Source organism: Citrus sinensis, chromosome 3 (assembly GCF_022201045.2).
Source record: "Citrus sinensis cultivar Valencia sweet orange chromosome 3, DVS_A1.0, whole genome shotgun sequence".
Classification (NCBI taxonomy): Eukaryota; Viridiplantae; Streptophyta; class Magnoliopsida; order Sapindales; family Rutaceae; genus Citrus; species Citrus sinensis.
In genome coordinates this window covers 28,193,695-28,265,783 of record NC_068558.1, presented here as the reverse complement: position 1 = coordinate 28,265,783, position 72,089 = coordinate 28,193,695, and the positions used below count along the sequence as shown (strand labels likewise).

At 32.2% G+C, this 72,089-nt stretch overlaps 3 protein-coding genes, 1 long non-coding RNA gene and 2 pseudogenes across 4 annotated transcripts in view; 2 read left to right on the top strand and 4 right to left on the bottom strand.

The window, feature by feature from the left end:
* Positions 1-4,698: 4,698 nt before the first annotated feature.
* Positions 4,699-5,516, top strand: LOC127900691 (caffeic acid 3-O-methyltransferase 1-like; annotated as a pseudogene).
* Positions 5,517-22,197: 16,681 nt separating this feature from the next.
* Positions 22,198-23,622, bottom strand: LOC102617768 (non-functional NADPH-dependent codeinone reductase 2-like; annotated as a pseudogene).
* Positions 23,623-41,129: 17,507 nt separating this feature from the next.
* LOC102610099 (ubiquitin-like-specific protease ESD4) lies at positions 41,130-44,111 on the bottom strand. Its single transcript, XM_052435886.1, has 8 exons — positions 44,064-44,111; positions 43,767-43,961; positions 43,575-43,658; positions 43,130-43,225; positions 42,854-42,988; positions 42,568-42,753; positions 41,790-42,026; positions 41,130-41,634 (listed from the first exon to the last, which is right to left on the bottom strand). The coding sequence occupies exons 1-7, from the start codon at positions 44,109-44,111 to the stop codon at positions 41,799-41,801; spliced, it is 972 nt and encodes a 323-aa protein (XP_052291846.1). The 3' UTR covers positions 41,130-41,634; positions 41,790-41,798.
* Positions 43,783-64,915, bottom strand: LOC127900690 (uncharacterized). Its single transcript, XM_052435885.1, has 14 exons — positions 64,804-64,915; positions 58,670-58,712; positions 58,363-58,560; positions 57,811-58,201; positions 57,401-57,620; positions 48,181-48,379; positions 46,874-46,962; positions 46,628-46,712; positions 46,039-46,099; positions 45,362-45,895; positions 44,904-45,110; positions 44,675-44,812; positions 44,064-44,570; positions 43,783-43,961 (listed from the first exon to the last, which is right to left on the bottom strand). Exons 1-13 carry the CDS (start codon positions 64,913-64,915, stop codon positions 44,118-44,120), a joined length of 2,730 nt encoding a protein of 909 aa, XP_052291845.1. The 3' UTR covers positions 43,783-43,961; positions 44,064-44,117.
* Positions 64,916-71,460: 6,545 nt separating this feature from the next.
* The window catches only part of LOC127900926 (uncharacterized), a 700-nt gene continuing 71 nt past the window's right edge, over positions 71,461-72,089 (bottom strand). The window contains exons 1-2 of the long non-coding RNA XR_008052830.1: positions 72,018-72,089; positions 71,461-71,856 (exon numbers count right to left, since the gene is read on the bottom strand). The exon at positions 72,018-72,089 is cut by the window's right edge and continues 71 nt beyond it. This is a non-coding gene — a long non-coding RNA (uncharacterized LOC127900926). The remainder of the gene's footprint in view (positions 71,857-72,017) is intronic.
* Positions 71,595-72,089, top strand: part of LOC102607353 (uncharacterized) — a 13,732-nt gene continuing 13,237 nt past the window's right edge. Inside the window, exon 1 of the mRNA XM_052436390.1 lies at positions 71,595-72,089. This exon is cut by the window's right edge and continues 238 nt beyond it. Coding sequence (XP_052292350.1) covers positions 71,595-72,089 — 495 coding nt within the window.

Sequence of the window (72,089 nt, the reverse complement as noted above, 5' to 3'; positions counted from 1 at the left end):
CACAGCACAAGTGACTAAACCATCATATAAATTTGGTAGCCACAAGCTTGAGAGGCTTCTTCTTGCGCTGGGTAAGGCCGGGTGTAGCCTCAAAATCCAAGTCATTAATCTTCATACCCTGCGGCATTTTTCAATCAAATTTGTAAAGAAGATTGGCTAGTGCAAGCTGCACACTGGGCACTGCCATGTGTATCCCTGGACAAATTCTTCTGCCAGAACCAAATGGTATAAATTCAAAGTTTTGTCCTCCCATATCAATGTTAGAGCCCACAAATCTCTCAGGAATAAATTTGTCCTGCTTATCCCAAACTTGAGGTCCCTTCCTATTGCCCACACGTTAACTAAAACCATTGTCTTGGCTGGTGTGTGATAACCATCGATAACGCAGCTTTCTATTGTTGCCTTTGGGATGAATTGAGTCGCTGGTTGAATCCTCATTGTCTCTTTGATTACAGCATTAAGTACTCTAATCTTGGAATATCATCTTCATCTACAAACCCTTTATCTTTAACCACACTTCGAACTTCTTCTTGAGCCTTCTTCATTGCTTCAGGATTCTTCATTAGGAGGGTCATAGCCATTGCAATAGTGACTTTACTCGTGTCCGTGGTACCAATAAATATTTCCTGCATAAATGCAAATTAAAGCACATACATTTAAGCAAGTGCATTATAGGAGAGATGGCAAACCAAAATTGATGAATCGAACTGGGTGGCTAGGTATTCTTGAAAAGCAAACCACTACGCCATGTACGTCAATGGGAACAGCAGGCTGAGAAATAAAATTAATTTTTAGTGAAAGGAATAGATTATGTACGTACCATGATCGCTGCTTTGACAGCATCCAATGTTAGATAACCGGCTTTAGTAAGACTAAGTAAATCGTCGATTAAGTCCCCTTGCTGACCAGCATCTTTCGGTCGCTTTGGATCCAAATGGTCATCGGTGAGTTGTTAATAATATTGATCACAATCTTTGAAATGCTTTTGGAGACAACGATGCATTCCTGTGAGTCCATCGAGGCAATTACCGATGAAAGAGTAAGAGCAATCCGAGAAAAAAATGGTCCCAGACAAGAGCTGAGTTTCCGCAAGAAGAAAATCCATTCTATTGACAGCTGCTGTGCCGTCAACTTCAAACCTCTTCCTAAAAGTGACTCTAAAAATAATGTTACGTACACAAGTCATTGCTATCTCGCTTACGTTGATAGGCGCTTTGGATGAAGCATCTTCATCGGCAGCATCTCCTAATTTTGATATTTTTTCAACCATGCGGAAAATCTTATCCTTTCGAACTCGACGGAATTGCTCGATTCTATTAGAGTTAAGCAAAGAGGTGACAAATCTTTTCCTCATGTCTCTCCACTCATTGTAATGAGGGGCAAAAGTGACAGCCAAGTTGTTTAGGGAATGAAATAGGGTTACCAACATAAAGGTGTTTGCTCATACATTATTGTGCTCTCCTCAAAGTAAAAGTGAGCAAATGGTTGAGCAGATCACCTCGGCCAGGATGTTGTTTGGTGACCTCGAGCACATCACCTGGACCAGGATGTTATTGGTCACCTCGACCAGAATAATATGTGGTGACCTCGAGCACATCATCTCGACCAGGATATTATTGGTCACCTCGACCAGAGTAATATGTGGTGACCTCGAGCACATCACCTCGACCAGGAGGTTATTGGTCACCTCAAGCAGATCATCTTGACCAGGATGTTATTGGTCACCTCGACCAGAATAATATGTGGCGACCTCGAGCACATCACCTCTACCAGGATATCATTGGTCACCTCGACTAGAGTAATATGTGGTGACCTCGAGCACATCACCTCGACCAGGAGGTTATTGGTCACCTCGACCAGGAGGTTATTGGTCACCTCGAGCAGATCATCTCGACCAGGATGTTATTGGTCACCTCGACCAGAATAATATGTGGTGACCTCAAGCACATCACCTCGACTAGGATGTTATTGGTCACTTCGAGCATATCACCTCGACCAGGAGGTTACCAGGAAGCACAACTCAGTCAAAATATTTTCTTCGAAATATTAGGGACCATATTCTTAGTGGCCTGAAAATTAGTAGTTTTCTTAAGAATTCTAGGGGAGAGGATAAAAACCGCTATAATTTCCTATAAAAACCTGGGAAGAGGAAGGAAAGGGGATTCGATTCTTTTCTCTCTCTCTCTCTCTGGGTGACTGAACCCATTGGATCTTTTTCTCTCTCTACCACTGGGAAATTTCTCTTTCGCTTATGATTTCTTTAAGATTAATTATTCTCAATTATTTTCCTTTAAATTTACTTAAAAGCTTTTTGTTTAAAGCAATCATAATTAAGCCACATGAACTATGGTATTGATTTTTCCAAGTAAGACCCAAATCGCTGACTTGAGCATCGGAGGGTTCTCGCCAGAAAAACTTTCAGCGCCTCCTAACTATTGGCTGTGCTCACAGGCTCACAGGTTATCTGCTCATGAATTGTCTGCTCATGGATCGTCTGCTCATGGATTGTCTGCTCATGGAACATCTGCTCATAGAAAATCTGCTCATGGTGCTAACTAATCAGCGGCTTCCCACTAAACAAATTTAATGCTGATGCAGGGATCTGAGATTTAACCGACTCATCCGGATTTTGGCATCAACACAAGTAATTGTAGGATACATTTGCGAGCCAAGCAGAACTGGCCTCCCGGCAAATTGAAGATCGTGAGTTTTGAAGGCCTCTTTAGCCAATTTTGCTGAGGAAATTATTATGGCCGGTCTAAAACCAAGACGCAGGGAAAAGACGGGACCATATTGTTTAGAAATTTTCCATAAATAAAATGCAAGCTTTTGGTATCGAACTGGTACAGGTTGCCAATTATGGGGAGACCAGGAGGGCCAGGTGGAAATTTGGCACTTGTGCAACAGAAAGATGGGAAGACAAAAAAGGATCACAAGAACAAGTAGATCCATTCTTTTTTCCTTTTTTTCTTCTTTTCCTCTCTCTCTCTCTCTTAATTTTTGAGCAACAATATTAACTAGCTAGTTCAGTGCTGTACAAGAACACACCTCTGCCTATTTATAAGACGTTGATACCTGCGCGAACTAAAGCCATTATAGGATGAAACGGGCAGGTGCCTCATTTTGGGTTTTCAAATTTTTTTATTCTTCATAACAGTCCAGTGACGATTAGACTTCTTTTTATTTATATTTTTTAAGCAAACCTCGTGACAACCAGTGAGCCTACCTGGGCTAGGGATGGCAAAATTCTCTATGGATTTGGAGTCTCATGGGGCTCCACCTCAAATGGGATGAATTTTGAATAATTTTTTAGAATTGGGTAGGGAATGGACGAAAAATAATCTTCAAATTTTTAATGGGGTGGGGTTTTGTTTTGTATTCCTCACCCCACCCCCACCCCCACCCCCACCCCAATCCCCATTATATATAAATATTTTTTAATTTTTTATTTAATAATTTTTGTTTCATCAATTACAATGTTAATTATAAATTTTCTTTTTATTTTTACTTGACATAAATAGGTTATAACTAAAAAAAACCCTACAATATAATTTTTATTCAGCTTAAAACATTGTTATATTTTCTTCTCTATTAAGATACTATTCTCTTCAAATATTTTTTAATTTTGATATCATTTAAAGATATTATTTCAAACATTTAGAGATTTTTTAAAAATAATTTAAATACTTTATAATATGATAATGATTTTATTTAAGTCTTTAATTTTTAATTTATTAAAATCAAGTATTTATCTTTACTATAAAATAAATAAATGTGGATTGTGGTGGGGATGGAAAAATCATTCCCCACATGAGGATTTCTCATTCCCACCCCACTAAATTTATTGAGAAATAGGGTGGGAAATGGAGGCAAAAATTCCTCACCCCACCCCCCCACCCCATTGCCATCCCTGACTGCCCCTTAATAATAATAAAAAAAAAAATTGCATCATCACGCGAAAAGCACCATCTTTATATACATACGAACATTGATAAAAGTAGCAGATATTAATTAGTTAATATTCTATATAGTCACGTTTCTCGTGCGCACCAATATCTGGAAGGGTCAAAATGGGAGAGCAATAATTTCTCACGTTTAATTTATTGATCCCGCGAATGATGCGGTTACAAAGAAAAATAATGTTTACCCTAATTACTGACCTTTTTTTTTTTTTTTGGCGATGGCTGGGCAACAGCCCATGTCTCAATGTATGTGACATATACACATTATACACCCAATCAGACATCTGCAGTCAAGTTATAACTTCCGGAATGTACCCAACTCACCTTACACAACCATCTTACATCAATGTTGTTAATTCCATAGAGTGATAACTTATTTAATTGGAACATTATTGAAGATTTGTTATCTTACCTTATTTTGCTAGCACTGATGCCTTTCAAGCATGTAACCTACATAATTTGAACATGTGTTGATTTCTGTTTGATATGGTTGGTGATGCTCGATCGAAATTTCTTTAATAGCTGAGATAGCCCTCCCACATTAACTCTTTGAGATATGCTTGGACATATGTCAAAAAAATGGAATATTAATTAATAATAGGCTATTTCCACACACACGCATACATATTATATAAAGCTTTAGTGTTTCAGAAACTGAGCACTACTCTTCAGCATCCATATGGCACCCATTGTCGTTTTGTTAGTTTCTCCCTTATATCCTAATTAACCTAAAGAGATGAGTTCACTCCAAGATGATCACCAAGTCATGATGAAACCAGCAAGGGATGAGCAAGATTTCTTGTTGGCCATGGAACTCGCTTCCGGCACAATACTTCCAATGACCATTAAATCTGCCATTGAGCTTGGTGTGTTGGAGATAATGGCGAAAGCTAGCCCAACTTAACTCTCTTCTTTATAGATTGCCTCTCAGCTGCCCACAAATAACAAAAAAGCCCCAATAATACTCGACAGCTTGCTGAACCTCCTAGCCAGTTACTCTTTTCTCACATGTAGTCTTGTCTCAGAAAAAAGATAGAAGTGTCCAAAGATTATATGGCTTGGCACCAGTGTCCAAATATTTTGTTCCAAATGAAGAGGGAGTTTCTCTTGCTCCCACTCTGCTCATAATTCAGGACAAAGTTAACATGGATTCTTGGTAATTTGTTTTCTAATTTCCTTGTACTCACATTAATTGTATTTCTGGAGGTTATAATATAATACATGCGCTCAATTAAATAATACTCATATTTATGCATGACATCTTCCGACAGGTCCTGTGTGAAAGATGCTTTATTGGAAGGGTTGGTACCATTTATGAAGGCACATAATGGAATGGATGGATTCGCAGTCGCTGCCAAAGATGAAAAAATAAATAACCTCTTCAATCAATCAATGCACAATCACACAACTATAGTCATGAAGGAAATTCTTGAAACCTACAAGGGATTTGAAAGGCTAAACCAATTTGTGGATGTTGCCGATGGCTTAGGTGAAAATAAAAATATATTATTAACCAAAATCAGCATAATATCACTAAATACTATAGTCACATGAATCACTAACACTAATTTGTATCATTAAATACGAACATTATAGTGTCATTATTTTGCTGATACTATGTGATACGAATTACTAACATGTATATATTATCATGAAATACTAACACCATAGTGTCATTATTTTGGTGATATTATAGTGACATGAATTATTGAAACAAAAATCACCGACACAATTAATAAGTGTTAGAAAAAGTAATTACTGACACTAAATTGGTGTCAACAAAACCCATTTTTCTAGTAGTGCCAATTTGTATAACTTTGATCAATTCCAAAGATAACCAAGTGAGTTTTTATCTCTAAAGGAGTCTGGTACTTCACATTCCCACACTTTGAGCAAGGGCAACGTAAATGATCCAGATTTACAGCGTGACGGACAACATAATTAAAAAAGCTCTTAGCACTAACTCTATATTCTTCTGATCTTCTATCCAATGAAATCTAAGACTTATCCATTGTAGATTCAACAATAATAAATTGAGGCCTGAAGTTTCAATTACTACCTTGTAGCTAAATGTGCTTGGACGTTCTAGTGCAAAAACTAAACCTTTTTATTACCAAGAAAAAATAAAAGGGAATTAGTTTGGACATAAGAGCAAATAAGAAAACAAATAAAAAAAAAAGAAAAAGACAGCACCTGGAATTTTCTAGGTGTTGTCTACCTACTTAATTATGTTAAAACAAAACCTAAAACTCTCAAACAGCAAACAACAGCATGGCAACACCTAAAAATTTTTTTGGGTGTTGTCTAACTATTGTAATTATGTTAAAACAAGACGTAATTGTGTTAAGATAGCATCTAAAAGTTTCAGGTGTTGTTTTTAACATCAAACGGTAGCATGATAGAACCTAAAAAAATTCTTTGGGTGTTGTCTAGCTATTAAAAAAGCATGGGAACTTCTAGGTGCTATTTTTAACAGCAAACAGCACCCAAAATTCTTTTGGGTGTTGTCTAGCTATTAAAAACAGTACCCAGTACTTCTAGGTGTTGTTTCTAATAGCATGACAGTACTAAGAAAAATTTTTGGGTGCTGTCTAGCAACTGTAATTGTGTTGTTTTTAACATCAAACAGCAGCATGGCAGTATCCAAAAAAAATTTTGAGTGCTATCTAACTATTAAAAACAACACTTGAAAGTCCCAGGTGCTGTTTTTAGTAGCAAACAACAACATGACAACAATCATGAAATTTTTTTAGGTGCTGTCAAGCTATTAAAAACAACACTTCAAACTACCAAGTGCTGTTTTTTTATAGCAAACAGTAGTATGATAACAATCAACAGTAGATTTTTTGCACACAATGATAGAATTTGGTAGGGATATAAAAACTAATAATCACCTACCTACTCCGTTTAATGCTCCCCTAAGGCACAACTAGCTAGCTAGACCATCTTCATCAATATAATCTAAAGTAATGTTGCCAAACTACCAAAAACGTAGTATTGGATCCATCCATGTTTTATTTCTCCAACACACATTAAATGGGAAAATATGAATAATGGGTCATTGATTTTAACTTTAATCTAGGGGATACAATCAAATGAAATTATAAAAATTGCAAAATCACAAGTCTAAGGCCATCAGATATACATAATTAGCCAAATATATGAACTTAATATGTTTTCTATTTACCAAATTACTTAACTTAAAGAACAAAATAGATGCACTTATTCACAATTTAGAATAGAAATTACCATATCTATTATAGTATAACATTCAAAGTGTTGGGAAAATATGCTCTTTAAAAGCATATGTGTTTATTTAATTGTAATAAACATTTTTTCTGATTAATAAAATTAATGAGGTATTTTATTCAAATATCTTAATTACATTAATATTTTTATTAAAGTCCATTTAATCAAGTTCGTGATCTAACAAGCGTGGTGGTGACAGAACGTGATCTAATAGGCGTGGTGGTGACGGATCGTGATTTGGGAGCCTAAATCACTTCAGCGGAAAAATCCAAATCGGATTTTTAAGGTACGATTTCTAGATTACAAATTCTTATATATTATATGAGAGCGATCTTAAAATGATTTTATAAAAAATTTAAAAAAACTGATTTTTCCCCAACAATTGGTATCAGAGCCATCTCATATTAATATATAAGAATATTGTATGAAATCATTCTTGAAATTTATGTATTAGAGTGGCACAATTTATTAAGATATACATTATTTGTTTAATATATGAATAAAGTATGTTTTGATTTGTCTTAATTCATGGTTAGATTTTTTGTTGTATTTTTTCTTTGGATCTGTAACAAGAGGGGTGGTTTTTTATCACCATGTTTCCCTCTTGATTTATTTTACTGTTATAGAATTTCGTAAGCCAAAATTGGCCTAGGAAATTTGTAAATCAATCACGGATGGCAGATCAAAGCGACGGAAGCCGGAAATTCTGACAGCGGTAACAAACCAGGGCACGCTGCAGCAGCGCGCGCGGCCAGCGTGGCTAGCAGCGTGCGCTGCATGTGCTGCAGCTGGAAGCAACGCTGCCAGCAGCAAGCACGCGTGTGAGGCCAGTAGCAAGCGCGCGTAGGCTGAAATTGAAATATATACCTCGACTTCATGATACGGTGATGCTCCCTACGGAGGGTATATATATTAGATATTTTATTTGATGAACTTCTTCAAAGATAAAATTGAAATATTTTTTAATCGATTGTTCGCCCCAACGGTGACTATTGATATGAAAAATACGTAGATTGAAACAATTGTTATACACTCAACTAAAATTTGTTATTAACCTTCCCAACGAAGCTCTGTTAACAAATTTAGGCCCAAAGGGATAACGATAATTATTTATCATGTCTCTACATGAAAGTAAATAATCTAATGGATAATTGGGTCTAGTAAGTGTAGACATGACTTCCCCAACGGATAGCTTGTCAAAGCGGTACTAGATTATCGTTACAATAAATTAAAATGCATTTATGGTTTTTTGCATTTTTGTCATTTATTGTGAATATTGTTTCAAAGTATTTATGCATGTTTATTTTTTTTTTCAGAAAATGTCTTCCATCAACCCATTATTAATTATCCTTGTTAAAAATGAACTCATTGGCGAAAATTATTTAGATTGGAAACGCAATCTTTTTAATATTCTCACTGCTAAAGGCTGCAAATATGTGTTAACCCAGCCTTGCCCTCCTGAACCATCGTTATACGATCATAGAAATCAGAGGGAGCCTTATGAGAAATGGTGCGAAGCTAACAAAATGGCTAAGCGCTATATATTGGCTTCGATTTTTGTGGAACTGCATAAGAAACATCGGAGCATGGAAACGACCACTGAAATAATGGCTAGTCTTCATCAGATGTTTGAGCAAAATACCCATTTTTCCAAAGAAGCAGCATTAAAACGTATTATGGATACTAAAATGGAAGAGGGCACAAGAGTTCGTGATTATGTCCTCAAAATGATGGACTATTTGAATGAGGTAGAGATTCATGGTGTTCAAATCAATAATAAATCAAAGATTAACATGGTGATTGAATCTTTACTTGATACATTCAAAGAGTTTAAGGTCAGCTATATCTTAAACAATAAAGATATTACCTTAATTTAATTAATGCACGAACTATATGCTATAGAAGAATTTTATCATAGCAGAAAACTTCCTGAAAAAGGATTCTCTTCAAGGCTTAAGTCGAAAGACAAGAATGAGCAAGCAAGAGTTGGGATCGGCAAACTGTCCACTAAAAGAAGTGGCAAGCCAAAAGGCAAGTGTTACAAATGTGGACAGAAGGGTTACTGGAAGAAAGATTGTCCTGAGATTATTAAAATCAGGTATATGAAATCTTTAAGCTTCCTAATTAGTTCAGATTTCTATTGATTCATACAATAATGAATTCTGAGATAACTAATCTTATTTGTAATTCATTTATTTTGTTTTCAGGAAACCAAGAGATTAAGTGAAGCTTCAAACAACAGTTGAGGACATGCTAGTTTATATCAATTGAAAGTCTAGATCAATTTTACAAGACTTAAAGTTTTGATATTTATCTTTATTTTTCCAAATATTAGAGGAATTTAATTTCGGTGGCTTGTTTTAATAAACAGGAGTACACTGTTATTTTTTTATCCTCTGTTTATTATTTATTTTGGTTATTTATAAAGACAATTTATATCATATTAGTCCATTGATCTATTCAAAGCAAGATATAATGATAAAGAGTATATGTATTTATTTAAGAAAAGAAATGTTTCTTCAAACCAAAATCACCTCTGATATTTATACTTAAGTCATATAAACTATAATAAGATTTTAAGAAAATGATTAATGATAGACTTGTTGGCCTATTAAGATTGATCATTGTAACTCTATAAATCTTATTTAGAAAAGTAATATGACGAGGATGCTCATTTAGAGCTAAAAGCATAACATTGTATTTGATGATTTAGCGCATACAAATGTATACGGACTAATCAGTTTACATGTTATAAGAGGTTATGAGTACTCTATCAATCTTGTTGATGAATATTCATTTTATTTATGTTTGTCTAAATGCGCCATGATTCCATTGATTTTGAAATTCAAAAGAGTACGTGGATAAGACAGAAGCAATTAGACAAGAACATAAAAGAACTTCGATATGATCGAAACAAAGAATATCTCTATGGAGAATTCAAGCACTATTTGGTTGTCAATGAACACTATGATACAATAGTGAAATTAAATGGAGAAACAAGATTCTTTTGGATAAAACAAGATATATACTAAGTGGTTTATCATTTACCTTTTTGATTCCAGATACTAGTATTTAAAACTACAAAGTTTATTGAACTTAGTTTCATCTATCTTGGTGTTTACTACTTTAAGAAATTAAGAAAAAGTCACAAACATGGTTTGAGACACATTCGTATTTAGAGTTTACTAGTATTTCTACTAGAATCAGAGGTAGAGAAGATGGATTTGTGTTCAGAAGCTTGCATCTTTAAGGTATCTTAATGGAATATGAGAAAGTCTGAATTATAGTCCTCAAGATAGGAATGTATTTATAGACATATTCTTTATTTTTTTTAGGAAGACTATTTAATGATTTATAACCTAAGAGTAAGGTAAAACTAGAGAAATAAAAGAGATCAGGTTGATGATCAGCTTTCAACACCTGTTATAGAACAGGAAGAACAGTAACAACCAGCTGATCAACACAAGATTATCCCTGAACTACCATCACTTTTAGAACCTCGTCGTAGTGAGAGGGTAACTAGGTTACCTGCGAGATACATGCTTTTGGGAGAAACCTATAAGGCTATCTCAGATGAACATGTACAAGACCCCACTAATTACAACGAAGCTCTAATAGATAGAGATGTTGAATTTTGGAAAAAGGCAATGAATCAAGAAATGGAATCTATGTATTCCAATGAAGTCTGGGAACTTGTAGAGGCACCAAATGGGGTAAAACCTATAGGGTGTAAGTGAATCTACAAGAGAAAAAGATGAGTAGACGGAAGGGTGAAAACATTTAAAGTAAGATTAGTAGCCAAAGGGTTTACTCAGAAAGAAGGAATCGAATATGAGGAAACCTTTTCTGTGGTTGCTATGCTTAAATCCATCAGGATTCTACTCTCCATTGCTGCAATGCTAGATTATGAAATTTGGCAAATGGATGTCAAGATAGCCTTTCTTAAACGGGCATCTTGAAGAAGACATTTACATGCAGCAACCAGATGGATTCGTACAAAAGGCCAAGAACACATGGTATGTAAGTTGCAAAAATCCATTTATGGATTAAAGCAAGCATCCCGGTCATGGAACATCAGATTTGATCAAGAGATTAAATCGCTTGGATTCATTCAGAACATTGATGAACCATGTGTGTACAAGAAAATTCAAGAAAAATCTGTAACCTTCCTAATTCTTTATGTAGACGATATTCTCCTAATTGGAAACAATATAGGAGTATTGACTACAATAAAGAGTTGGTTAGCAAAACAATTTGATATGAAAGACATGGGAGAGGCAAGTTATATTCTTAGTATCAAGTTACTACGAGACCGGAAGAAATAAACTTTAACCTTGTCTCAAGCGGTCTATATTGATAAGATATTGGCTAGATTTAGTATGGAAAATTCCAAGACTAGTTTATTACCATTCAGACATGGAATTACATTATTTAAGGATCAATCACCTAAAACATCTGAAGAGATAGAGAGAATGAGACGAGTCCCCTATGCAGAAGCTGTGGGAAGTCTCATGTATGCCATGCTTTGCACTAGGCCAGACGTCTGTTTTGCGGTATAGATGGTTTACAGATATCAATTTAATCCTGGACCTCAATACTGGAATGCAGTCGAGCATATTATAAAGTATCTGAAAAGAACTAAAAATTATATGCTTGTGTATTCTGGTGATGAACTCATTCCAGTGGGTTATACTGATTCTGACTTTATGTCGGATAAGGATTCTAGAAAATCAACTTCCGGCTATGTGTTTACATTGGAAAGTGGAGCTATTAGTTGAAGGAGTGTGAAACAATCTTATATCGCAGACTCCACAACTGAAGCTTAATATGTGGCTGCATCCGAAGCTGTATGGCTCCGCAAGTTCCTACAAAATCTTTAGGTGGTACCTGTTGTAACTGCACCCCTTAAACTATTTTGCGATAATAGTGGTGCGGTAGCTCAATCTAAGGAATCACAAGAAACAAAAACACATTGAAAGGAAATATCATCTTATAAGAGAATAGTGTAGAAATGTTATATGACAGTACCCCAAATGGCATTAGATGCTAAATAGCAGATCTTATTACAATGGCCATTAGTAGGAAACCTTTATAACCTGCACTTAGAGCCCTAGAGCATGTGCAATATGCCAGATATGCTTTAAGAGTTAGTAGGAGATTGTTGGGAAAATATGCTCTTTAAAAGCATATGTGTTTATATAATTGTAATAAACATTTTTTCTGATTAATAAAATTAATGAGGTATTTTATTCAAATATCTTAATTGCATTAATACTTTTATTAAAGTCCATTTAATCATATTATATGTATTTATGTGATCACCATGTGGATTCACATAAGATATAAATACAAGTTATCTTATGATTAAATAAATTTAGTTCGCAGTTGATAAATAAAGTTGGGCACTTTATTTAGGTATAGACTGTAATAAATTCATTGAATGATTGATCTTAATCATGTATGAATTTATTGATGTAGTACGACTACATTGAATAAGATCACATATGAGATTTAATTAACTTTGTAATAACTGTCAGACTCATTAAACCTCATAGGCATTGATTTTACTGTAATCTTAATCTTGAGTTAATTATGATTTTATGATTGTAATTGTTATTCCATTTGAGTTACCAATGGACATGACACATACTTGTAGTCTAGATTACCCGGTATCTTGGTGGGGGCATTTATGAGTATTGGAGTTATAGATTAACAATATAAAATTTGTACAACACATCTCTTGATAGGTTTTCGGCACTTGATCATAGAATTCTCTAGCCAGAGTGTGTCAACATATTTAGTATGTTGAAAATGATCATTAGAGAAAACCAGTAAGTATCAAGGAATAAGATGTTATTAAATTGATTGGATAATTGAGATATCAATTTAATTAACGATGTAGTACAAAAGATTGTGTAGTAAAGAAATCAATGTGGCTTGGGACAAATTATTATTCGAGCATACAATTATGGAAGTCAGTTCCAATCTTTTAGTGGAGTAGATTTGGAATTAAATAATTGAGTTAGTTTAATTACATGCCTAATTATTGTAGCCACTATTGTATGTTCCCAAATGATCCCCGGGTTAGTTCATTTAATTGACTGCACCACTACTGGATTAATAAGCAAGATAACTAGCTATTTGGGTCAAAAGCCTAAATATATCATTTAGTGGGAGGTTCCATTTAATTAGTTTGTGTGTAAAGGGCCTTATGTTATTTTACAAGGTGGGTCCCCTATAGAAAAAACAAGTAAGGTGAGTTTTGTTTTTTAATTATTTGGAGTCTAGGGTTTTCACTAAAGGGAGATATAAAAAGCTTATTTTCTCTAAAGAAAAAGAGAGAGCAGCCACTTTATACAGATCAGAGAAAATGATTTTTTTCTCTATTGTTGAGAGAAAAATTTTCTCGTGCTAGTTGCTTTAGTAGTGATAAAGGCGCCCACACGTCAAGTGCAGATCAAACCTAAGTCATAACCTGGAAGATTATTGGTGACAGTTCGTGATCTAACAAGCGTGGTGGTGACGGAACATGATCTAACAGGCGTGGTGGTGACGGATCGTGATCTGGGAGCCTAAATCACTTCAGCGGAAAAATCCAAATCGGATTTTTAAGGTACAATTTCTAGATTACAAATTCTTATATATTATATGAGAGCGATCTTAAAAAGATTTTATAAAAAATTTAAAAAAACTGATCTTTCCCCAACAAAAGATCTTAACAATTTTCCCCACTTACCTTTACTACTTCTGTACCACCATTCTAGATGTGATTTGTCAAGTAGTCAATTTATTTAAGGGTGAAAGAGCATGATTGTTTAACCCATAATTTGGGAAACAAATTATCAATACCCAACGTAAATAAAAGTTGGTTAGAATATAAATTCAAAAAAGGATAAATGCATGAATAAAAACACTTTGAATGTATGGAAACACTTTCTCTTTCTCAAAACTGAGATAGAAGATTTAAAATTGTAACCCCTGCATACTAAAAAGCACAACTGGAGCATCAGTTTCTCTGGGGTGAAGACCCAAGACCTTTGTCTGCAACGAAGCCAACAAAAAACGAACATAGAGGCATCTCTACCAAGACGACAGCAGCTGACAGTGAACGAACAAGGTGGCAGCGTGGGCTTTTGCTTAGGCAAGGTTATGAAGACAAAGAGAACAAGATTGTGCAAAGAGGAGAAAGAGAGTGCGTGAAGATTGAAGAAGAAGAGAAAGAGTGTTGTGTGCTTAGGGATATTGCAAGTATTTCCTTTTTCTTTGTATCGTTTTTTTTTTAAGGCAAATGATACACAATGACTTATTAAAAACAATCATAAAATGTATCAATAACAGCCATTTTTACTATTTATATTCAACGACTGTCATTAAATTAAAAGTTCTAAAGGATTAAACATACAATGACCATTATATTAAATAACCATCATCAAATACTTTTAATAATGGTTATATTACATAATTGTCATTAAATGTACAATCAAAATTTAATGGCAGTTATATAATAGAACTGTCATTAAAATATTGAACTTTCAATGACCGTTTTTATGGAAGGAATAACTTTTCAAATATGATTTTAAGAATCACTTTTATGCTTATTACAATTCCTTATATATTCCCATATATATTATAAAAATTCAAAATTATCCTTATTAATTAGGAAATAAAATTATCAACTTTAAAGAGATGATGATGATTATTATTATTTTATTATTATTATTATTACCAATTATATTGAGCTAACAAAATAAAAAAATTCATAATTATAAAATATTTATTTTAGTTATCAATTATCATATAAACACAATTAAAAATATTTTGTATGCATATTTATAAATGAGTTAATAAATTTTGTCCAACATTATGTCTAATTCAATTATTTATATTCTTAACGCAGTTTAACAATAATATTTACTAAATATATACGAATGCTTTTAAAACTCATATCATTTTTAAGAACAAATTTTACCAAATGTTTAACTAAATCTCTTTACAGTTGATTATTTTACAGTATAGCTAACAACAATTATTTTAAAAGTTACAGTAGTACTAAACTAGCCCTTACAAGCTATTACAATAATAAGAATAATTAGAATACATATTGTAAATGTAATATTATTGTACCTAATTTATTATTTAATGACAACATAGTTTTACACCCAATGTTATGGATTCTAGACAAGTTGTTGGACCCAATGATTGTATTTCAACACTTGGGATTTTGGATTTTTTTTTTTAATTTCGACCTTGATATGTATGAATGTTTCTATTTTCTTTAAATGTTGCTATGTGTGTATATATATATATATATATATATATATATATATATATATATATATATATATATATATATATTATAATTAGAAATTTATATATATAAAGAAATTTATTGGAACCACTTTAGATCAAGTCTATTATAGCATAATTATAATTCCTACTCTCACAAAGATTAGAATGATACCTACTCCATTCATATTAGTAGGGAATATATACACCTCTATCAAATTTTTAATTGAAAAATACTTTATAAAATCGTTGAATTTGAAAGGATGATACATATCATATATTCTAATTTCATAATTGATATATATTTTTTAATTTTGTCCCCTTTAAAGACGTATTTGGTATTGTACAAATTGCATTGCTATGAAAAAAAGTTTAAAGTTGGCGATATTTATAATTATAACTATCAAAATTTATCAAATAATTTGATATTTGTAAAATGTTTATTTAAATAAATTAAATTTATTAAAAAGAAAGTTGGGCCAACTTTCAAAGCCCAGGGCCAAGTAGTCTAGAAGACGGGTAAGTTAAAAATTTAGAGTGGTGACATTTAACTCCTCAATATATCTCACTAGCCTCACTTCTCAAATAACCCCACTAAAAAATTAAAAATAGTTTTCCTCTCTCAATATGCCCCATCTAATCCCTAGTTTATCTTATTACAATTTTTATACTTTTTTTGGCATGCTACCCTATAAAACTTTAAAATATGCACATATTAAAGCTTTTTCATTTTTCTTTTCTTTTTTTTTGCTGAGAAATTATTAAAAAATAAACTCATTTAATATTCGGACTTCTTGTGATCAACTAAACCACATTTTATTGATTGCTGAAGTAATGTTAATCTATAATAAATTAAATTGAGTTTATGAAGAATTTTTTTAAGGGAAATTTATAACCGTCCACCTGTTTGTTTTGCCTTTTTCAAAAATACACAAACATTTTTTTTTCAACGCGTCACCTGAAGTTTACTTTTTGTTGCATTCGTCCACTTCCATTTAATTTCCGTTAGTGAATTTAACGGAATGACCTTTTTACCCCTCAAAATTACAATTTAACCCAAAATAAATAGAAATTAGAGATAAATTGGATGGATTTAATTTTTTTCAAAGGTGGATGCTAGAAATTGGAGGAAAATAGTGTTTGTTTGTTACTAAATTTAAAAAATTTGTATTTATTTTTTTGGAGAAAAATAGTGTTGGAAGCATTGTTCTGATCAAGTTATTAGAAGGTGCATACCCGAAACTGAATTTACTTCTATTCTCACCTTTTGTCATACTTTGGCTTGTGGAGGACATTTTGGACCAACGAGAACAGCCCTTAAAGTACTTGCGAGCGGTTTTTATTGGCCATCACTATTTAAGGATGCATATTTGTTTTGCAAATCTTGTGATCGTTGTTAGAGAACAAGTAATTTGGAACCTAGAAATCAGATGCCACAATCTCCCATTCTTATAGTTGAGATTTTTTTTGTTTGGGGTATCGACTTCATGGGACCATTTCCTTCATCATTTGGTAATCTCTATATTGTTCTTGCAGTTGATTATGTTTCCAAATGGGTGGAAGCAAAAGCCACCCGAACTAACGATTCTAAGGTTGTGGTAGATTTTATAAAGAGTAACATCTTTACAAGGTTTGGAACACCAAAGGCAATTATCAGCAACAGAGGCACTCACTTTTGTAACAGGTCAATAGAAGCCCTCTTTTGAAAATACAACATCACTCACAAGGTATCTACATTTTACCATCCCCAAACTAGTGGGCAAGTTGAGGTGTCTAATAGGGAAGTGAAATCAATCCTTGAAAAGACAGTTAATCTGAATACAAAGGACTGGAGCCTACGGCTTGATGATGCACTTTGGGCATATAGGACCACATATAAAACTCCTATCGGTATGTCACCCTACATGTTGGTATATGGTAAGCCTTGTCATCTTCCAGTGGAACTTGAACATAAAGCATGGTGGGCTGTGAAATAATGTAACATAGAACTGGACGCCGCCGGCCAACACAGAAAGTTCTAATTGCAAGAATTAGAGGAAATTCGAAATGATGCCTATGAGAGTTCACGAATCTATAAGGAAAAGACTAAGGTTTTTCATGACAAGTAGATCTTGAGAAAGAATTTTAAAGTTGGACATAAAGTTTTGCTATTCCATTCTCGCCTTAAGTTGTTTCCAGGTAAGTTACGTTCTCGATGGGTTGGGCCTTTTGTTGTTATTATTGTTTTTCATCATGGTGCAGTTAAGATCAGGAGCTTAAAGACAGGTAAAGAGTTCAAAGTTAATGGTCATAGGTTGAAGCCTTACTATGAAAACTTTCAGACACTCAATGTAGATGAGGCTCCACTTTATGAACCTGCGTACGTTGATGAGTGAAACTTGAGAACCATGTCAGGCTGAGGACAATAAACCAAGTGCTTATTGGGAGGCAACCCAATGGTTGGAGAAAAGAATTTGAGAGCACGCCATAACAGATTTGATCTTTCTCCCTTTCATTCTCATTTACTTTATCCACTCTGCTGAATTTTGTTTGTTTCTGTTTGTGTGTCTCATCTCATTTCCCCATGCTTAATTCTTTCTTTTGTTAGCTTAGGCTTACATTGAGGACAATGTAAGAATTAAGTGTGGGGGGGTGGATTTCGAACTTAGTTTTTATTGCTTCGTCTTTTTCTTTTTACAAAAAAAAATATTGTTTTGAATATTAGCCAGTGATGAGAATTTGATTGACAATGAATATGGTTCTTAAAAAGGGTTGAATATTACCTTAGTTTATACTTGATTCTTGTGTTGATTTCCTCTTAATTGAGATTCTTTAAATCATGAGCACTAATATCAATTCTTTCATAATTTTGACTTAGAATTTGAGATTGACGCAGCCTGAGTTGAGAATTTTAGATCGAGTAAATGACTGTTTGTCTTGATTCTTATCTCTATAATACAGTTTAGTATACACAGGCACCATAGTCAGAAATAGCTACCTATAACCCTTAAGAGTGAAGCTATCCTTGAATAATTTAGGCCTATGTATCACCAGTATGTAGAGGATAATCTACCATGAGAAGAAGGCTACCTTAAGGGGTAGAGTGAAAGCTCCTGATTATAAAAAAAAATCAGAAGAAAATTCACACAAATGCTTGTAAAAAAAAAAATTAGAGATCAAGATAATAAGATTAGTTTGACCTACTCTTTTTTTTGTTCGAGGCAAAGGTTGTTGATATTGAAGATTTTGGAAATAGATTTTAATTGAATTGATTCACACACACACTATGAGAATCAAAAGAGAGATGAGATTGACTATTGAATTAAAGTTAGAACTTCGATAATATTTGAAATTTTCTTTGAGCTATATGACTTATACAATCTTTGAGGCTAGTTTTATTTTAAATTCTTTTGTTCTTTGTTCTTAAAAAAAAATTGCAATGATGTTTGTAGGTATCATCGTTGAGGCCCTCACGAGACTATAACTCGCCCATTGGGGCCGCCTAGGGGTTTAAAGGCTTGTTGCATACGCTAAATGCAATCGTGATTTCCTACGAAAGTAGTTTAGTTAGGATTTACTTTTTGTTTCGTTACTTTTGTTTTTGTTTTTAGTTTTAGTTTTGCTCGAGGACTAGCAAAATCTAAGTCTGGGGGTATTTGCTGAGCATAATTTATATATACATATTTTACCCTTAATTATATAGTTGCTAGTTATTTTTATTTGTTATTTTTAATTAATTGAATTATTTTATTGCATAGGAAATTAATTGGAGATTATGGATGAAAAGTACGTAAAGAATAACAATTGGACAACATTGAAGATCAAATCAATTTGTGGAAGTAATTAAGGAGATGTGCAAGAAATTCTGTTTAAAGAAACCGAAGCCAATAAATTGAATTCTCCATGTTTGTGCAAACAAAGAAGAAGGTTAAAGCTAAAATGGGCAGCACATAAAACAAATCTTTTAATTAAGCCTTTGAATGGAAAGTCAAAGTAGAATAAAGGAAGGAAATCAATAGCTTTTGGCTTTTATTGTTCTCAATTACGTGGCAAGCTTAGGGCTTTAGCTTGTAAAAATTAATTTAGTTATTAGAATCACAATAGGATTCGGTGGCCAAGCAATATAAAAGGGAGTTTTGCTTTTGAATAAAGGGAGGAGTGCAAACGCAATTTGGGCAGAGAGAATTAGTAGCAAGAGAATTTGAGATTGCAGCCGCAAGAAGGAAAAAACAAGGGAGACGCCGGAAGGAATTAAATTGAAGCAAAGGCAGCCACTTGAATTAATCTCCATGACTGGTTTTATCAATTCTCTTATTCCCAATTCAATTATGTTATGTTAGATTTTTATTTGGTTGAGGGTGAATTCAAAACCCTAAACATGCTATGCAATTAAATTTAAATTCTATCACTCAATTTATTTAATTGAGAATGTTTATGTTCTTCTATAATTAATGTTCATGGTTTATTCTTGTTTTATTTGAGTGGCCAATTAGATAGGACTTGAATAAATTTTATTGTTAGATTAAAATTCTTGATCCGTAATTGTCTTGATATTTTAATCATTAGTAGTTGGTTGAAATTAGTGATTTCAATTGAAGAACATAACCTAGGTTAAATAATCCGAGCTTGTGTGTTTATTGCCTAGATCAACCTAATATATTTCTTTGTTTAATGCTTCCATTATCTTAAATTTAAAGAGCTTATTTTAAATTATTTAATGGTTAGAGATTAGGTGAAGAGCTTGTTTTGCCTAACAACACACTAAGGAAAGATTGAGACTAACAGAGCTTATTGTTGTTTACGGTTGATAATTTCAATATAAATTGATAATAGAATTGATATATTATGTGCATGTTTGGTGGTGGCAAATGATCCTTTAACCAAAGTTTTCATCATTATTATTTCTTTCTCCTTTAATTAGAGTTTTTATTAAATTCTTGTTCGTAGTTTTAATTTCATTACTTCTTACTATTTAGTTCAAAATTTCATGAACCCCCTTTTTATTTATAATTGGCATTTTCTTTAGTTAGATTAATTTATATTATTATTACTCTTATTATTACTACTACTATTTTATTTCAAATCTTGCTTTAGAGTTAATAATAAATATAACTAGCATAGTCTCTGTGGGATCGATCCTTACTCGCTATGTACTAATTATTTATATTCGTGGTAAGGTTTTAAATTTGGTGCACCTTAACGACACTACCACTTGTTTTCGTATTTAGTTTTTGAAATAATACTATAGCACAACTTCTCTTTATTGGTTGACCCTCTGTTGTTGTCCTCTTAATTACAATACAAGACACATAACCTAACGAGGTTACATATGAAATAACTATTTATGTCCTTCATCAAAATGCGGCAAATTAGAGCTAGAGAGTCGCGGAAGAGAGAAATATAAAAGTAAATGGATTAGCAGTTCTAGTAAAGATCACTGAAGTTCGTATAGTATAAAGAAGTTGATAAATGACTAATGAAGTTCGTTTAGCATTTATCCAAGCATATATTTAAGAGGGCAAAAGTTCGTTTAGTATAAAGAAGAGAGGCTGGTTGATAGAAATCTCTATATTGTAAAGATTACTGAAGAAGTTTTATTTTAAGCATACTGATATGAGATAAGGAGCCCTTATTTGCCACGGACACTCGGATATTTTTTCGTACAGATTTGCTATTACACTTTGTGACGTAATTTCAACATTCTATTGTTGTTGTTGTTATTTTAATTACCAAAGAGAACAAAAAGAGCAAGCACATTGATTAATGACATATCAAAATATTGGAACTTCCTATGGTGTGATTTAATTAATAAATTACACTCCTAATTTAGATTCATTAAAAAAAAAAAAGTTGGTCCAAGTGATCAATACTCGGTATAACATGCTTAGTCAATAAAAGAGTTTAAATATGTAACTGCTTTTCTAATAAGGACCCCTGCACTTTGATTCGTTACCTAATAATTTCTACTTGGTATAATAAATGAATCAATCAAATAAAAGAGTTTAAATAGATACTTGGGTGAGATAAATTGAAAGACTAAGTTTAATTGACTAAGTAATACTTGAATTATGTCTTTTAAGCTAACTTTCTTCTCATGTTTGTGAACAAAATCCAAGTGGGTTACTGCTTGACAATTTGTTTATTACCCCAAAAAAAAAAAAAGGCTGGGTATTCCCTTTTATTTCTCCTCACAAGCCCTCCCACAATACAAGATATATAGCCTCATGAGCTAGCTTGCAGTGAAAAAAACTACAATCCGAAACCCCGTATAACGGCAACCTTGGACGAATCTCAAGTTGATGATAGGGTCAGTCTCCAGTTGTCAAAGTCAGAAAAACGTAACAATCTTTCAAAGACTCAACAGGATTGAAATTCTCTTACAATCTGAATTATTCCTAAGTAAAAATTTAAGTAGTGATTAATGGTTAATAAATAAAAAAATAAATAAACTAAATTTTATCCATATACTATTATTAAAATACACATGATATAAAATTATTAAAAATTCATCAGTGCTGATATGAGTAGAAGTCCTAATCCGACTCAACAACCCCACAACTCACCTTTTGTCTACCACGCTTGAGGAGATCCATAATTACAAAATCAAGAAAAGAAGATATTGTGCAAAGAAGTAGAGACAAGACAATAACCTTATCAGAAATCAACAATCACACTCACCTTTGTCAAGCCATGAAGATAAGAAGCAAAGAACTTGTCGGGATCAGATTATTCTTCACCATTCTCCAAGACGCCATGCACGTGAATAATTTCTCTTTTGTCCATCAAGGTGCATTAAATACCAAAATTACAGTTTAGTCGTGGATTTAACACAGTTTCCACCTCTTCAAAGGAGGAACTCTCCAGTGCATCAGAAATTCTACGTTACAATCTAGTGTTTGCTTATTGAGCTGTTTTCTTGTCTTTTTATTTCAATAAAGTTTCCCCTCTCGTTCCATCAAAGTCAATTTAAAAAAAAAATAAAAAAAACTAAAATTCGCTTAAGAATACGCTTATATACACGAAACTTATGAAGCCATCTACTGTGCAAAGCCGTGCAATGCTTAAGAACTATGGCACCTAACTTTTGTTCCAATATTTGATCGTACACGAAAGTTTTAAAACTATTGATCATCAGTCATCCCATAGCTCCTCAGGGGTCTGGAATGGTCCCTGAGGAGATACCCAGAAATCACTAGGTATCAATCTACGCTGCGGGATCTGATTAATCTTTTTATAATCGTCATCAACTAATTCCCAGTCAAAAATCCCCATGTTCTGCTTCATTCTCTCCTTATTGAGGCTTCTAACAACAACAGTGGCTCCTTGCTCAACTATCCATCGTAGAGAAACCTGAGCCACGGTCTTGCCATGAGCTTTTGCAATCTGCTTTAACATTTCATTCTCCAGGACTTGATTGCTGCCCCACATTCTCCCTAATGCTCCCAAATGAGAGTAGGCATTGACAATTATACCCTTGACAATTATACTCTGAGCTTCTTCTGCTGCCACAGAGGATTCATCTCTATTTGATTGATTGACGGAGGGATGATAGCGAAGGTGAGTATGGTCTCAATCTTCTTGCAGGAGAAGTTGCTGAGACCAATGGACTTAGTGAGGCCAAGCGTTTGAGAATCTTCCATGGCTTCCCACACACCCTTGTAGTCCATAGGTAAAAGGTCCTCTTTAGGTACAGGTGCAAATCCCATCTCTACCGGCTTAGAACTGATGGGCCAGTGAATGAGATAGAGGTCTAAATATTCTATTTGAAGAGCACTAAGAGACTTCTTTAGAGCTGGGATAACGTGGTCACGATGGGCGTCCTGGCACCAGAGCTTGGAAGTAATGAAGAGTTGTTCCCGAGAACTGACAAGACCAAGTCGAAGTGCTTCAGCTATTGCTTCTCCTAGAGCCTTTTCTGTTCCGTAAATTGCAGCCGTGTCAAAATGTCTGTAACCCAGCTCGATGGCTTCCAGGACCACCAGCTTCAATGCGTCTATGTCTGATTTGTCAACTGAACAGTCCAGGCCGATCACTGGCATACTCGGATGGCCGGAGGAGGAGCTCAATTTGAGTTCGGAGATATTGAATAACGTCGACTGTGTAGAGTTCTCCATTCTTTTCAAAACCTTATTAGGAAAGTACTGTCGATTTTTTGTGCCAGAATCCAGCACTCCAAACACAAATTGAGGCTATAATATCTTGTTTTGCAAATATTTTATAATACATAAAAGGTAACATGCATATAATAAATAAACAATCTTATGATACGTGTGTATTTATCTTAAAAAATCATGATATAAATTGTAATTATATCAAATTTAATTATATATATATATATATATATATATATATATATATTAATTGATTGTATTACCAACTTAATCCGAAACAATAATAAGTTTAAAATTTAATAATCATGCCATCTAGAAATTTAATACAAATTGTCAACATCTTACCTACCTTGAACAAATTTTTAAGACGAATTTTCAACATTTTACCAACTAAGCAACCAAACAAGACCCCAATGGTTACTGCTTGACAAGATTATTTTTAGTTGAAAGAATTGATACTTGAGAAACGTCTTTTAAGCTATCTTTCTTATCACGTTTGCAAAGAAAAACCTAGTGGTTAATTACTGCTTGACGAGTTGGTTATTACAATAAAAAGGCACAATATTTTTATTCTATTTCTCCTCGCAAGCCCTCTTTTGTTTTCCTCCTACAATTCAAGATACATAGCCTCATTAGCTTACAGTGAAAAGACTACAATACAAGAAATTGTTGGTCACATACTAAAGAAGTTGAATGCTACATTAGTCTCATGCAATATTGAAGGTCGAGTTGAAATAAATTATGGTATTGAGAAAAACAATTAAACACTACTTATTGGATTGTCAGATTTTCTAATTATAGGAATTTAGTGCATGAACGGTATTGGTAAAATAACTACTACGGAAGGTCGAGTTGAAATAAATTATGGTATTGAGAAAAACAATTAAACACTACTTATTGGATTGTCAGATTTTCTAATTATAGGAATTTAGTGCATGAACGGTATTGGTAAAATAACTACTACGGAAGCTATTTTTAACCAATGAATTTAAGGTTAAATTTCACTTAATTAACCTATGTACTAAATAATATTATGATAGAATAAAATAAAATAAAATAAATTATGAATATCCTGGAATAAATATAGAATTTATGGTTAAACATCAATTCAATAAAACTATTCTAATTGTTTTTAATAGATTTTTTATTTCAATTGATAAGTGATTTTTTCTTTATTTAATTAAATTAAATGAATAAAGTATTTTTTGTTCAATGAAAGTTGAACAATATTGATTTACAAGTTTTATACTAATTTAACAAGTGTTTCTTTTGTTGCAATTTTAAGACACCAATTTAGAGCCAATTTGGTAATTCTGTAGCTTTTAAAATAATTATTGTTAGCTGTGCTATTGAAATAATTAGCTGTGAAAAGAATCAGTTAAACATTTGATAAAATTTGGTTTTGAAAGTGTGTCATGAGTTTTAAAAGCAATCGTATGTGTTTGGAAATCTTACTGTTAAACTGCTATAAAAATATAAAAGATTGAGTTTCAAATAATGTTGAATAAAATTTATTGACGTATTTATAAATATGTGTATAAAATATTTTTCATTATATGTATAATAATTGTTAACTAAAATAAATATATTGTGCTATTAATTTTTTTATCTCAATATAATTGGTAACTGTAGCAATTTCTTTGAAGTTAATAATTTTATTTCCTATTTAATAAGGATAATTTTGAATTTTTATAATATATATGAGGGCTATAGGGCCTCTATAAATTAATACTCGATAAATGAATAATTTCTATTATATAATAAATTTTCACAGTCTCAACTTGGGCCAATGGACTTAATTAATAATTTCTATAAAATAATGAGATAATACTTTTCTTAAAAAATCTTATATAATTCTATGGTCCCATTCAAATCATAAATTAATAATATGCTGAAATTATAAATATAGTTGACTGTGATATTATAATTATATAAAATATGACTCTAATGTTGTTTGTTAGTTAGATCTTATTAGGGATGACAAAATCCTCCACGGATTTAGAGCCTCACGGAGTCTCATTCCAAATTCGGTGAATTTTAAATAATTTTTAGGGAATTGAGTGAGGAATGGGGAAAAAATAATCCTCAAATTCTTAATGAGGTGGAGTTTGGTTTCGTACTCCCCACCCCAATCCCCCTTATAAATAATTTTTTTAATTTTTGTTCAATAATTTTTGTTTTATCAACTACAATGTTAGTTAATAATTTTTTTATTCTTATCTAATATAAATAGGCTATGACTAAAAGAAAATCCTACATTGTAATTCTTATTCAACCCTAAAGTATTATTATGTTTTCTTTTCCATCTCAAGGTACTACTCTCTTTAAGTATTTTTTAGATTTGATATTATTTCAAACTTTTGGAGATTTTTTAAAATAATTTAAATATTTTATATATGGTAACGATTTTATTTGAATCTCTAATTTTTAATTTACTGAAATCGTTTATCTATATCCATTATAAAATAAATAAATGGGGAAGAGGGTGGAGATGGGGAAATCATTCCCCATATAAGGATTCCCCATCCTCACCCCACAAAATTTATTGGGGGATGGGATGGGGAATCGAGGCGAAATTTTTATGGGGTGAAGAATGAGGTAGACACCCCCACCCCCCAACCCCACCCACCCCACCCCACCCCACCTCATTGCTATCCATGGATCTTATGTCTTATTTTTCTTATTGTATCTAGAAGTTCTGAGGTTGACTTCTCGAATTGTAATAAGAAATTGAGAAGTATTGTTGATACTTTTAGGTAGCGTTTACTTTTTGTATTGGAGTGAGAATCCTGAGGAGTGGACATCCTAAGATTGGGAGTGTGGAGTGGGAGTGAGAGTAAGTTATTTACTTGCACTGAAATGGAAGTATGGAATGGAGATCAGAATCCAATTTATGTGTTTACTTTGTCTTGGATTAGGAGTAAATAGTTTCAAATTACAATTTTATCCTTATGTAAAGAATTATAGTTTTTAATTACAAAGTTAATAAAAAATATATTTAATGAATAAACATATATTTTATTATATTTGTAAATTTATAATAATTATTAACATTCTTAATTATGAACAACACATTTTTTTTAATTTTAATTATATAAATTAAAAATTGTTGATAAGGGCAATATAAATGAAATATTTTTACTATTAACATAGTATGAAATTAATATTTTCTTAGAAAAAAGTATTTATTAGTATCAATTATTAATATTAAATAAATATAATACTATTATTTTTAAATAAATATAATAATATTATATTTTCAAATAAAGATTGTATATAGTAATATTATTAATTCTCTATTAATATAATAATATTATTTTTAAGTAAATTAAACTTAGAATCAAACCCAATTATTATTTAGTTAAATATAATAATATTATTTAAATATTTATTAAATATAGTTATAGTAAATTTAATAAAAAGAATGGTAAATATAAAATGAAACATTATTTTATTTTATATAATTATATTAAATTTATTAATATAATATTATTTAGTACAAAATTAATATTTTCTTAGAATAAACTATTTATTATTATTAATTATTAATATTAAATAACTATAGTACTAGTATTTTTAAAATAAATATAATAATATTATATTATTAAATAAAGATAGCATATATTTATTAATTCTCTATTAATATAATAATATTATTTTAAGTAATTTTAACTTATAATCAATGTAAATTATTATTTAGTTAAATAAAATAATATTATTTAAATAAATATAATTATAAATTATTTTATTTTATTAAATTAAATTAAAAACAAATGGTAGAAAAGGGAGAGGTGGGAGTGGATTCCCACTCCCACTCCCCACTCCAAAAACGAGTGGGGCCACGGAGTGGGATTCCCAATCTCTCTCTATTTTGTTGAAGTAAACACTGAAGTGGGAGGAATCCACACTCCTCACTCTCACTCCAGAAAGTAAACACTGTCTTAGTGCTTTCTTGCATGTAACAGGTTTCAAAGCTATTGTATTATCCTCAGCTTCTTCTTCAACGGGATTTTACATAAAGATTATTTTTAATCAAATTCATCGAACACATTTAATTAAGTTAATTAATATGAATACTATTTAATTAAGCACATAAATAAGTAAAATATATTTATTTTCTTGACTAAATGATTAGTTAAATACATTGAGTATAACATGAATTAAATAATTTTTAATCTAATTCATTTGCTACATTTAATTAAGTTAACGTAACATGAATGTTATCTAATTAAGTAGACATGTACAATGTATGTATTTATTATTTTGGTTAATTGAATGTATAGTTTAATTCATATTCAATATTGGTAAAATACATTCAATGTTTACTTGTTAGATGTATGTTAACTAAATTGTAAATAACTCTATAAATTAATAAATTTATCGATTATTTAATATATTTTTCAATTAATAGATTTTATATGGTCCCAGGTCTATTAATTTATAGATGTTCTACTTATATAATTATATTAAATATAAAAGTAATTCTCAAAATTTACTATAAGATGAGGTGGTTTTACCAAAAGTGATTTTTAAAAAAATTTATCAAATATGAAAAATTTACTTTTAATTTTTTAAAATCACTTTTAAGTCTCTCAAACACAATCCCAAATGGGCGGGAATATCCACCATGCAACTTCTATACTAACTCGATTTATCTTATTAAATATTACCAATTCCTCTTTTAGTGAGACATCTACAGGTGATCCCTTACCACTCTTATATTGATTTACTTGTCTTATTTTATATTTACTAATTATATGTATAATTTATAAAATTTATATTAATTACGGCATCATAGAATTTTTCTTCATTTAATAATAAGAATAATTGGAGCATAATTAGAGCATTGGACGTTTTAATATTCATTGTACTTAATTTACGATTTAATGATAACCGAGTTTTACTTTTACCATTTTACCCAATGATATGGATCCTAAATAGGGGTGGGTATCTAGTCGGTTTGGATCGGTTTCGGTATGAACCGAAGCTTGTGGATTGGTTCAGTGCCCATTTTTTTTAAAAAAAACCAAAAAACTGAATAAAAGATAATACCGAATCAAAATCGACGGATTCGGTTCTTATTCGATCTTCAGTTCTGAGCCTTATTAAAAATAAAATAAAATAAAATAATCACTACAGTAATCTTATCTCTTTCAGATTTCATTATCCTTTCATGATTTTTGTTACAAGTAAAAAATAACCAAAAAAAAAAAAAAAAGTCAAATACCAAAACAAATATTCACAACACTAGAGTTCAACAAGTCAATACAAAACTGATAAAAAAAAGGCGAAGAAAAGTGGATGATGAAGTCATGAAGCAGCCCGTGAACGGAGAGCACAATGGTAGACACGTCTGCGGAGGCGCGCGCCAGTAGTGTGCTCTATCGTCTTCTCTATATTCTGGCTAAACTTTGTTTTTCTTCTCTTTTGCTGCCTAGGTTGTTGATGGTGGAACTTGAAATAGATTTGCTTAGAGGAAGATTTGCTTGCATTGTTTGCTCTGTACGAAGTGTGAAGGAATGGAACAAATGAGTAATTGGGCTTGTGGATCGACCTTTTGCCTGGAGAAGGTGATTTTTGAGGACTTTGAATTTGGTGGCTACGATTGGTGATTTCATTTGTGCGAGTGTGAGGGCTTTGATTTGGAGCTACGATTTGAGTTAATGATACATACATACATACATACAAATGTATATGTGTAAATATTTTATCAGGATTTTCGGTTCGGTTTTTGAATTAAGAATCGAAAACTGAATCGAAATATTCGTTCAAATCCGAACCGATTTTTCGGTTTTCCCTGAGAAAAAATACTGAACCAGAATTGAAAAGACCGAACTGAATCGGTGATTTTTTTTCGATTCCGATGGGAGCCATTTACCCTTTCGAATTTGGATACTCAGATTATTCAAACGAAAACCAACTATAAAAAAGCCCTTTGGACAATTGTGGTAGTTTTGCATATAGTCAAGGTTATGTCGAGCTAGCCGCGGACTAGGCATTCGTTGATTTGTAAGCAGTGGTGATAAAAAAATAAAATAAAGTATATACGTATGTATGTATACGATAAGGCTCTATGATATTGTTGAGTTTGTAAAGATGAAATATACCATTGCTTATTCTAATATTTTGTGTTTATTTTATTTTTCACCATTGCGTCAGCCATCATAACTAGTCTCACTCCACTGTTTTGTCATCTCATCAGCGCCGACTCCGCCATCACAGCCACGAGATATTATCTTTTTTTTTGGCTGTTTTTTCAAAAACAAAATGATGAAATTGACATTATTATTATTAGCTGTTATATATATGCTTAATGTTTTTCTTGGATGCTATGGGTGTATGATTGTTTTTAATTAATGGGAGTTGAATTTAGATTTTAGGTTGCTTTAACTTAATATTTATGATTATGTAATTTTGTATGATATAATGATAATTTTTTAGTAATAGGAGCTGAATTTAGTGTTTAGGTAGCTTTTAAGTTAATTTGTTACATAATATTTGTAATTATGTAATTTTTATGATTATTTTTTATTAATAGGAGCTTAATTTAGATTTAGGTTGCTTTATGTTAATTTGTTGCATAATATTCATAATTATGTAATTTGTATGATAATTTTTTATTAATAGGAGCTAATTTTAGCATATAGGTTGCTTTTAAGTTAATTTTGTTACATAATATTATAACTATGTAATTTGTATGATTATTTATAATTTTTTCTATAATAAACAGCAGTGCGATGTCACAGTCAAACAATGTAGAAATCAATTCAAATGCTTCAAATTTACCCCGTAATATTGAAGATAGCAATGATAATGAGGTTGAGAAAATTTCACTGTCAACTATTAAAGATAAGAAGGAAAAGAAAAACTTGGTGTAGACTTGGACCTAAATGAGAAGAAGAGAAATTTCATTTCATCAAATGCTCCTAATTAATTTCTATTCCCCCATCTGCTCTTCTTGGGGTAGACTTGGACCTTCATAAATTTCTATGCAAAAATTGTGAGTCAACACTACTGAATTCAAACTAAGGTTTGAAAGTTTCAACATCCCATTATTACTAATTTATTGTTATTATTTAACTACAGAGATCCGAAGAAGCAAGTTAATTGATTAATGACTTATCAAAACATTAGGATACTTTATTCTTAAAAAATGTTTGGTCCAAGTCATATATATACTTGGTTTAATGTACTGGATCAATCAAATAGTCAATAAAAAGTTAAAAAATGCTTGGTCTCAGAAACTTGAAAGTTTATATATAGGAGAGTCTAGTTTTTGCCATCCCTCTAAAAAATCCTTAAAAAAAACCCCTTTTCTTTATTATACACTCCAACAAAAATTTTGACAATTGAATTAATTTCTTATCACACCCGTTTTATTCCAAAAATAGCCCTTACTGACTCTTCCTTATTGAACCCTAGGGTCGACTTCTCAATTGCTGCTCAAAATCAAATTCCCTACAATGATGTTCTTGTTGCTCTCAAATTCACCTTTGCATTTTGTATTTCAACTTCTCGTCGATATTGGAAATAGTTATTCTTGTCGCTAGAAGATTATTTTTAAATTAAAATAAAAAATAAAAACGACATCTCACAAGTGAGGCCTAAAGTGAATTAAAACAACATTTGTAAAAGAAAATCTGAATTACTGTGTTGCAATTTATTTTAGCCTCTATTTTGTTATGGCTAGGGAATCCATACACAATTTTTTTATCGTGATTTTTCTGCAACGAAATTGAATTACCATAAATGGTGTCTCTGTGATTTTCGAAGCCAAGAAGAAGATTTTTGTCCTTTTAGGTAATTTAAATAAAGGTTAAAATAGTAAAAGTACAAAAAGGGTTTCAAGAAGACTTTGAAGGGATGGCTAAAGCTTTACTCATGGTAAAAATTCTGCGAGACCTGAATTGAACCTGTGGGCCAACTCATTCAAGTTGGGTATGGACACTTGAGAAGGTTCAAATGATTTCCAGGCCCAATTTGGGGGCCAGGCCCAGAGCCCATAAATAATTCGGATTAAAACTGATTGACAAGGTGGTTATTGTATAAGAGCGCTGCTATTTCCCCCCTGACTGCACCCCGAATTTAAAATGCACCGATTTGATTAAATTAAAAACGGTGTGTTTAACACATTTTTCCTTTTCTTTCTTTGACTTGGGCACAAAACACATTTTACTTTTCCTTTCTTTTGACCTGGGCACAAAAAATCTCGTTAACGAACAACTCACAGTGCACTCTCTCCCTCCTTTCCAGATCTACTCGAAACGAAGGTGACTCATAGAACTCTCTCTCCCTCTTTTCCTGATCTGCTCACAACGAAGCTCTCCCTCTCTCCTTATCTTTGCCGATCTACACACAACAGCGAGCTCTCTGTCCTTTTCTCTCCAGATACGCTCTCTTTCGGTGTGCCCATCTCGGTTGCTGCACTTCATCTCTGGTGTCGTTGCTGCTTCATCTCGATCTTCGTCGCTGCTGGTGCGCCATCTCGCCGCAATCACTGCATCAAGCTACCCTTGTCGTACTTGGAAATTATTTGGAGGGGGCAGAATCTGTTCTTTACAAAGCCTTCAAAGCATGCATTGGCTTCTTGACTTCTCTTTTTTTCCCCCCTTGTTTTCCTGTAAGATTTTTAAGTTGCTGCTGGATTATGAACTTTGCTGCGGCTTTGTTGCAATTTTGTTGGTTGCAGAATTTTAGGCTTGGCTTCAGTAAATATAGTTTGATATTTGCAAGGCATCTTTTATACGGCTTGTGTAAATTTTTTTTCTTTTTCCATTTACATTGTTGGGTTTCTTTGTAGTTGTTGTGCAAGTGTACACATTCAATTTTATACAACATTCAACTATGTTGATTAACTTGAATATTTCGTTTGGAGCCAAACAATGATAAAAACAAAATAATACATAAAAAATGGAGTGTTGTGGTTGAAAGCAAGTAAAGGGAAAGCTCACACACGGTACAGCTGCAATTAAAAGCAAAAGGGTAAAGCAAAATGCACCGTTTTTGACAAAATTCGGGGCGATTCGGGGTTAAATTAGGGGGAAATAACTTTTCCCATTGTATAATCCTGCTGGCATGTGTACATTTGTATATGTATAAATGTGATGAATTTTGATAACTGATTGACAAGTTGGTTATTACAAAAAGGCACAATTTTCTCTTTTATTTCACCTCACAAGCCCTCTCTTGTTTTCCTCGTACAATACAAGATCCAAAGCCTCATGAGCTGACAATGAAAAGACTATAACACAAGAAATGAATCATCTCTTGTTTTCCTCCTACAGTACAAGATACAAAGGCTCGTGAGCTTACAATGAAAAGACTATAATACAATAAATTATTGATAACGAAATCCATTGGGAGAATGGATAACAATTCTTAATTAGTTACATAACATAACTAAAATTCCCATATTTTTTGCGGTTGCAGCGAAACAACCGATACTACTTATTAGGTATTTATATTTATGACTTTTAGATATCCAACTTAAAAAAATAATTTATCAAGTAAAGGGACATGTTTTACTTATAAATTCAAATAACTATCTATTATTAGTTAATATGAGAAACAACTCAACTTAAATTACAAAATCAATGGAATATCAAAGGAAATTGGCTTGCATGATGATATTTTGACCTCCGTTTTCGATGATGAATCTGATAATCATGATCTTCCTCAGCAAGATGTTAGCAAAAGCTGCGGTGACTCACATCTGAAACCACATATCACGGCAACCAGGATGAATCTCAAGTTGATGATAGGATCAATTTCCAGTTGTCAAAATCCGAAAAAAGTAACAATGTTTACAAGATTCAACAACCCCACAACTCTACCTTTGTCTACCACACCTAAGGAGATCCATAATTCTCCTGTCCCTTGATGGCCCACAAGCTAGAAAAGAAGACAATGTGCAAGACAAAATGGAGATAATAAGGAAAGAGAGCTAGTGGACAGCAGATTATTCTTCACCATTCTCCAAGTCGCCATGCACATGACGAATTTCTTACTTTTACCTCGTGTGTCCGTCGAAGTGGAGTCAACCTACCATGCAGCGCTGCATCTCATGCAGCGCATGCATGGTACCGGTACAACCGGTTTTCAACCGGTTAATAAATGCAAATTAAAATTTTTAATTGTTTTTAATGTGAAAATTTTATTTAAAAAAAGGGAAAAATTAAAAAATTACCTTCAAATGAGATTTAAAAAATTGTAATAATTTTAAATTTATAAATAGCATAAAAATTTATAAAAATATCACAAAATAGTCATATTCCGACTTTTTATTGTTATATTCCAATACTTATATTATATGTTTCAAGTTTACTTTTTAAATCCTTACTTCTTGTTGAAATTATCAAATTTTTGGTGATTTATTTCTACTTTTAGGTTAAGTTCTTTAACTATTGTTTCCACCACTTTTGTGTTTTATATTCATACTCTTTGTATTAAAATCCAACATATTAAGTGGATGTTTCAAGTTTACTTTTTAGATTTCTACTTCTCGTTGAAATTTGTCAAATTCTTGATAATTTATTTTTATTTTTAGGTTAAGATTTTTAACTCTTGTTTCCACCACTCTTTAGTTTATATTTACACTCTTTTTATTGAATTTTAATATTTTAGGTCGAAGTTTCAAGTTTACTTTTGTATCCCAATTTTCAGTTGAAAATACTCAAATTCTATGACCTTGTTCCAAATTTCGGTTGGGGTTTTCTTCCCACTACTTGTTGGTTTAATATTCCTACTATTGTTATGAAAATCCAACATTTTAAGTGAATGTTTCAAGTTTACTTTTTAAATCCTTACTTCTCGTTGAAATTATCAAATTTCTAGTGATTTATTTATACTTTTAGGTTAAGTTCTTTAACTATTGTTTCCACCACTTTTGTGTTTTATATTCCTACTCTTTGTATTAAAATCCAATATTTTAAGTTGATGTTTCAAGTTTAATTTTTAGATTTCTACTTCTCGTTGAACTTTGTCAAATTCTTGGTAATTTATTTTTTACTTTTAGGTTACGTTCTTTAATTCTTATTTCCACCACTTTTTGGGTTTATATTCCTACTCTTTTTATTAAAATCCAACTTTTTAAGTGGATGTTACAAGTTTGGTTTTTAGATTTCTACTTCTCGTTATAAATTGTCAAATTCTTGGTAAGTTTTTTTCTACTTTTAGGTTAACCTCTTTAACTCTTGTTTGCTCAACTTTTTGGTTTTATATTTATATTCCTTTTGTTGAATTTTAATATTTTAGGTCAAGGTTTCAAGTTTACTTTTGGAATCTCAACTTCCAGTTGAGTTTACTCAAATTCTCGTTCAGTTGTTCTGAATTTTGGGTGATGTTGTTCTTGCCACTACTTTTTGGTTTTATATTTTTACTCTTTGTATTAAAATCCAACATTTTAAGTCGATGTTTCAAGTTTGCTTTTTGTATCCCTACTTCTAGTTGATATGTATCAAATTCCTCGTAATTGATATCTACTTTTAGGTTAAATTCTTTAACTCCGATTTCCACCACTTTTTAGTTTTATATTTATACTCTTTTTGTTGAATTTTAATATTTTAGTTCGAAATTTCAAGTTTACTTTTGGTATCTCAACTTACAGTTGAAATTACTCAAATTCTGATTGAGTTATTCCCAATTTTGGGTGAGGTTATTCTTGTCACCACTTTTTGGTTTTATATTCCTACTCTTTTTGTTGAATTTTAATATTTTAGGTCGAAGTTTCAAGTTTACTTTTGTATCCCAATTTTCAGTTGAAAATACTCAAATTCTATGACCTTGTTCCAAATTTCGGTTGGAGTTTTCTTCCCACCGCTTGTTGGTTTAATATTCCTACTATTGTTATGAAAATCCAATATTTTTAGTGGATGTTTCAAGTTTACTTTTTAAATCCTTACTTTTCGTTGAAATTATCAAATTTCTGGTGATTTATTTCTACTTCTAGGTTAAGTTCTTTAACTATTGTTTCCACCACTTTTTAATTTTATATTCCTACTCTTTGTATTAAAATCCAACATTTTAAGTGGATGTTTCAAGTTTACTTTTTGTATCCCAACTTCCAATTGAAATTACTCAAATTGTGATTGAGTTGTTCCTAATTTTGGGTGAGGTTATTCTTTCCACTACTTTTTGGTTTTATATTCCTATTCTTTGTATTAACATCCAACATTTTAAGTAGATATTTCAAGTTTGCTTTATAGATTTCTACTTCTCGTTTAAATTTATCAAATTCTTGGTAATTTATTTCTATTTTTAGATTAAGTTTTTTAACTATTTTTGCCACTACTTTTTGGTTTTATACTTATACTCTTTTTATTAAATTTTAATATTTTAGGTCAAATTTTCGAATTTACATTTTGTATCCCTACTTTTAGTTAAAAGTACTCAAATTCTTGGTGAGTTTTTACCAATTTTGGGTGCAGTTGTTCCTCCCACAATTTTTTGGTTTTATATTCCTACTTGCAATTAGAATTTACCAAATTTTTCGAAATTCTTTTACAATTTTTAGATTAAGTTTGTCAACTATTTTCCCACAATTTTTTTGTTCTATATTCCATCTTTTTTTAATGAATTCCAATATTTTTGGTAGAAGTTTCAAGTCCATTTTTCATCTAAAATTCCTTTGAAGTTTATCAAATTATGGTTTACAATTCCAACTTTTTGGTTGACTCTCACTTTTTCCCCACCATTTTGTGGTTGTATATTCCTATAATTTTTATTGAATTCCAACATTTATGTCAATGTTTCAAGTTTATTTTTTATGTTTCTATTTCCCATTGAAATTTATCAAATCATTAGTAAATTGTCCCAACGTTTAAGTTAAGTTCTTCAACTCTTATTTCCACCAATTTTTTTGTTTTATATTCCAATTGTAGAGCCAACATTCCTTGCATGATAGGTTAACTCTTATATTCCTATCTTTTTAATTGAATTCCATTATTTTAGGTGAATATTCTAATTTCGCTTTATAGAATCTGACTTCCTGCTCTAATTTATCAAAAAATTAGTCTGTTATTCTTGGTTTTGGATAATTTTTTCCAATCTTGTTTCATCTATTTTTGGGTCTTATGTTTCTATTATTTTAATTGAATTCTAAAATTATGGGTAAATATTTCAAGTTAGACTACCCTATATCTTTTTTCCAGTTAATCATCTTTATTTTGTGGTAAGACATTCCTACTAATAGGTTTAGCTACCTAACTCTCTATTCCTAACAATTTATTATTTGTATTCTCCACCTGTCAATTGAATTCCAACTTTTGCGTGGACGTTCCAAGTCATCTGCACATTTACCTATTTAACGTTATACTTTATCAATTTGCAGTTATAAATGCTAAGTTTTTGGTTGGGCTATTCGACTCCTGTCTTCAACATATTTTACTTGCATATTTCTACTCTCTATTGAATTCTAACATTATTGGTACATATTTCAAGTTAAGTATTTTATACCTTTTTTGCGTTAATTGTATCCAAATTATTGTTACTTATTCCTAATAATAGGTTCAGTTACTTAACTCTTCTCCCCAACAATTCATTATTTGTATATTTTAAATTTTTTAAATGAATTACAACATTTGTGTAGAAATTCCAAGTTGTCTCTCTATTAACCAACTTTACCATTTATGTTATCTATTTATTATTAATAAATCCCAAATTTTTGGTTGGATTTTTGTAGTGATGGTTTCTCAAATTTTTGGTTGCTTATTTCAACTATTATTATTGAAATTTGAAATTATGGGTGCATACTTCAAATTAACTTATCAAATGCGTTCTTTGCGTTAATCGTTATCCAATTTGTGGTCGAGTATTCCTAATTGTGGGGTGAACTACCTAATTATTTTCTCAATAATTTATGGGCTAAATATTCCAACTCTTTTAAATGAATTTCAACTTTCATATTGAAGTTAAAGTTTTATTCGTATTTACCAACTTAACCATCAACTTTATCGATTTTTTGTTAATAAATCCTAATTTTTCCATTGTACTCCGGTACTATTTTTTTCCTCACATTCTGGTTAGATATTTCTACTTTTCCTACTGAATTCTAACATTATAGGTACATATTTCAAGTTGAATTATTACAACCTTTTTTATGTTAATCTTTACCCAATTTGTGGTGAGTTATTCCTATTTATGAGTTAAGCTACTTATCTCTTTTCCCAACAATTCATTGGTTATATATTCTAAATCTTTCAACTCAATTACAACTTTTGTGTGGAACTTTTAAGTTCTATTCATATTTACCGACTTTGCCATTTTCTTTATCAATTTCTTGTTAATAAATTCCAATTTTTTGGTTTGATTCCTCTACTTATGGTTTCTCCGTTTTTTGGTTTGATATTTCTATATTTATTACGAAATTCTGACATTAGGGGTACATACGAAATTATGAAATCAGTATTGATAAATGAAAATTTCATTTAGGCTATTGTTTTGCCACTAAATGTTTTTCCATTTTGGTGGAAGGTAATTATTTGAAGTGACAATTGATACTGTTGTGTTTTTTTTTTTCATATTCTATTATTGAGTTAATCCGACTTTGAATTATAGTTGGTTGTAGCGACAATTGATTGTGTAATGTCTGTACTGTTAAAAAAATTTGTAATAGTGATAAAATCCTTATACCATTCCTTAAAAATATTAAATTATCAAAATATCTCAAGTTTAAAAGGACAAACACGTAAATTAATAAATTATCTAGCCATAAATGATAAAACTTGTACCTAAGAATAGTATTTCTCTTAGTTTTTATTTTTGCTTTCAGACTAGTACTTCTTTTAACTTTTATTTTTAAAAGAAGTATAAAGCCAAAATATAAAATTATTTTCTTCTTATTATTGAGTATCTATCTTTACAACTCGTACCTTGTATTTGCCATATAGTGATAAAATATTTTTCAACTAAAATTTAAAATACAAATATGAATTATGAAATGGGATGGCTGTCATAAGTTTGTTAAATTGAAAATTTATTTGGTGTAATTGTAATTTTATTCTATGCTATAAATTAATTTGTCTTTGGTATTTACTTAGAGATCTAATGACATGGGTAATATTGCGTAGAACAATGGCCGATGAGACCGGTTCTCATTTAGAGAGCTATACCACACAAATGTTGGAAAATGATTATCTATTGAAAATCATCACCTAAATTTCAGAAATATTTATGTTTTTCAACAATATTCATGTTCTATCACAAACAAACAAACAAATATTCAGGTTAAACAACGTCCAATTACTCCCTAAAGTTATATGATTTGCTTTTCAAATTAGCAAATTTTGTTAGAGAATCCTCTAAATTTTTCTCTGCACTCTCGGTGATGATGAGATGTCATAAAATAATAAAATGTTACGTGTGCCCTAGGGATCATAAATACCGATATAAATAATTTTCTATGTTATTTTTAGGTTTCCTATTTTAACTGATCATAAAAATAAAAAATTACTCTTAAATCTCTATATATTAAAATGTCACACCCTATTAAATATATTAAAACTTAAATTACTGAAAATTTAATAGATTACTGTTAAGTAGCTTTAACCTTTTAAGACAATCCACACTATATAATTATTTACAAATGAGCTCAATGTTGGATTAAGGGCTAGTTTGGTAATGTTATAACTTGTAAAATAATCGTTGGTAACTGTGTTATAGAAACAATTACATGTGAAAGAATCAGTGAAACATTTGGTATAATTTATTTTTAAAAGTACTGGTAGTTTTAAAAGCGGTTGTATATATTTAGTAAATCGTATTGTTAATCTACAGTAAAAATGTAAATGACTAAATTAGACATAATATTGAATGAAATTTATTTCAATATTTATAAACACACACACACACACACACACATAATATTTCTCAATATGTATATATAATTATTTGATAACTAAAATAAATATTTTATAGTATTAGTATTTTTATTTTTTATTGTGCTGTCTCAATATAATTGATAATAATAATAACAATAATCTCTTTAAGGTTAATGATTTTATTTCCTAATAATCAACCAAAATTTTGAAAGTTTATAATATATATATGGGGCAAAACTATGGTGCAACTGTGGTACCATACCACAGCTGCATCCATCCATTGGATGCTATATGATGAAATATACAAAATCATATTAAATGTAAAAGTGATTCTCAAAATCAAAATTTGAAAATCTACTATAAAATTGAGTAATTTTGCCAAAAATGATTTTTATAAAAATTTACCAAATACGAAAATTAATTTTTAGATTTTCAAAATCACTTTTAAATCTCCTAAAAACAATGCCAAGTGAGCCCTAAAAATCCTATTACAAGAACTTGTTCGCTTGATACGAGATCGCAATATGGGTCACTACCCTCTGTAAGGGGAATGACCTCGCACATGTGATCAAAACCCATTCAATTAATCTCAATGAAAAAAGGATTTTATAAGAAAATTTCAGGAATGTCCAAAGGTCTACTCCACAAGTCATAACATTAATTACTCAACAATTTCACGGGATGAATTGCAACTGTACTCAACTTATAACAACTAATAAATTAGGTTAGAATTAAATTCATACGTAGGTTTGCTTTAATTTTTCCTATTTTAATAGACAATCCTTGTGAATTCTCCAAAAAATTGTGCTCCAAAATAGCAGTTGTAGGTAAATATAAAACTCAAATTTGAAGCACAACGACAAGAAATGTTAAATTCATAATCTCTTTTAAATAATAAAAGAATTTACAAACACTTGATTGAATTGTACTGTAAATATTAGTTATGTTTCTAAATGATATTGAAAACAGCAATATTTTATGAGTAATTACAAAATTTGATACCATCAAGAATATAATTGCTTTTCGGTTAGGTAAGAGTTGGATGGAAAACTATATCCTTCCCACCTTTTCGTAAATTGGTTAAGGTTTGAAACTCTATATTCACATTTCGGAGTTGATTTCCTTTAAATGTAATTTTAAAAATTATATTTTAATCAATTGTATTTTTACAATAACCATATATATAAATTTTTGACGATTGCTAATCTTAAGTATATGTGCACCCGTGGACATTACTAGCAACATTTATAATTGCTAATTTTAACAAGTAATACTTCTCAAAAATATCAAAAATGGAGGCGGGAAATAAAAATATCAATTTGTACCTGTCCGTGAAAAATTAGAAATTTTGAATTTCATTGACATTATATTTCCCGTAGAATATATCATACTGCCTAATCTGAAATAAAGGCAGTGGTTTTTATTTTTATTTTTGTTTGAGCTTTTGTTGAAAATGGAAGTAGTAGTTCAAATTAATTTCACCATGCAAGGAATATTCATTTTTTTTTTTGGTTCTGAGTGCTCAACAACCAGACATTCTAGATCATTTTTTTTTTCAAGTGCCCAACAACCAAAAAATAACACTCCAGTGACCTTTTCGACACTCATGCATGCATGCAAGCCACAAAGGAAAAATAAAAGATCACTTAAATTTAACAACAACGGAAAATTGAATCTACGAAGATATAATATCTGTACGATTGAACATCATTAGTCAAAGCAAAGTAGATTACAAAAGAGTCGAAACCCTTCAACATCATAATTCATCAAAATCTGAAACAAAACAAAACCAAATTTAAGCTACAAAAAATTCAATAAGTAATTTTACTGGAATTTTAAGACAGTTATAATAGAGAAGAATTAACAGAGATATAGCCCTAAATACATATCAAGTTTCTACAATTAGCCATCTCTGACCGATAGTGCCTAATAACAAATGGTCAGAATATGCAACCTAAATACACTACCCTCGTACACAAAAAAATAAGAGGGCATCCAGGAGCACGAAATGCATCTACAACACCATCTTCTAAGGCCACACATGGCTCATCTGCTTGACTGCTTCTTTAGGTGAATGAACTGACAAAGGTTCTAATAAACAGTTACTCGACTACCTAACCAAAAAATGATTAGTATATGCTATACAAAAAAGGTGTTGTTACAAAAATATTCAAAAACAAAATGGTTTCGAATACCAAAATATAAAAGCTGCCATTCCAAGTGTAGTGACACCTAGTTCAAAACACAAGCAGATGATTAATAACAAGTTTAATTGGTCTACCAAAAACATCATAACTCACTAAAAGAAATAGAAAAAACAACTTAATAACAATTGATAAGCATAGGACATAAGATCAAAAATGGGAATGACAAGCGACTTAACATACCTTTAGAGATCATAGTAATGTTTTTAATAAAGCCTCGGACGGTGTCTGGTTAAGATTAATATTTCTGGCAGCTTTTCTTAATTCTGAAGTTTGTTTACAAGGGGCCCTTTGCGAGTCAGCAGCACTACACTTTCCATATCCATTGGAAGCATCTTGCATGAGTTTATGCCTAATATCATTAAGTGGAGATTGTGCTAGATAGAGTGCCAACAGGATGCGAGCATAATCCGAATCGTGCTAACAAAAAAGAAACACTAATTACAACAATTTCTATATGCTCACAAGATGAATTTATATAAAAATAACAAAGTCCACATAGTTCACGACTCCAGTGGTTGTTACCTAATTACTAGCAGCAAGCTTATTTTTTCACAAAAGGTAGTTGACTTGCAACATATAATAATACTTCTTAAATATAAATACTTGGCCTTTAACATATGCAGATTTTTAACAATTCACATTTTTGGTGCTTGTTTACTTGCTAAAAAGTATGTCTTATTGCTTTCAAAACTAGATATCTTCTAAAAACAGCTTGCTTAATACATCCTTAAAAGGAAAAAAAATTATCGAGTACTCCTAGTTATGCCTTAAAAGTACTCTTCATAAAGAAAACTTTTATATTTATTACTTCTTTGCAGTACTCCTCTGTTATCATTGTTATTAATCTAAATACAGAATCATTAAACATAATGACTGATAAATGGTCTGAAGAAAGCATTGATCATGAACTAAATATCAGAATCATCAATGTTCAAGATTGAAAAAAAAAAGCATATACCTGATAAGACTGGTCAGCAACAATAGAGGGATTGTCCATATATTTCAAGGTGTAGTATCCACAATCAAAATCATTTGGCTGTTGTGGTAGACCAGTTTGACGACCAAGTTGAAAATGCAGAAAATTGAAATTTGAACCAAAACGAAGTCGAGCCTCTCTAAGTAGCAAAAAATCCAGTGAGGCGAGCTGCCAACATCAACCAGAATAAGTGTTAACAAAATTTAGAATGTTATTTAATCAAATTCCGACTAACGCACAAATGTAGTCAATCCTCCTAAGAACATACAATTGTCAATGACTGATTAATCATTTTTTCTCTTTGACTGAGAGATTCCAATGAATCCCAAATATCAGCAGTTTGACGAAGAATGTCAATAACAAGCATGTACCAATGAGCTTCACAATGTACGGGCACATAAATCTGCAGTTGAAGGAGAGTAAATACAATTAATGGAAAAATGTTTTGTTATCAGGTTAGTAAAATGAAAAAGATACCAAGGAACTTTGTAAAAATACAAACCACAAACAGTTCATTAAAAAAAATTCATCTTATGCGCTAAACCTTTTCACAAGTTTCCAACTGGGGCATGTAGCGCTCTTGGAACCTAGAAGCTCGACGATAGGGGTTTAGATCACCCGAGTCACCCAATACAACTTGCTTTAAATTTAAGTGGCAAAAATTAAAAGAATAAAAACATTTTGTTAGTTGACATTCTGCATGATCTCATTTAAAGAGTAATGATTGAATTAAAAATATTTAATTTCAGGTTATCTTATGGAATAATATGATGGCAAGAACCAACATCGAGGAGAGGTGATATCCTTTTGGGCCTCTTCAATAGTCTTGTACTCTGCGTACATAGTAATAATCTGAAATTTTTTTTAACAGTTGCGACCAAAGTGGAACATTAGTTAAGAGATATGCACATATATACTAATTGAAAATAATGGCATCATTAGTATTGAATGAATCCTAAATATTATACATAGTAGGCATAGAGTATTACATCACCATCAATCCATGCTCTCAGCAGGAGGGAACGCATACTGCTTCGTGTTATGCTGCTGTATTCTGTACGGACGACAACATCCTTTTATCATGAAAAAACAACATTATTACAATGAATAAAAGCAAGATTAAGAGATTTATATCTATATTCGAAACAATCTAGCCATTTACAAAAACATTTCATTATTACTAGACCATACATTTCAGCCAACTTGTCGTCAAAAAGGTAAAGAATAAGCTTTTTTTCATCCTCGGTAAATGGAGTGGGAACGGAAAATGGACCAGCCAAAAATCGGGGTTGGGTAGACTTGAGATTGACATTCTTTTCTTTAGAAGTTTGAATATGCATTCCCTTTGCAGTTGATTGTATCATCACAAGACCCTCCTACAAAAGAAAAAAAAATTAAAATTCACATATTCTGAGGTAATGTCACAACATACAATTATGATAAATATAAAAACAACAGTAACAAAGACACTTTAATACCTTAGAATCCTTAAGAATCAGTTCTTGTTTTCCCTTGGACATTTCCATTTTCTTTTAGGGTAATGCATCTGTCTTTTCACAATCCATAGTCATTTCTAATGTCCTCAATATTTGATATAATTGTCGTTCCTTTGTGTTTAAGCTGGAACCATCATAAGGAGAGTTTATCTTATCATAACCTCGGGCTGAACTTTCATTTGATGAGATTTCAATAAACTCAGCCCCAACATTATTTTCTTGCGCAGACACAAACTCGTGGGAAGGAGTTTTAATGTTATCTGTGGTAGGATGATGGACATGAGGGGCAACTCGGTCCATAATTTGCCTTTGATGTAGCAATTCTTTTAGCATTTTAGTTTGGTCAGATATCGCATCAGATAGATAATCAACCTTAAATGTCAGTACCCTGATTGAAAGTATTTGTTTCTGAATTATTTCTTCAAAATTGAGATGTCTAACAACTTTTGAACGAGAAGCTTCACCGGTATCAGTGGTACGCATCTTAATCTGTTTAATTGAGCAGATAAATGATATCAAAAAATAAGGATAATGCCATTTCTCACACATTATTATGGTAATTATAATGATAAGCACTCTACAATAAAATTTACCTTATTACTTCCAATCCCTCCCTGAGATCTCAACCACTTCATGAACCTCTTCACCATTGATTCTTTCCAGAATGTCACAGGAGTTTTGGTCCCATCAGGCTGAATGCAGTTGTATGCAACATTATGGAGGTAAAAAATCTGTATAAACAGATTATAGTGAAGAAAATCTGTATAAACAGCCATCCATGGCCAAAAAAATGCTAAAATTCAATTATGAAAATCATCTTACCTGTAGGAAAAGAAGACATCCCCCAACATATGTAGTTTCACGATTCTTATATTTTCCAATGGATTTTGCCAGCCATTTATAACAAAACGAAGCCCGATTAAGTGATTTAACATTGAGAACATCGTTGCACGGATGCAAGAACAAATGTGATATATAACCACTTGTTGGGCATAACAACGTGGCTAGTGCAAACAAAGTAAACGCAACCTGCTCATATCAAAACTACTAGTTGTAAAATGAACAATAGCAAACATGAATGAGTTTGATAAATGGCTGATATGTGCTCATATTTCACAGTAACTTCGAATGTTTTATACAATTATGCATGCAAATATTATAGAAAAAATACAAATGGTGTCAGAATAGAATATAATATGAAAGAAATATAACATATATTCATGATTTAATATAATAATGGGTGTATGCATAAATGTGCCAAAATCAACTTTATTACAAACCTTGAAAATCCAGCTAGTTTTATCTTCTTGCTTTATAATATCCTCAAGCGTCTTGATGTTGATCCCTTTGACTGTTGATTGAAAAATATCTCGTAATTCAGCAAAATTTTCACTTGGTCCACCCAATTGTATTGGTATACCTCCATCTTTTACACCCATGACATTTGAAAATGTTCTGTGGCACAGTTTCAAATTTTGACCATGAAGTTCAATAATGTTGCATTCAGGTTTGAATTGATCCACCAACCAACGACATAATTGCCTCCTCAGTCGACCACATTGGATTTCAAGTAGGCTTCCAAATCCTATATCTCTTATTGCATTTTTCTTGTCTTCCGATAAGTTACCAACAAGAGAACAAAATCGGTCGGGCGCACACCTAGTTTCCAAGGTTAACTTATCTGCCTTAATAGTTTTTGATTCATTGTTATCCGAATACGCATCTGCACAGCCAATCCTTTCACATTGCTTTTTGTAACTTGCCTTATATTCTGCTGAAAGTTCTCTGTTGGTTTTCCTAGTGTGTTTCCTCAACTGTCACAAAAGTAATAAAGATTAAAAAAATTTACATATGACTTCTCAAAAGCTCTTCTCATACTAATTTTAAAAAAATACTAATTTGTGACTTGCCATTAATGAACGTACTAATTTAAAAAAATATCTATACATATACTAACCCCAATAGTGGTAGACAAATTAAAATTATGACTTCTCAAAGGCTCTTCTTCATCGCTGCAACTGCATGACATTGAATTAGTAGTTATCTAGTATGCGTGTCGGATAATAAGTGAATATAGTTACTTACAAGTGAGAGACAAATCCATATGTTGAAGATTTAGGAACTGCATTTTCATTGTTTACTTTCAGAAGACAAGTACTACTCTTTTGTAAGTTTATTGATTCTCGTTTACGCTTGTGTAGCTGATTGTCCATCCGTTTTCCTATGTAAAACATTGTAAATCCATCCATTAAAACCTATAACATTTTTTTTAAAAAATTACTTATTTCATTCTATTTCTTTTACCAAATTTTACTTTCCTATTTAAACAATATACTTTATTGCTGTGTTTTAAGCTTTTTCTTTTTCATTCTCTTCATATGAATATCATATAAACACATGTTAATTCTTTCCCCCTTCGGTCAGCATATCCCCACACAGCTTATTAGATTATACCCTTCAATTAATAAATTCTTCTATATTAAAAAATTATACCAATGGTTTAACTCGCAATTCTAAAGGATATTTGGTAATTTGGTAAGACGTACCTGTTACGGGTAGGTTTCTTTGAATTAGAAATCTCCTTACATAGTCTCGTTAGTTGAGATTGTTTCTTTGTGAGAATAAATTGATCTGTTTAAAATGCAGACTTCAAAAAGACATAAAGACAATAGGGAAAACTTTCAAACTAATTAAGAAATTACCTTATAGAAAGAGAATTTAATCACAATTCTAAAGGTATCCATAGATTTGAAACACGGTAAATAACACAACAGTAATATGAAAATTCGTACCATTAGTTTTCTTTAAGCTGCAGGTGAAAATTTCTTTAATTACATTTTTGTTCTGGGCGTTGATTGAGGCTGATCCTTCGTTGATTGAGCTGATTCTTTGTTGAAATTATACTATTTAGTGCTGGTGCTTGGGCGGTCAATTCGTAATTTTGGATTTGAGAAAAAGATTCAGAGAAAGCCGACCAACTTCCAGTCTCACCACATCATCAATTTTTTCATCAAAAGGGGATACCAATTGAATGCCCAATTGCCTGAGCTTTAGAGACAGATGAAAAGAGAACGGGTAAAAAAAATATCTTATTTATACCACATCTCAATCAATCGCAACTGATACTTCCGGTAGCCAACATTAGCCAAAAAAAAATATAATCCGTTGGATTACTTTTGAGTGCTATCCAAAGGCCAATTAATTTTTAAATAAAAAATTCAATAACGATGTATGTGGTGCAGCGTTGTATTACAGGTGGAGCCGTCGAAGTGAACTAAATACTAATGACACCTTAGTCGTGGATTTAACACAAATTTCGACCTCTTCACGCAACACTCTCAGCTTATTCTCCAGACTAGTGAATTGATGCTGCTGAGTTTTAGAAACAGCAGGTTGTTTCCGTTTTTCCAACTTCTTCGCTCTTGCGATTACTGTGCCCAAATCTTAGATTGGACTTCTGATCTCCTTTTGAAGCTCTTCTTTCAATCCATGAATATACTTTGCAATTTTTCTAAATTCTGACTCATCCATATTATTTCTCTCATGTAAGCGATAAAATTCTCTTGCATAGTAATGGACACTGTGATTTGCTTGCCTACAGCTCTAATATTTCAAATACAACTACCACTTTTTATTTGTTGACATGAAATACTCTTCTATCATCCTCTGCGTTCTAGCCCACAATCTTGTCATTGGCTTTCGGCAATTCTTCATCGATTCTGCATCTGTTGCCACCATGCGGATGTCGCACTTTCAACTTAAACGCCATTAGCTTAACCTATTTCTCTTGAGGAATCTCCATATGCTCGAAAAAATTATATACTTATGTTATCTAATTTAAAAATTCTTTAATATGCATCCCACCATAGAAATTTGGAAGATCTACATTAATCTTGTAATCTAAATTTCGTCCACACCTTGTTTTCTAATTGATCAACCCAATGCATTCCTTGTTTTCTAAGCTCTAACACCAAAATTTCTTGAAAAGATTTTCGGATTAGTGTCTTGCAAGTAAGAAATTCTTGAGAGACGTGCTGCTTCAAGGTCGAAGCTTTGGTTGGGAACTCAAGCATGCAAATGCAATTGTTGAAACATGTACATTATCCTAACAATCTTTCGGTCAGCTGGAGGCGAAAGACGTTGGTCTAAAACGTCAATTAACATCCTTTTAGGATCAAATGATGGTGATGATGACGATGAAAGATCTCCTAAACGCCTTCCCAATAATACTTCTAGTGCCACCACTCTGAAGCTGTAAATGTCACATTTCTCTGTAAAAATCATGGTGTAGTCGATTTCTACAAGAAAAAGAATAAGGGTATGATAGATGTCATATGATCATATAAAAACTTTTCAATATGAGAACTCCGAATTGCATTAAAGTTCAGGACATATTTATACCGTTATAAAATGGTGAAAAATACAGTTTATAACGATGTAAATGTTGGGATTATATGCTCTTTTAAAGCATATTAATTTATTTTCTGATTAATAAAATATTTAAGATATTTTCAATTGCATAAATATATATTGAATAAGGTCCGTTTAATCATATTATATGTATTTATGTGATCATCATATAGATTCACAGAAGACATAAATACAAGTTATCTTATGATTAAATAAATTTAGTTCGCAGTTGATAAATAGAGTTGGGCGCTCTATTTATGTTTAGACTGTAGTAAATTCATTGAATGATTTGTCTTAATCATATATGAACTTTTTGATGTAGTTTGACTACATTAAACTGGATCACATATGAGATTTAATTAACCTTGAAATGACTGTCAGACTTATTAAATCTCATAGGCATTGATTTTACTGTAATCTTAATCTTGAGTTAGTTATGATTTCATGATTGTAATTGTTATTCCATTTGAGTTACCAATGGGCACGACACACAATTGTGATCAAGATTACCCGGTATCTTGGTGGGAGCAATTATGAGTATTGGAGTTATAAACTAACAATATAGAATTTGTACGACACATCTCTTGATGGGTTTTCGGCACTTGATCATAGAATTCTCTGCCTAGAGTGTGTCAACATATTTAGTATGTTGAAAATGATCATTAGAGAAAACCAGTAAGTATCAAGGAACAAGATGTAATTAAATTGATTAGACAGTTGAGATATCAATTTAATTAACGATGTGGTACAAAGGATTGAGCAGTAAAGAAATCAGTGTGGCTTGGGACGAATTATTATCCGAACATATAATTATGGAGGTCAGTTCCAATCTTATAGTAGAGTAGAGTTGGAATTAAATGATTAGGCTTGTTTAATTACAGGCTTAATTGTTGTAGCCACTATTGTATGTTCCCAAATGATCTCCGAATTAGCTCATTTAATTGACTGCGCCACTACTGGATTAATAAGTAAGATAACTAGCCATTTTGGTTAAAAGCCTAAATACATTATTTAGTGGGAGGCTCCATGTAATGTACTTGTATCTAAGGGGCCTTGTGTTATTTTACAAGGTCGGCCCCTATAAAACAAGAACAAGTAACGTGACTTTTGTTTTAATTATTTTTTAATTTAAATCAAAAGAGATTTAATAGAATTAAAAAATAAATAAATATGGAGCCTAGGGTTTCCACTAAATAAAAATATAAAAGAGCTTATTTTCTCCCAAAAGAAAGAGGCAACCACTTTATACAGATCAGAAAAAGATTTTTCTCTCTATTGTTGAGAGAAAAATTTTCTCGTGCTAGTTGCTTTGGTAGTGATAAAGGCGCCCACACGTCAAGTGCAGATCAAACCTGAGTCATAACCTGGAAGATCATTGGTGATAGTTCGTGAGCTAACAAGCGTAGTGGTGACGGTTCGTGATCTAACAAGCGTGGTAGTGACGAATCGTGATCTCGGAGCCTAAATCACTTCAGCGGAAAAAGCCAAATCGGATTTTCAAGTTACGATTTCTAGATTACGCATTCATATATATTGTATGAGATATGTCCTAAAAAGTTTTATAAAAATTTTAAAAATAAATTTTTCTCCAACAATTGGTATCAGAGACATCTCATATTAATATATAAGAATTTCGTATGAAATCAATCTTGAAATTTATATATTAGAGTGTCACAATTTATTCAGATATATATTATTTGTTTAATATATGAATAAAGCTTGTTTTGGTTTGTCTTAATTCATGGTTAGATTCTCTGCTGAACTTTTCCTTTAGATCTGTAACAAGAGGGGTGGTTTATTATCACCATGTTTCCCTCTTGATTTATTTTACTGTTATAGAAATTTTGTAAGCCAAAATTGGCCTAGGAAATTTGTAAATCGTTGGAGATTAATCACGCGTCGACAGATCAAAGGGACATGAAAGAAACGAAGGCTGGATTTTTCAGCGGTGGCCACCAACCAGCAACACAAGCACGCACGCAGCAAGCAGCGCGAGCTGGCACACGTTGCTCACGCAGCAAGCAGCGTGCTCTGCACTTGTTGCACGAGTAGCAAGTTGCGCGCGCGAGTTTGGTACGTTTCCAGCGACGCGGCGGCGGGTGGCTCGGCGTCGGAGATGCGTCAGAGGTCGGCTGGCGTCTGAACAGTGGCAGAGGTTTTTGGAGATGGCAGATGGGGAAGAAGGAAAAGAAAAATATGGATTTTAGGGTTTCATGGTTTTTATCATTGAGGTCCCTATAGTTCCATAATTGTTTCCTTTGGACAGTCAAGTTTTAATTTTTTACATTTAAGTCTAAAAATAGTTTTGGGCTTAAAGAATCCTAGTTTTAGGTTCAATTTCAATTGGGCTTAATGGATTAAAATGTATAGATAAAATTGAGCACATTAAATTTATTTTTGGTCCAAAAGTTTTATTTTAATAAAAAATTATTATTTATTTCTTTTCAAAATAAAATTGGACCAATTATAAATTTAAAGTCCAATTTCCCCTAGTCCGTTAACAAAGACAAGCTTATGGAAGATGGACATTGACAAGAAGCCCAATAAAGATTAAGCTTAGGGTTAATGTATTTTTCATTTTAGGAAAGCTATGAATTAAGATTATTTAATTATTTTTTGATATGTTATGTTTTGGATGATAACATGCCATGATAACATGTCATATAGAATAGGCAGTGCCACTCTATGCATAATGATACATGTCATTCATTAATAATGAATCTCATTATATTGTTTTAAATTTGCACATGCTTAATAATATTTGATATCATCTAGATAATATTATAGGAAGCATGCAATTAACAATATGTATATGTTTTAAAAAAGGAAAAAGTAATTTTAAAATATTGAGTGGGAGAGGGAAAATTCAAGATAATTTTTCCCACGGGCTCTATTGTTAGTTCAATAATAAAATTATATATATACCTCAACTTCATGATATGGTGATGCTCCCTACGGATGGTATATATATTAGATATTTTATTTGATGAACTTCTTCAAAGATAAAATTGAAATATTTTTCAATCAATTGTTCACCCCAACGGTGACTATTGATATGAAAAATACGTAGATTGAAACAATAGTTATACACTCAACTAAAATTTGTTATTAACCTTCCCAACGAAGCTCTGTTAACAAATTTAGGCCCAAAGGGATAACGATAATTATTTATCATGTCTCTACATGAAAGTAAATAATCCAATGAATAATTGTGTTTAGTAAGTGTAGACATGACTTCCCCAACGGATAGCTTGTCAAAGGGGTACTAGATTATCGTTACAATAAATTAAAATGCATTTATGTTTTTTGCATTTTTGTCATTTATTGTGAATATTGTTTCAAAGTATTTATGCATGTCTATTTTGTTTTTTCAGAAAATGTCTTCCATCAACCCATTATTAATTATCCTTGTTAAAAATGAACTCACTGGCAAAAATTATTTAGATTGGAAACCCAATCTATTTAATATTCTCACTGCTAAAGGTTGCAAATATGTGTTGACCCAGCCATGCCCTCCAGAACCAACGTTATATGATTATAGAAATCAGAAGGAGCCTTATGAGAAATGGTGCGAAGCTAACAAAATGGCTAAGCACTATATATTGGCTTCGATTTTTGTGGAACTGCATAAGAAACATCGGAGCATGGAAACAGCCACTGAAATAATGGCTAGTCTTCATCAGATGTTTGGGCAAAATACTCATTTTGCCAAAGAAGCAGCATTAAAATGTATTACGGATACTAAGATGGAAGAGGGCACAAGAGTTTGTGATCATGTCCTCAAAATGATAGACTATTTGAATGAGGTAGAGATTCATGGTGTTCAAATCAATGATAAATCAAAGATTAACATAGTGATTGAATCTTTACCTGATACATTCAAAGAGTTTAAGGTCAGCTATATCTTAAACAATAAATATATTACTTTAATTGAATTAATGCACGAACTACATGCTATAGAAGAATTTTATCATAGCAGAAAACTTCCTGAAAAATGATTCTCTTCAAGGCTTAAGTCGAAAGACAAGAATGAGCAAGAAAGAGTTGGGATCGACAAGCTGTCCACTAAAAGAAGTGGCAAGCCAAAAGGCAAGTGTTACAAATGTGGACAGAAGGGTCACTGGAAGAAAAATTGTCCTAAGATTTTTAAAATCAGGTATAGGAAATCTTTAAGCTTTCTAATTAGTTTAGATATCTATTGATTCATGCAATAGTGAATTCAGATATAACTAATCTTATTTGTAATTCATTTATTTGGTTTTTAGGAAAACAAGAGATTAAGTGAAGAAAACTTCAAACAGCAGTTGAGGACATGCTAGTTTATATCAATTGAAAGACTAGATCAATTTTACAAGACTTTAGTTTTGATATTTGTCTTTATTTTTCCAAATATGAGAGGAAATTAATTTCGGTGGCTTGTTTTAATAAACAGGAGTACACTGTTATTTTTGGATCCTCTGTTTATTACTTATTTTGGTTATTTATAAAGACAATTTATATCATATAAGTTCATTAATCTATTCAAAGTAAGATATAATGATAAATAGTATATGCATTTATCTAAGAAAAGAAATGTTTCTTCAAACCAAAATCACCTCTGATATTTATGCTTAAATCATATAAACTATAATAAGATTTTAAGAAAATGATTAATGATAGACTTGTTGGCCTATCGAGATTGATCATTGTAATTCTATAAATCTTATTTAGAAAAGTAATATGACGAGGATGCTCTTTTTGAGCTAAAAGCATAACATTGTATTGGATGATTTAGCGCATACATTTACAAATGTATACGGACTAATCAGTTTACATGTTATAAGAGGTTATGAGTATTCTATCAATCTTGTTAATGAATATTCATTTTATTTATGTTTGTCTAAATGCGTCATGATTCCATTGCTTTTGAAATTCAAAAGAGTACGTAGATAAGACAAATGCAATTAGACATGAACATAAAAGAATTTCGATATGATCGAAACAAAGAATATCTCTATGGAGAATTCAAGCTCTATTTGGTTGTCAAATGGGATAAACTCCCTCATATAATGAACACTATGATACAATAGTGTAATTAAATGGAGAAACAAGATTCTTTTGGATAAGATAAGATATATACTAAGTGGTTTATCATTTACCTTTTTGATTCCAGATACTAGTATTTAAAACTTCAAAGTTTATTGAACTTAGTTTCATCTATCTCGGTGTCTACTACTCCAAGAAATTATGAAAAAGTCACAAACATGGTTTGAGGCACATTCGTATTTGGAGTTTACTAGTATTTCTACTAGAATCAGAGGTAGAGAAGATGGATTCGTGTTCAGAAGCTTGCATGTTTAAGGTATCTTAATGGAATAAGGGAAAGTCTTAATTATAGTCCTCAAGATAGGAATGTATTTATGGACATATTCTTTACTTTCGTTGAGGAAGACTATATAATGACTTGTTACCTAAGAGTAAGGTAAAACTAGAGAAATAAAAAGGAGATCAGGTTGATGCTCAGCTTTCAACACTTGTTATTGAACATGAAGAACAGCAACAGCCAGCTGATCAGCACATGATTATCCCTGAACAACCATAACTTTTAGAACCTCGTCGTAGTGGGAGAGTAACTAGGTTACCTGCGAGATACATGTTATTGAGAGAAACCTATATGACGATCTCAGTTGAACATGTACAAGATCCTACTGGCTACAACGAAGCTCTAATAGATAGAGATGCTGAATTTTAGAAAAAAGGTCATGAATCAAGAAATGGAATCTATATATTCCAATAAAATCTGGGAACTTGTAGAGGCACCAAATGGGGTAAAACCTATAAGGTGCAAGTGAATCTACAAGAGAAAAAAAAAAGTAAACGGAAGGATGGAAACATTTAAAACAAGATTAGTAGCCAAAGGGTTTTACTCAGAAAGAGAAATCGATTATGACGAAACCTTTTCTTTGGTTACTATGCTTAAATCCATCAGGATTCTGCTCTCCATTGCTACAGTGCTAGATTATGAAATTTGGCAAATGGATGTCAAGATAGCCTTTCTTAACGGGCATCTTGAAGAAGACATCTATATGTAGCAATCAGATGGATTCGTACAAAAGGCCAAGAACACATGGTATGTAAGTTGCAGAGATCCACATATGGATTAAAGCAAGCATCCCAGTCATGGAACATCATATTTGATCAAGCGATTAAATCGCTTGGATTCATTCAGAACATTAATGAACCATATGTGTACAAGAAGATTTAGGAAAAATTTGTAGCCTTCCTAGTTCTTTGTGTAGACGATATTCTCCTGATTAGAAATAATAAAGGAGTATTGACTACAATAAAGATTTGGTTAGCAAAATAATTTGATATGAAAGACCTGGGAGAGGCAAATTTTATTCTTGGTATCAAATTACTACGAGACCAGAAGAATAAAACTTTAGCCTTGTCTCAAGCGGTTTATATCGACAAGATATTGATTAGATTTAGCATGAAAAATTCCAAGACTGGTTTATTACCATTCAGACATGGAATTATATTTTCTAAGGATCAATCACCTAAAATATCTGAAGAGATCGAGAAAATGAGACGAGTTCCCTATGCAAAGCTGTGGGAAGTCTCATGTATGTCATGCTTTGCACTAGGCCAAACGTCTCTTTTGCGGTAGGGATGGTTAGCAGATATCAATCTAATCCTGGACCTGAACACTGGACTGCGGTCAAACATATAATGAAGTATCTGAAAAGAACTAAAAATTATATGCTTGTGTATTCTTGTGATGAACTTATTCCAGTGGGTTATATTAATTCTGACTTTATGTCAGATAAGGATTCTAAAAAATCAACTTCTGGCTATGTGTTTATATTAGGAAGTGGAGCTATTAGTTGGAGGAGTGTGAAACAGCCTTATATCACAGACTCCACAACTAAAGCTGAATATGTGGTTGCATCTGAAGCTGCAAAAGAAGTTGTATGGCTCCACAAGTTCCTATAGGATCTTGAGATGGTACCTGTTGTAACTGCACCCTTAAATTGTTTTGTGATTATGGTGGTGCGGTAGCTCAATCTATGGAACCAAAAAACCACAAGAAACAAAACATATTGAGAGGAAATATCATCTTATAAGGGAATAGTGTAGAAATGTTATATGACAGTACCCCAAATGGCATTAGATGCTAAATGGCAAATCTTATTTAAATGGCCATAAGTGGGAAACCTTTATAATCTGCACTTAGAGCCCTAGAGCATATGCAATATGCCAGATATGCTTTAAGAGCTAGTGGGAGATTGCTGGGATTATATGCTCTTTTAAAGCATATTAATTTATTTTCTGACTAATAAAATATTTGAGATATTTTCAATTGCATAAATATATATTGAATAAGGTCCGTCTAATCATATTATATATATTTATGTGATCATCATATAGATTCACAGAAGACATAAATACAAGTTATCTTATGATTAAATAAATTTAGTTCGCAGTTGATAAATAGAGTTGGGTGCTCTATTTATGTTTAGACTGTAGTAAATTCATTGAATGATTTATCTTAATCATATATGAATTTACTGATGTAGTTTGACTACATTGAGCTGGATCACATATGAGATTTAATTAACCTTGAAATGACTGTCAGACTTATTAAATCTCATAAGCATTGATTTTACTGTAATCTTAATCTTGAGTTAATTATGATTTCATGATTGTAATTGTTATTCCATTTGAGTTACCAATGGTCACAACACACAATTGTGGTCAAGATTACCCGGTATCTTGGTGGGAGCAATTATGAGTATTGGAGTTATAAACTAACAATATAGAATTTGTACGACACATCTCTTGATGGGTTTTCGGCACTTGATCATAGAATTCTCTGGTTAGAGTGTGTCAACATATTTAGTATGTTGAAAATGATCATTAGAGAAAACCAGTAAGTATCAATGAACAAGATGTAATTAAATTGATTAGACAGTTGAGATATCGATTTAATTAACGATGTGGTACAAAGGATTGGGCAGTAAAGAAATCAATGTGGCTTGGGATGAATTATTATTCGAACATACAATTATGGAAGTCAGTTCTAATCTTATAGTGAAGTAGAGTTGGAATTAAATGATTAGGTTTGTTTAATTACAGGCTTAATTGTTGTAGCCACTATTGTATGTTCCCAAATGATCCCCGGATTAGCTCATTTAATTGACTGCGCCACTATTGGATTAATAAGCAAGATATCTAGCCATTTGGGTTAAAAGCCTAAATACATTATTTAGTGGGAGGCTCCATATAATGTACTTGTGTCTAAGGGGCCTTATGTTATTTTACAAGGTGGGCCCCTATACCACAAGAACAAGTAACGTGACTTTTGTTTTAATTATTTTTTAATTTAAATCAAAAGGGATTTAATAGAATAAATAAATAAATAAATATGGAGCCTAGTGTTTCCACTAAATAGAAATATAAAAGGGCTTATTTTCTCCCAAAAGAAAGAGGCAGCCACTTTATATAGATCAGAGAAAAAGATTTTTTTCTGTGTTGTTGAGAGAAAAATTTTCTTGTGCTAGTTGCTTTGGCAATGGTAAAGGCGCCCACACGTCAAGTGCAGATCAAACCTGAGTCATAACTTAGAAGATCATTAATGACAGTTCGTGATCTAACAAGCGTGGTGGTGACAGATCGTGATCTGGGAGCCTAAATCACTTCAGCGGAAAAAACTAAATCGGATTTTCAAGGTACGATTTCTAGATTACATATTCCTATATCGTAAAAAGTTTAAAAAAAATTTAAAAAACAGATTTTTCTCCAACAGTAAAAACGTCCTTGATTTTAATAAAGTCTGAGATTTCTGGATTAAAAGATGACTCATTGATTACATGTCTAATTAATAATGTAGAAGATAATGAAGAATGAGGAACAGAGCACATGATCACCTGGAGCAAGGTATTCATAGGTGCCTGCTAGCATAGTTATATTGGAGGAGTCTGGAGTTAGAAGTCTAGCCATGCCAAAGTCAGCAACAAATACCTCCAATTCTATACTTAAAAGCACGTTGTTGCTTGATATGTTGCGGTGAACAATCGGCGGTGTGCGGTTATGATGCAAACAAGACAAAGCATGTGCTGCATTCTTTATCGCATTCACCCTCTTAGCCTAATCAAACTCAACAGCTTCATCATCATTGCGTAGAACACACAACAAGCTGCCCCTCTCCATGCACTCATATATCATAAACATGCATTTCTTGTGCAAACAAAAGCCATTAGATATTTTGAAAACTCTTGATGAAAAATAACTCCTCAGAACTGTGAAGCTTCTTCAAAGCAATTATTTTACCACTGACTAGCTCTGCTTTATAGACACTGCCGTAGCTTCCGGTTCCAATGCAGTATTTGATGTCAAAGTCCTCGGTGGCTTCAACCAACTCTTCAAATGCAGTTTTACCATTAAAGTTCCATACGAAGAAGATATCCAAGCTCTTGGTTGCTTCTTTTGCCTGTTCAGAATCATCCTTATTTCTTTTGCCAATGAGTAAGATGACCAGAAGCACAACTATAGGAAGAAACACTTTAATTACTAGCCCAATGGAAACGTTCCGGGTTTTCTTCTTGGAGTCATAACTAGAAGGTGCATCAATTCTACAAGGAGGCAAACCACTAAGCTTGCTGCACAAACCTTTGTTGCCAATAAATGCCTCTGCTGAGTATGTAGTTAGTATAGAATCCGAATTTCTCCTTCGAAATTATTATATGAAAAGTTGATGAAATTCATAAATTTTATACCATTAAGAAAATCAGAAATGGTACCAGAGAGGTGATTGTGGGATACATCCAGGTATTGTAAGGTTTCTATTGAATTAAGTTGGGACGGTATCGTCCCATTGACGAGGTTATACTTTAACTCAAGAAAAGACAAGCTTGAGAGTTTTCCCATCTCTAATGGAATTCTTCCGCTTAAACTATTGTTACTCAGTATCAATATTTGCAACACCGAGCAGTCCCCGATTCCAGTTTGAATGGGACCACCAAGTTTATTATTGGAGAGGTCTAATCGTTGAAGGCGAAAGAGTCCTCCAATTACATGTGGTATTTGCCTATTTGGCCAAAGAGTAAATTTGAGAAAAGATTGAGAAAAGTAAGTTTAGTTTACTTTGTGAGCTCAAGTGGGATGCAACTATGCATTTTGTTCCCTGGCAATTGCACCAGAAGTAGATGACACATATTCCAATTTCTGGAGGGACAGTTTCTACATTCAAACGGAAAGGGATTAATGTTAATAAGTTATGGCCCTGTTTGATATTGTTGCTGGCTGGTTGTTGTTTAAAAGATAAAATATTAAAGTATTTAATAAACACTTATTGTGGTTTGAAAGCTAAGTTAATTTTTTTCATATTTATATGATAAAAAATCTACAGTAATTTCACTCTTTTTGTTAAAACTATTACTTAAAATTATATAAAAACACATTATCAACTTTTATTTTCATTACAGTTTCTTTTTCATAGCAATTATATCTTAAAAGTCACAACCACAATAGCTATAGTTTAAGAGCAACTAGTAATATTGTTGGCATACTTGTAAGATTATTTTAGGCTAGGCTAAGACATCTGAGCTTGGAAAGGATACAAATTTGTGATGGAATGCTTCCATTTTAAGCTATTGATCTCTAGACTCAGAATTTCCATGTTTGGCATGTAAGAGAATTTGAGTCTACCAAATTTCCCCTTCAATTGTTTATTTCTCAAAATTATCTTAGTGATGCGTACTGCAGTATTGCAAGTTACACCAGCCCAACGGCAATGATCTGAAGTAGTATTGTTGGCAATTCTTTGGCTCCACCAACCAGTTTTAAGTAAAGCTTTCCTTTCTAATTGTATGGATGATAATTGCAGCAAATATACCAATATTCTTAGTAACAAGGCACATTAAAATGGCAGCCCATATGATCGCTACCCTAGAAAGGGAGGACAAAGGCATCATGCTTGAAATCTTTTGGTTGGTTCTGCTATTAACAGCAATAAGCTTTTATAAACGGTTAAGCCAAAGCTCATTTAAGCATATATTAATTTCTTTTCCCCCGTCTGCTCTTCTTAGTATAGACTTTGACCTTCATAAAATTTCTAAGCAATATTTTCTTTGCCATCTTCACCAACTTGAACTTGTCAGTCAATACGACTGAATTCAACCTAAGGTTTGAAGTTTCAACATTCCATTATTATTAATTTATTATTATTGTTTAAAGAAAGAGATCAGAAAAATCAAGTAATGACATCAAAACATTTGGATACTTTTTATGACATTAATTTAATTAATAAATTACACTCCTTGGTATTGTTAAAAAAAGTTTGGGCCAGGTCACATATATACTTGGTTTAATATACTGGATCAATCAAATAGTTAATAAAAGAGTAGAAAAAAATGTTTGGTCCAAGTCAGATAACTTGGAAGTCACTTAAGTTCAGATGGTATTGTGTAGCTTTTATCATTCCTCATAAAAGGTGAAAGTAGTGGTGGCCAATGGGATAGGCTGGCTAAGGGGCTAAGGTTTGTGAAAGTTCAACCCAATCTACTATTAAATAAGTTGAGATAAAATCAATCAAATTCAATTAAATAAATATTTTTAACTTAATTCAACAAAATTCTTAACTCATCGGATTAGGTTGGGTTGGATTAATTTGGTTGAAGATTAAATTAAAATTAAATAAAGAAAAATATATGAAACTTAAAATGAAACTTATTAAAACTAAATATAAATATATTATAACAAAAAAATTTTGTGCACTGTCGTGTACAATAAAAAAAGCTAAAAAACCAACTATCTTAGATTAAGAAAATTTCGACAACGAACTTCTAGATTTTATTCCCGGCTTCCCCCATCTCTTTTTCAATTCTAAATTCAGACCTTTTAGATAAATAACTAACATAATGTCCAGTAACAAAATGAAAGTGATATATAATTACGTACTGTTAAGTATTTACTAAAAATAAAAGAGAAATTGAAATCAATTTACTTTTAGAATTAAACTTATAAGAAATAAATTAACTAATATGAGACAGTAATTTAGTTTTGGATCTAGAGTCTATAGCAGTAGATACGAGAATGAAATAATCTCTTCCATAAAACAATAAAAAGAATTAAAAATGAAGTTTGCTGTTTAAATCTTTAGGATTTTACAATTGAGGATAAACATATTATTATTATTATTATTATTATTATTATTATTATTATTATTATTATAGGTTGGGTTAGGCTAGATGGATTCATCATAATTAACTCAACCCAATCTAATTATTAATTGGGTTTGAAAAAATTAATGCAATTAATCTACAACAATTCATTTAACCCATCAAAATTAGATTGGGCTGGATTAGGTTGGACCACCCTAACAAAGAAAGTCCTTAAAAAACTCCTATAAACTCCACCAAAAATTTAAACAATTAAATGAATTTCTTAGGACACCCCTTCTCATTCCAAAAATAACCCTTAATGACTATCTCAATTGTTGCTGAAAATCAAATCCCCTACAAGGATGTTCTTGTTGCTCATAAATTGATTTTTACGTCTTGTTTTTCAACTTTTCGTTGATATTAGAAATCGTAATTCTTGTTGCTAGAAGAATATTTTTATTTTTTAAATTAAAAAAAAAGACATCTAACAAGTTAGGCCTAAAGTGTATTAAAACAAAATTTGTAAAAAAGTCCGAATTATTGCGTTGCAATTTATGTTGGCCTCAGTTTTTTGATGGCTATGGAATCCGTACACAATTTTGTTATCTTGGTTTTTCTACGTCGAAATTCAATCACCATAAATGCGTCTCTATGATTTAAGAAGCAAAGAAGAAGTTTTTTTTTTTTTTTTTTCTTTTAGGTAATTTAAATTACGGTTAAAATAATAAGAGTATAGAAGGGTTTCAAGAAGACTTTAAGGTAGTGTTTGGTTGGGAGGAGAATGGAGGAGAGGAAAGTAATTTAAATCTCTTTTTATTTCCATTGTTTGGTTTGATAAAATGTATAAGAATTTAATTTCCATTAAAATTTAATATTCATCATAATATAGAATTTTGATTCCACACCAAGTAGTGAAGAATTTAAATTCCTCTTATGTTGGAAACTAAAATTTCCAAAATTACCCTTCAACTTTTTAACTTGTTTAATACCATTAATAATTATTATCTATAATTTTATTTTATTGATTTAATATTATAAATGGATCTTCGCCAGACGTCGCCAGAAAGTTATCGGACTGTCACTAGACCGCCGCCGGATGTCATCGGACTTCACTGAAAAGTCGTCGGACCACCGCCGGAACTTTGCCGGAAAGTCACTGGACTTCCACCGAACCATCATTTTATTTTATATTTTATATATATATATATATATATATATATATATATATATTTCATTATTAATATAAATAATTTAATATCTAAGGTAAAAAATAAATTTGTCTAAATAAAAAAATTATAATTCATTTCTTTATCAAATTTTATATCAAACCAAATAATAGAATTTAATTTCACTACTCTTCTTCATTCTTTTCTTCTCCATTTCTTTCCATTCCACTCTTTTCTTCTCCTCATTTTTCTTCAAACCAAACACTACCTAAAGGGTTGGCCAAAGCTTCACTAATGGTAAAAAACTAAAAATATCTGCGGGACCCGAATTGAACCTGTGGGGCCAGCGCATTCAAGTTGGCTACGGACAATTGAGAAGCTTCAAAAAAATTTTCGGGCCTAATTTGGGGGCTAGGCCCAAAGCCCATAATTAATTCGGATTAAAACTGCTTGATAAGGTGGTTATTATTTAATCCTCCTGCCATGTGTACATTTGAATATGTAGACATGTCATATATTTTGAAAACTGATTGACAAGTATTATTACAACAGAAAGGGCACAATTTTCTCTTTTATTCCTCCTCACAAACCTTCTCTTGTTTTCCCCCCTACTGTACAAGATACAAAGCCTCAGGAGCTTGCAACGAAAAGACTACAACACAAGAAATTGTTGATGACGAAATCCACTGAGAGAACTGACAAACAATTCTTAATTAGCCATATAACATAACTAAAATCCCATACCTTTTATACTACTTATTGATGATCAGCCTATGGTTTCTAAATATTTAATCTGAAAAATTAGTTTATTGGGTGGACGTGGAGGGACCTTTCCTACGTATGTATTTAAATAACTCCCCTCTATTAGTCAATATGATACATAACGCAACAAAAACATCTGAACTTAAATTATAGAATCAGTAGAATATCAAAGGAAATTGGCGATTACTCTTCTGCATGAGGATATTTTGACCTTCATTTTGATGATAAATCTGATAATCATGATCTTCCTCAACAAGATGCTAGCAAAAAGCTGCGTTGACTCACATCCTAAACCACATATCACGGCAACCTTGGAGGACGAACCTCAAGTTAATGATAGGGTCAATTTCCAGTTGTCCAAATTCGAAAAACGTAACAATGTTTCAAGGACTCAACAACCCTATGACACCTTTGTCTGCCACGCGTGAGGAGGCCCCAATTCTCTTGTCCCTTGATGGCCAACGAGCTAGAAAAGAAGACAATGTGCAAGAAAAAATGGAGATAATAAGCAAAGAACTAGTGGAGAGCAGATTATTCTTCATCCATTTTCCGAGTTGCCATGCACATGATGAATTTCTTGCTTTTACCTCTTGTGTCCATCAAAGTGCACTAAGGGTGTGTTTGGTATTGAGGTTGGATAGCTGTAATTTTTAAGTTACAGTGTTAAAGTATTTGGTAAACACTGCTGTACTTTGAAAACTATATTGATATGATTTTTCATTTGTATAATAGAAAATCTATTATATATTTAATAATTTTGATAAAATTATATTTACTATATATTATTAACTTTGTTTCATAGTTATAGTTTTTTTTTTCCTCAGCAACTATAACTTAAAAGGTACAACACCTTAATCCCAAATAAGACCTACATAGTAATGACACTTTAGTAGTGGATTTGACACAAATTTCCATGTCTTCATGCGACACTACTCACTTTACCCTGTAGACTAGTGAATTGATGCTATTGAGTTTTAAAGACAACACATTGTTTCCGTTCTTCCAACTTCTTCACTCTCGCGACTACTATGCCTAAAACTCAAATTGGCTTTGTGATCTCATCTTGAAACTCTTATTTAAATCCACCAATATATTTTGTGAGTATTCTAAATTCTGGCTCGATCATATTATTTCTCGCATATAGACAATAAAATTATCTTGTGTAGTCATTGACACTGTGATTTGCTAGTTGGCAGTTCTGATATTTTAAATACAACTATTGCTTGTAATATGCTGACAACAAATACTCTTCCATCATCCTCTGCAATCTACCCCACAGTCTGATCATTGGCTTTCCAATAACTTCTTTGATTCTGCATGTTTTGACACCATGTGGATGTCGCACCCTTCAACTTAAATCGGGGCCGGCTTTAGAGTTTTTGGGGCCTTAGGCGATTTTTTTTATGAGGCCTCTTTTTATTCTGTAACTTCAATACTTTAAGAAACATAAAATATCTCAAAGTTCGTTCTATATTTAGTTCTTGAATTTCAACAATAATTATGAAGATCTTAAAATTTTTTAAAAATAGAACTTAAAAAATAATGAAGAAGATTTCTTTTACTTCCATTAGAACCATTACAAAAATAAACAAACAAATAAATAGAAAAAATACTATTTAAAAATAAAATATCTAGAATTGCAGTACATAGAAAGTTAAGAAGATAATTGATAATCATATAATGGATATAGACTTTATATTTTAAGAAATTAAGTTTTTCTTTTTTAAATGAACTAATGAATGTAATAATTTTCTTTGTAGATGAGACATCAAGAAATTGTTTCATCTATTGATTTTTGAAATTATAAGATTTTTAATAGAAATTAAAAGGAATACAAAAAGTCAAAGATTCTAATGTTGAATATTTAAGTTTTCTTAGAAAACTGACAAGGTAAAAAATTTAATTTTTTTTCTTGGGATTAATAGTGGATGAATTAATGGTTAGATAATATTATCAAGTTTATCTCTTTAACACTAAGATTAACAAATATAGATAGCCTTTCATACAATACATAATTAAAAAAAAAACTCATTAATTAAAAAATTATTAAGGACATACTCAAAAAATGAGGCCTTCCCAAAATATGGGGCCTTATACGACTGCCTTGTTTACCTATACTTAAAGCCACCACTGACTTAAATGCCGCTAGCTTAACCCAGTTCTCTTAAAAAATCTCCATATGCTCCAAGAAATTCTCTACTTCTGTTATCTAGTTTAAAAATTCTACAATATGCATCATACCATAGAATTTTGGAAGATCTACATTAATCTTGTAATCTGAATTCCTTCCGCCTTTTCTTTCGTAATCTACATATTCATCATCCTCCAAATTGTTGACTAGGGCCTCATCCATGTGCGCAGGCATTCGTCTCGCAGGCCTGGGTATTAAGGCACTACCTAGCTGTTGGCACTTTGAGGAACTACCTCATAATTATATCCCTGAGGTATCCCCTCATGATTATAATCTTAAGATTGTTCTTCACAGATGTTTGTTCCATGGTGACAAGAAAACTTGCTCTAATACCAATCGACAATGTAGAAACATAAAAAATTGGTAGATAAGAGAAATTAAGTTTCTTAATAATAAAAATTTTGTTAAAAAAGTCTCGATGATCAAAACTCGGATTTTAGATCCCTTTTATATTAACCCTAAATATTGCGAATTGACGAAAATAAGCAAACCTAAAATATTATTTTCTAATAAAATTCTCCTAAGCTAAATAGGAAGAACAAAACAAACGACACCCAAATCCGTCATCTAGAAAAATAGATAAAAATCCTGAAAATAATAGGAAAAATAAAAAATAACTTAAAAGTAAAAAACATCTAGAAAAGAAGTAAAATTTCTTATTCGACCATGGGCAGCCATTTTGCGCTTGATTCATCTCGTCGCAAGCTAAAATGGTATATGATATGCCTAAAACAGACATATGTAGCTCATGTTATGACCTTTGAAAAGTACTTTGCTCATCATATGCAACCATCTTACATCAATATGCTCCAATGTATTCCAAGTGGTTAAATGGTCTAATCAAATTCAGGACCAAAAAGTCTAGGATTTATTAGATATCTTTATTATTCAGCCATTCAATTCATGATGCATGCTTCCTCTTCAAAGTTCAGTCTTCAAAGTAAGTGAATAAAAAGTTTGATATATCATCAAACTATGTACTAATCATTCATGATATTTTGTACTTCCGTGAATGACACACAAGATCAGAATTAATTCAATATATAGAGCGTAGGGCGTGGTTTTGTTATCGGGAACTGCTATAAAATATTACGGGAAATTTTAGAATACATCAAAAATATTATATCCAAATAATACATTTATAGTATTTGTAGTTAAATCAAATACAACTACATGATACTTGTTTTTAAACAATTACACATGTTACATACAAGCACTAATTGAGTGTGGTATTACTGATGTGCTCTAAAATCTCTCCTCTATTATTGTACTAGTAAGAGTAGTAAAACAATAAAAGGCTTAAACAAGCTATATATATATATTCTTCAAACCTTAATTTAAAACACTGCAAACGTTTCAGACCTTCTGTCAAAATTTTGGAACATTTCTTTTGCCAAATAGCATTGCTGAAATTCAAACTAACGGAAGTTTAAATTTATTTCTCAGCCTCTGAGTTTATCACTTCTCAAACTCCAATGTTCTGATTCTTAAAAAAGAAAAAGTCCGGCCAGTTAGATCATTATTCTAAAAAAGAAAAAACTTGTATATCTCGAGTCCTTAAAAATAAAAAACAAGTCAAACCAAGAAGATGGAATAAAGGACGTGTGGTTAACAATGTAGATTTGAAGATAGATTTTTTCCCCCCCCAAAATAATTAAGAATGATGAGTTTGTTTGTTTACTAAGAAAATGAAAAGGAAAGTCAGAGAAGCAGAGAGGAAAGAACTTGTATTTTATTGATCCAATCATTTGTTTAGTTACACATGTTTGTATACTACGATCTGGAATATTCTACATTCTGTTTACATGCAAATCAGCTGAGCTAGTAACTAAACTAATTTGCCACATAAGCAGCCACGTCAGCATGTATAACAGATTCTGTTTAACTAACTATTTAAACCAGCATGTGACTAATCAATTTGACTATCTTAACAGCCTCCCTCAAGCTCAAGGTCGTGTAAGCACATTGAGCTTGGACCTGAGATAGTTAAATTGATCAAAAGCTAAAGGTTTTGTAAAAATATCTGCCACTTGATCATAGCTGGGAACATGACTAATATGCAGTTCCTTCTGAGCTATATGATCCCGAATGAAGTGTAAATCTAACTCAATATGTTTGGTTCTGGAGTGATACTTGGGATTACTTGCTAAAGCTTCTGCACTCTTGTTATCACAGTAGATAACTGGAGTTTGTAATAGAGTTACTTTCAACTCTTGCAACAAGTAAGTGATCCACAAAGTTTCAGAGACAGCCAATGCTAATGCTCTGTATTCTGACTCAGCTGTGCTTCTTGAGACTATAGGTTGTTTCTTAGATGACCATGAGATCAGATTATTCCCCAGATAAATGCAATATCCCCCAACTGACTTTCTGTCATCTAAATCTGAGCCCCAATCAGCATTTGAGAAGGCTGAAAGTGTGAGTGAACCAGAGGCATAAAACTGTAAACCAAGGTCAGCTGTACATTGCAAATATCTCAGAACTCTTTTACATGCTTGTCAATGAAGCACTGATGGATTGGCAAGAAACTGACTCAACTTATTTACTGTGAAGGCAATCTCAGGTCTAGTAAGGGTAAGATACTGTAATGAGCCAACTATACTTCTATAGAGAGAGGGATTTTCAAAAGCAGCACCCTTGTCTTTGACTAGCTTCTCTATAGAGCTCATTGGAGTGGAACAGCATTTGCTCTCAATCATCTATGCTTTCTTAAGAATATCACCTACATATTTTGTTTGAGAAAGATATAAACCTTCAACTGAAGGTGTAACCTCAAGACCAAGAAAGTAGTTGAATTCCCCAAGATCCTTCAAAGCAAACTCTGAGCTTAAATGATGAATAACTTTTTCAACAAGCTGAACATTAGAACCAATCACCAAGATGTCATCCACATAAACTAAAATAACAACTATATCCCCTGCTTTGTGAAAAATGAACAATAAAGTGTCAGATTTTGAAGCAATGAAACCCCAATTCAACAGAGAAAGTTTCAATCTGTCATACCAAGCTCTTGGAGCTTGCTTAAGACCATAGAGAGCTTTGGTAAGCTTGCAGACATGTGATGGAAATTGAGGATGAATGAAACCTTCAGGCTGATGCATAAAGACCTCTTCAGTAAGGATGCCATTAAGAAAAGCATTATTAATGTCCAGCTGTCGAATTGGCCAGTGATTCATGACAGCAAGACTCAGAATGATTCTTATTGTGCAAGGCTTTACAACTGGACTAAATGTTTCAAAGAAGTCTACTCCTTGTGTTGGATGGAAACCTTTGGCCACCAGCCTTGCTTTATATTTGGATATACTACCATCAGGGTTATACTTCACCTTGAAAACCCATTTGTTGCCAACAATTTTCCCAGCTGTTTCTCTGGGAACTAAAATCCAGGTGCTATTTTTCTGCAAGGCATCAAACTCAACCTGCATAGCTTGTTTCCACTTGAAATCAGCCAATGCTGCTTTAACAGAATGTGGTTCAAGGTGTTGAGTGACAGCCAAGTAAGTTTTGGGCTTAAAAACACCAGCTTTGGATCTGGTGAGCATGGGATGGATATTTTGAGCTGGTTGAGGTGCAAGAGTAGATACTGATGGCAACCGAATAGAAAAAGATGGTTGATGTGGTGTATTGTATGAAGAGGTGTCTGAAGAATGAGATGAAGAGAGTGTCTGTAAGATACCTGAATCAGGGCCTGCATCTTAAGTTGGAGGATTGAGAGAAGGCTGTGCACAGTTACTGTCAGTGAGTAGGATCGTGGAAGAAATGAATGGACTAGAAAAATGACTTTGTTGAACTGAGGACACATTTGAATCTGATGAAGGAAAAAGATTTGAGTACGGAAATTTAGATTCATTAAACTTGACATGTCTGGCAATATAAGTTTTGCCAGTGGAATCAAGACACTTATAGCCTTTGTGAAGAGGACTATAACCAATCATGAGACATTTTCGTGTATAAAAGTTAAACTTGTGCTGACTGTAAGGTTTGAGAAAAGGAAAGCATGAACAGCCAAAGGTTTTGAGGAAATGATAATCAGGCTTTCTGCCATAGAGCTTGGTATAAGGAGAAGTATTATTCAAAACAGGTGTTGGCAGCCTATTGATAAGAAAAGAAGCTGTATGAAAGGATTCCCACCAAAAGGATAAGGGCTTTTTTGCCTGAGCAAGTAAAGTCAACCCTGTTTCTATAATATGGCGACGCTTCCTCTCTACCACACCATTTTGGTGATGTGTATGAGGACAACTATGTCTAAACTCTATGCTTTCTTTTTGAAGAAAATGTACAAAATTTCTGTATTCACCTCCTCAATCAGATTGTAGTGACTTTAAAGGATGATCAAATTGTTTCTTAACAAGGGTTTTGAAGTGTTTGAAAGTAGCTAAGGCTTCTGATTTGAGGGTTAAAGGAAAAATCCAGCAATACCTACTATAATCATCTACAAAGCTTATGTAGTATCTATAACCCTGTAGTGAAAGCATGGGTGCTGGACCCCAGAGATCAGTGTGGACTAGCTCTAAAGGAGCTTTTGTTTTTATTCCTGTTGAGTAAAAAGGGAACTGATGGACTTTACCATATTGACAAGCATCACAAAAATCAGGCATTGATGTTGGACAAGGAAGGGAAAGAGAAGATAGAATACATTTCAACACATGTTTGCTTGGATGACCAAACCTTTGATGCAACAAATTTGCAAACAAAATATTGTTTGTACAGGTTTTATTTGTAGTTTCATCTAAGAGATTACAAGCTGAATTATTCAAAACAGAAAGCATGGAACTAGGAATTTGAGAAGGACTGTGAGAACTGAAAATGAAATCCTTTTTTGACAGTAACTGATATAGCCCTCCTCTAGCAATCCCTTGAGCAAGATGCACTCCCTTCTTCTGGTCCTTAATAAAACACATATTGGCAACAAATTCAATGGTTAAGTTGTTGTCTTCAAGTAGCTTTGAGATGCTTATAAGATTTTTGGTAAGATGAGAAACAAACAAAATATCTTTTAAGTGTAAGATTGAGTCTAATGATGTATGAAGATCAGTGTAAGCAACATGTGATATATGCAGCCCTTGACCATTGCCAACATGCAACAAGTGATTACCTGAGTATTCCTTTGCAAGACTCAGATTCTGTAGATTGTTGGTGAGGTGATGAGTTGCACCACTGTCTATGTACCACCCTTGATCAGCAAAATCACCTTCAGAGGCAGCCACAAAAGCAGCTCTAGGTGCTGAGTTAGCATATGCAGGTCTTGGTACTGGATACTGATATGAGTTATATCCTGATGATGAGTTGAAAGGTATGAACTCTCTATTGAACCTATTTCTACACTCAGCTGCAGTGTGCTTAGGTTTGAAACAGATTTGATAGATTACTCCAGCAGAGTTAAGATCAGAACTACCTCTCCCATTACTATTAAGAAAACCACCAGGTTTTGCAAAATTTCCATTTCCAGAACCAAAACCACCTCTGCCTTGATAGTTACCAGGTGATGCTCCATTCCAGCCATTATTCCAATTACCATTCCAATTTCCTCTTACTTGGCCCTGTGAAAAACCTCTACCAAAACCTCCTCTGCCTCCATTACCATTACCATTTTGATTTTTGTTCCAATTAGCATTATACTGTCCAGATTTAGTATTCTGTCCAGTTTGAGCAACATTAGCTGCAAAATTCATTTTAGCTTCTTTACTAGAGTTCAATTGATTAGCCTCTAATCTAGCCTCATGAGTCAGGAGCATAGAATAGGCTTCATTTACAGACATCTTAGCAAGATTTGCCTCAATGTATACTACCACTGGATAATAAGGCTGGCCTAATCCACTGATCAAATGAGTAAGAAAATCTAGTGAACTAACAGGACTACCAGCCACAGCAAGTTCATCAGTAACTGTCTTTAGTTTTCCAAAAAATTCAGTCATGGACATAGCTCATTTTCTAAGAGTGTTAAGCATAATTTTCAGATGCACCTTTTTAGCAAAAGTTTCATATCCAAACTGTTGTTAAAGACTAATTCAGAGTTCCAAGTGAGGTTTTAGAATTTACCACCAAATTGAGAATCTCTAGACTGATAGCAGACATCAGCCAGCTCAGCAGCATCTGATCTTTTCATTTCCATATAACAAAGGCTGGATTCTCTCGAACTCCTTCCGCAGCATTGATCTCAGCTGCATCAGAATCAGAATTTATAACTCCATCAGATGAGAATTGTTCTGGACAAGGTTTGGAGTTGTCGAGAAAATCTTCAAGGCCATTAGCACGAACTGAAGTGAGAACTTGAGACTTCCAAATTGTGTAATTTGTTCTATCAAGTTTAACTGGCGAGGTAAATGTAAATGAGGATGTTGTATTTTGATTTGAGTTAAAAGCAGCCATTAGATCGGGCTCTGATACCAAATTAAGAATGATGAGTTTGTTTGTTTACTAAGAAAATGAAAAGGAAAGTTAGAGAAGCAGAGAGGAAAGAACTTGTATTTTATTGATCCAATCATTTGTTTAGTTACACATGTTTATATACTACGATCTGGAATATTCTACATTCTGTTTACATGCAAATTAGCTGAGCTAGTAACTAAACTAATTTGCCACATAAGCAGCCACGTCAGCATGTATAACAGATTCCGTTTAACTAACTATTTAAACCAGCATGTGACTAATCAATTTGACTATCTTAACATTGAAGGTGCAGTAATATTTAAGACTTGAGATATTAGTTTCGTTGAGATATTCAATTCAACAGTCAATCTTAAACACTACAATAAACCCAATAGGTTAAGTGGCATTTTCAAGCGTATAAGAACTGAACTACGGGGACTACAACACCAGCAAATATTGAACTTTCGGAAACATGCAACAACATCGAGGAGGCAGGAATCAGGATGCTGATCAGACACTCCGGGCAGGAATCAGGATCCGAGAAAAGAATTTCGAGTTGATGGATTCTCTTTACAAGGCTGCAGTAGAAGGTCATATCGATCAATTCAGGGCACACGCAACGACCCTTGATCAAATATTGACACCCAAGGAGAACACAATCCTCCATATTCACATCACAGCCCGACCTCCAACAAAGCTTAACAGCTTCTGGAAGATCGGTCTTAACAGGAAATCTGCAGAGAACGAAGGAAATTTTGTGAGAAAGATTCTAGACATGTGTCCTGATCTGCTGTGGAAAGCCAATACCAAAGGGGAAACTCTGCTGCACATCGCCGCCAGGCACGGGCATGCTGATATAGCGAAGGATCTAATTGATGAATGCAAAAGGCCTTACCAAAACGACCCAGAGAAATGTGTTGAAGCTGCGAGGATGATGCTGCTGGCGGTGACGAATGAATCCAAAGAC

Excerpts from the sequence above, each read along its gene's own strand:
- LOC102610099 (XM_052435886.1), bottom strand. The coding sequence starts at position 44,111 with ATGGAAATGTCCAAGGGAAAACAAGAACTGATTCTTAAGGATTCTAAG. Across the intron at positions 43,962-44,063 it reads TGATTCTTAAGGATTCTAAG|GAGGGTCTTGTGATGATACA; the intron begins GTATTAAAGTGT and ends TTTCTTTTGTAG. Across the intron at positions 42,027-42,567 it reads TTGCTGACCAGTCTTATCAG|CACGATTCGGATTATGCTCG; the intron begins GTATATGCTTTT and ends CTTTTTTGTTAG.
- LOC127900690 (XM_052435885.1), bottom strand. The coding sequence starts at position 64,915 with ATGGATGAGGCCCTAGTCAACAATTTGGAGGATGATGAATATGTAGAT. Across the intron at positions 57,621-57,810 it reads GTGTCTATAAAGCAGAGCTA|GCTAAGAGGGTGAATGCGAT; the intron begins GTCAGTGGTAAA and ends GAGTTTGATTAG. Across the intron at positions 48,380-57,400 it reads CTATGAATACCTTGCTCCAG|AAATCGACTACACCATGATT; the intron begins GTGATCATGTGC and ends TTTTTCTTGTAG.